The 72,089-nt window shown below is 44.8% G+C and overlaps 1 long non-coding RNA gene across 1 annotated transcript; it reads left to right on the top strand.

Annotated features, from left to right (window-relative positions):
* Window positions 1–54,084: 54,084 nt before the first annotated feature.
* On the top strand, window positions 54,085–55,044 carry LOC128946696 (uncharacterized). The gene is made up of 3 exons (XR_008483988.1): window positions 54,085–54,179; window positions 54,703–54,797; window positions 54,934–55,044. It is a non-coding gene; the product is annotated as an uncharacterized LOC128946696 (long non-coding RNA).
* Window positions 55,045–72,089: the final 17,045 nt, after the last annotated feature.

Genomic DNA, 72,089 nt, shown 5'->3' with positions numbered 1-72,089 from the left:
TTAGTTTAAAATGTTGTTCTGAAGCTTTAATATCCAGAGTCCTTGCTCATATTTCAGTCTTATCAACATAAATGGAACTTGTTTTGTATGCCTGTGAGCAAAGCTTTAGTACATTAGGTGCTTAGGTTGAAATATTTGAATATGTCTTTGACAATGAGAACTCCATTAAAAATTCCTTCTTTCACGATATAGTTTAAAGAAATTCCACCCTTGGTATAAAGTCAGCCCAGTTAAATTAGATTATAACTTCTCCCATATTAGGATTTTTCCACCCACACTTTTTTGATGGCAATGCTAAGAAACGTTAGGGCAGAGTGCTTGAAATGGCCTTTTGGTTTGCAGTGAGCTTGCCTGCCATGGCTGTACCTTTGATCTTGCCCATTTTAACAATCTGCAGAAAAGATGAGGGATTTGAAAGGGATCTTAAAAGCAAATAAAGCCCAAGTGGGACTGCAAACTTTGCACCCACAGCGGGAAGAAGAAATTGAGATTTAAAAGAAATATATTGTTATGTTGATGAATGAAATGCAATTTATTACTGACAGGTAGAAAAGATGAGGTTGCTTTGTGATGAAACTGCAATGATACAGAGAGAAACTGATGCCAGATGTCAGCTCAAGATAACTGAGATGATGGCACTGATGGAAAAGCACAAGGTCGGAGATTTTCCTGCTTGCTGTGGTTTGCAATGGGTGATACCATGTCAATATCATGTTTATAACTTGTGACACCACATTAATGACCTTTCCAAAGCAGAAACAGGCCTGAGTCTGGGAAAAGGAAGATGAACACATGCTGGACTTTGCATCATCTAAAATCAAATTCATTTGAAGAATATGAACACATTCCTATGGGCAGATACATTCCATTCATCTAAACTTCTGGGATTTTTAGATTTTTTTTTCAATTCAGGCTTCCTTTGATACCATCTGAATGCAATATTTTTCAGTATCAGTTTGGCCTCTTTCTCAGAGGTTACCTAATGACTGTCAGCAGTTTAGCCTGACACATTTTAGTTTACCTTTCTATTCCTCATTTTGCAATATCTTTAGCAGCTACATTAATAAAGATGGCACAGCTGGCTCTTAGTGCTGAGCACATATTGCTGCACAGAAATAAAGCACTCTCTGCCAGTCCACAAAATAATACTTGAATTGAGCATTTCCTGTTTTACAGTTTCTGCAGAAGCATCAATGAATCTTTTCTTTATGAATCTTAAGAGCCTGGTTTGAAAAAATGATGTTTTAAGACTGGATAACTCTATATTGCAACATTTAGTCACATGTTTTGAGTTTGTTGTTGGTTTGGTTTTTTTACCACAGAATGAATATGATAAAATGGTTGAAGAAAAAGATGCAGAGTTAAAAGTATATAAAATGAAACAGCAAAAGCAGTTCTCATCAGAAAGGGCACTGGTAAGGAGCACTTTGCAATGGTCAATAATTCAGTGAAGGGGCTGATGTCCTTGTGTAGTGGTTTTATACTGGCTAAGTGCCAGGCACACACAAAAAAACATTCACTCATTTTTCTCTGCTATTGTTGAGCAGAAGAGGGGAAAGAAAAATTCAAGGACTGAGTTGAGATAACGATTAGGAGAAAAACACTTTGAGGGTAAAGCAGATTCAAACTTAAATAGTGCAAAAAAATTATTATCAATAGAATTAAAAGTGAGTAATGATAATTAAACGCAACCCTTAAAACACCTTTTTTCCCAATCCCTCCCTCTTGCCCACCGACAGCACAGAGAGACAAAAGATGTGATCTTCGGTCAGTTTGTGACTTGTAAAGATCTTTTTTCAATTTGCTTAGAGAGTTTCTTTTTCCTGCTGTGCTCTGGGGTCTTTCCCACCAGAGACATTCTCTGGGAACTCTTCCAGTGTGCTTTTAATTTTTACCCGCAGCAGTCCCACCCAACCTGCTGCAACAGATCTTATTCTGGGCGCTAAAAACTCCAAATGTTTCTAAAAATAAATTGGAGTGGCAGTGTGTTTGTGTCTGCTCCTCCAGGTAGTGGGTCGTGTTCTGACTCCGCACTTTGAATAGGAAACTTTTGTTTTCAATATTTAGATTGTGCCCTCTCACCCCTGTTCTCCCAAGGGTTTTAAGGTATTACCTTGAACACTTCTGATCAAGTACCTGTTTCTTACAGTGCTTCAGTCTTTGTTAAACAAGCTAAAGCAAAGCTTCAAGTATAAGGCTGAAAAGCAAATAGAATTATCTTGTGTATCTAATGAGTGTCCCTGTTAATTACTGCCTCACTTGGGACTGTTTTCCTTTTTCTGGGCTGTGCAGAGTTAACCCTGTCCTTTGTTTAACGGTTTGTAGGAAAATGAGCTGTCATGTTTGAAAAGGGAACTGTCCTCCCTTAAGGAACAGCTGAGAGCAGAAATGGAAGAAAAGGTGGAGTTTTTTATTCCCTGAGCAGTGGGGGTGAGAGGTGTGGCCTGGGCTTGTGCTGTGGGAGGAGTTGGGTAAGAAATGAAACTGAACAGAAAAACAGTGACTTTGGAATGCTGGGGTTGTGCTAAATCTGGTCATAGATTTGTGTGAACTTTGTAACAGTCTGTGATTATAGATTACATATAAATAAACAAACAACAAAACAAAACTCTCCTTTATTTTAGGTAATTTTAACTAGCTAAAGCAAAAAAGTTCCCTAAACTGAAGGGGTTTTTCAGTGACTTTGGAATGCTGGGGTTGTACCAAACCTGGTCATATTTTTGTGTGAACTTTGTAGCAGTCTGTGATTATAGACTGTGCTCTGTAATTAGACCAAGAAGATTTTTAACAACTGAATTCAAATCAATATTTCCTTGCTGTCACATAACTCTTTTGTATGAGAATCTTGTAAAAGAGCACTCTGGCAGTGTGATTCCTGAAAGTGAAAAGAAACACAAGGTAACTTTAACTTTTTAATTGCTTTTAGAATTTGGTAGTATTTATATGTGTAGAATCAATTGAAGTGCCATGATAATTTATTTGCATTCAACAAAAGACAGTAGAATGCTTTAGACTTAAAATTTTAAATTATAGAAAATACAAATTGATGTTCCTGGGACTCCTAAACCTTGTTTAGATCTATGCAGTGAATCTATTCATGTAAAAAATAGAAACTCTCCAAATTATATTCCTAGGAAAAAAAAAAAAAAAAAAAAAAAGTCTTCTTCAGTACAGGAAGCCCCTTGGGCAGTCCAACATTGAAGTTTTGTAACTCCTAACAGTGAATTTTTCTTGTTGCATTTTTCTGCCTGTATTTCTTACTTCTCTGTAGATTATTTTTTTTCCCCCTGGGATAAGAAGGGATTTTAAAGGGTCACACCATTCCATGGAGATATGAGACAGCAGTTTCTGGAAGGGCTCCCAGTGTGTAATTTTTCTTGCTCAGTTGTTGATTTTTTTTATGTCTCTAGAACTGATTTACTTAGTCTTAAAAGTGTCCATTTGTAAAGGCACTTTTCCTCTATGGAAGAGAAAAAAGCTGATACAGCTGTAAAAATGGTCAAAGTATCAAAGTAGTCCTGACTGCAGAACTGACCCTTCTTCCCTGTCAGGAGTTCACTTGTGGTTTTCACATTGGAACAATGGAATCCAGCACCATTTTGATGTTTTCTGTCTAAAAAAGGACTGCACTGGACCATTCAATGCTTCTCAGTTTCACTTCTAGTGAAAAGACTATTTTAAGAAACACCAATCTTGATGTAGCTACCAATCTTTCTTTGAAAGCCTTTTCCTGCAGTTTTGTTTGTTCCCATTTTCTTTGATGTTTGATAGAGTCCAATGTAGTGGCTGCAGTTCAGAATAACCTGGATTTCTGCAGATAAGCATGGAGAACTTAAATACAATGTGCCATGAAACTCAGCTCTTCCATAGCTTCCCCTTCATTCTCCTCATTTGGTAACAAAAATAATATAAAAAATGATATTTCCACTCCACTTTGTTTGGGTCTTTGCTCCATCTCTGGATGGAAAGATCAGAGTTCCACCATTTCTCTCAGGTGAATTCTTGGACACTCAGACTGTAAACTGGGTCCTGAGTTTGGCTTTAGATTCCATACTTACCCCATAAAATATAATCTAAAAATAGAAACATTTTCTTTCCCAGACATGTGTTATAAAGACTCCTCCAAGGGATAAAATGCAGAGTGGAAGAAGCACAAACCTGCCTGCAGGGCAGAGCAGCAGGAAAAAGCAGAAAGTGCTTGTGCAGCTGGACACTGAGTCAGACAGCTCTGAGCACACTGGCCTCCTGGTAAGAGCCAGAGAACAAATCGTGGGCTGAGCAGCTCTTTGTGCTCACTGCTGGGGCTGAGAATGGAAATAAAGAGTTTGGGCTTCCACATTCCAGCCAATATTTATGTATATTTTCAATTTATTGGTTCTTTCTGGAATTGTAGTTGTATGTACATAATTAACATTCTTTTTATTGAACTGTTATGCCTCATAATGACAACTTTTCTTTTTCATAATTTAATATCCTTAGGCAGAAAGAAAAAGTAATTTTAATATAGTGTGACTAAGTAACTTTTAATTTAACTTTCAACTTTTAATCATATAGAGCATAGTCTCGGAAGAAGAAACATTTAAAAATCTGTACAAAGATTATCCACAAGCTTCACAGTTACATTCCACAGCACCAAAAAAGGTATGTTAGCCTTTCCTAAGATTAAAGCAAGCAGTTAATCAGATTGTTTACAGAAACGAAAGGATGGCTTTATTTTCCTTCCCAGAGCCCAGCTCCATGCAGTGTGAAATCTCCAGGCTCTGCTCTGAAACTCAAAACCATGAGGAGGATGCGCGAGGCGGGCTGGACTGCGCTCTCCACAATGGACAGGAAAAGGAAAATTAAAGATGCTGTAAAGCTCTTTGCTTAAAATGCAGAAATGCCCAGTGCTGTGGCATTGCTTGCACAGTTGTTCTTCTCTCAGGGTTAGGAATTTGTTGCTTTTTTCTGTCATACTCAGTGTGTTTAATACTTCAAAATGTTGGGACAAAAATGAGCCAATTTTAAATTTTGAAATAAATAGAACTACATAGAAAGTTGTTTCAAAGCTGTTTCTGGCATTATAAACTCTGGTTTAAAAACTTCTGTTCTTTTACATTTGCTCTGTTTTTCTTAACACATAAATACTTAGTGGAAGAAATGTAGCTGTTAAATGAATGTTCTTTTACCTGAAGTCCCCTTGCTTTTTCCTGCATTTTAATGGCTGTTAGACCTGTCTTTTTAGACTGTTTTGTTTTCAGAATGTTAAAATGGTTTTGAAACTTCTAAAATTTCAGTAGAGTTACTTGTATTTAAAAAGATTTCAGCTTCACAAGGAGTAAAATATGCACATTATAATATTGTGAAAACAATGTTAAGATGCCATTAAATTGTTTATCTGAAATATAAAGTGTGGGACTATCTGTTGTTGCTTTAAATATTTGAACACAGACAGAAATCACCCACCAGCCTTCCTAGGGACCAGCAGAAGTGCAAGGATAGATTAGAACATCTATTTCTGTATTAATCCCTGATTAATCTTTGTCAAGATCTCTGGCTGGTCAGAGTGACCCCGAGAACAGTTCCAAAGTCTCTTTTCCCAGTCTGGTGCTTGAAGAAGGAGTCAGGGCTCTTCATTTCTCAGTCTCAAGGTTGTTTCATTTATCTTATCTGTAAAAAATTTTCTCCTGCCCTGCCAAGGTGAGCTCAGCAGGACAGTCTGAGGCATTCTGCCTCCCCCGGGGCAGTGTTATGTCTTTATACTACAAACTACGTGTACAATGTTTACAATTACTTTCCAATACCTATCATCTATGTTAGACAGTGAGCTTCTACTCTAAACTGATCTGTAAGTGCTACCAACACAGCAGAAGAAGAAGAAGGAGAAAGCTGGACACACACAGTTCCCTCCATCTTGCCCCCTGAACCCCCATACCAGAAACCCCAAAATCTACATTTTCACCCTGTAATAGCTTCACTAATACGCTACCTAAACTGTTGTGGCTTGCTGATCTTCATAGAAGGTTGGTAACTTGCTCCGTGGGTCATAATCAAAACCACAGGGCCATTCTGGGCTCTGTGCCAGGGTCTCTGAGCCCCCTGGCAGGGCTCTGGGCTGCTCAGGACAGCCAGAGGGATGTCCTGGGTCCTGACAAATCTTGGTTTCACAACAATGACAAACTCTGCTTCAGAGCCTAGACATAACAAGAAAACTACAAGTACATCTTAATCCCCGAGCCCCCTGCCCATCGCTGGGGGCTCTGGGGGTTTCTCCCCCTGTCCCGGTGTAGGATTGATGGGGGTAGCACGGTCGGGACGCATGGAGATGAGAGATCTCTGCAGCCAGGTCGTGGAACTTGGGGTTGTGATAAATAGGTATGATTCGTGCTGATAAAAATTGAAACAGTAATCAATATTGATACAGTAATTAATATTTGAGAATAATAAAACAGTTAATAGCTAAAAGTTGTAATGCCAAAGAAGAGAGGGAAAGGAGGGTCTCCACCCACCCCCCCCTTCCCAGCAGATGTTCTCAAGGACCACAGGAAAGAAGCGGAAGATACCGTTGCTAAAAATGACGAAGAACCTGGTTGCGTCCAAGAAAATGCTAATTATAAGGGACTTATTGCCTTGATATGCAGATGCAGTGATACGTTAGTCTTGGCTTACATTGTACTGGCTTGGTGCGCATGTATAACCCAAAGGTGAATTAAAGGACAACGAAGAAGACTACAGAGCCTTCATCAGTGACGACCCCCAAAGACTTGTGTGACCACCAAACCGAGTGGTGGCGCATGCGTGATAAGGGTGGTAATGAGGGCGGAGATAGAGATATGATGAACCGAAAATGGGAGGAGATGGCATTTACACATGGCATATAAGGGGTGACTTTCACTTGGCAAGCTTGCACGTGAAGTGGCAAGGGTCATTGAACTCTGCCCTCCGTACCCCGCAGTTGTTTTTGCTTATGCGCTATTATTTGAACCAAATTATCCCTTATTTATATATTTTCTAAACTATTCAATTAAAATTGCTGCTACCTTAAATATTGTTTGGGTTTTTTTTATGATGGATAATTGGGCAAACATAACAGGATTTATTGCAAAGGGCCTGGGTGCAGGGCCCTGCTGGGATTTGCGGTTTATTGCAAAGGGCCTGGGTGCAGGGACCTTTTGGGATTTGGGGTTTATTGCAAATGGCCTGGGTGCAGGGCTCTGCTGGGATTTGGGGTTTATTGCAAAGGGCCTGGCTGCAGGGCCCTGCTGGGAGCTGCAGCCACACCTGGAGCAGGCCCGAGAGAGGAGAGGAGGAGAGAGGATGAGAAGGTAAGAGAGTAAAAGCATAAGAGAGTAAAAGGGGTAAGAGCATCAAAGGCAAGAGCTAAGAGACAAGAGGTAAGAGCAAGAGTAAGAGAGGTAAGAGCTAAAACAGCAAAGTTCCCATTACAATATAATAAATCTTCTGTGTTGAATATTCTGATTCTCACTAAGCAATCTAGTACAAGATACAAATCCTACAGCATTTCCATACCACCTGTAAGAATCATTACATTACCATACTGTGCTACATTTTAAACCCTAAAAACTCCTCTGTGGACCCCTTCAGTAGGGGCTGCTCTGACCCTGGGACCTGCCTGCAAGCAGAGGGAATTGTTTCATCAAAAGGGGATTACTTTCAGCGGCCACACCGTTGTTTTCCCGTTGTTCAGTAACTAAGGGATCTCAAAGCTTGCTTTCATTTCAATCTCGCTTATAGTTTCCATATTCTCAAAATCTTTTGCCAGACAATGATATTTGTAAGGCTTTCCTGTTTCATCTTCCCCAACACCCCAAAGCCGGCGCTGCTGCGGCCGTGGGGCAGAGGGGGTGCGAAAGGGGGATCCGGGCTTGGAGCGGGAGGAAGGGGAGGGAGAGGAGAAGGGGAGGAGCAGGAACAGGAGCAGCACGGAGGGAGCAGCCCGAGGAGGAGCAGCAGCAGGGCAAGGAGCATTGCGGGGTTCCACGGCGAGCCCGCAGCTCGGCTGGGCCCGGCAGCATCGCATTGCCCCGCGTCCCGCAGGTGAGCGCCGAGGGGAAGCGGCAGCTCCGGGAGGGTTTTTAGTGGGGGAAGAGGGGGATTTTGCTGGGGTTTGGACCTTGCCGATTCCAGAGTTATGAAAAGTGCGTATTATATGGCTCTATGCAGATATTTACTGTGGGAATCCATAAAATCAGAGGGGTTTGGGAAAGCTGCAAAAGGCAGGCCTCAGAGACAGCAGAACTGTGAGTAGGGCACAGCCATGAGATAGGTCAGCAGAAAAATTGTTTAAACTGTAGAAAAAGCAAGGGCAAATAGAACAATGCCCTGTGTATTAACGCTTGTCTGAATAGCTCTCTAAGCTGCAGAAAGTTTATTTAGCAAGATATTAGGAAAGTTGAAGCTTAAGAATGGAGCTCAGTGCGTTGTGTTTTAAGGCTTACAAGCAGGTATTGTATTCGAAATAAGCAAGCATTGTTTTAAGCAAAGGTATGTGTGCTTATGGTGTGTGAAAAACGGCAATCACTTGTTTTTAAAATTTTAAAAGTTTAATAGCAATAAAATAGTTCTACAAATAGTAATATAATTAGAGTAATAATAATTTAGACAATTTGAATTAGGACAATACGAGACAACAAATATAAAGAGTTACGGACGTCTGGGTACCTTTTTCTGGGCAGCACGAGCCCGAAAAAGGACCCCCGCTAACGAAGATTAACCCTTAAAAACAATAGCCCATTGCATATTCATACACCTCATAGATGACGCATAAATTCCATTCAAACATTCAAACACAGGATTCTGTGGTTCTGGTCAGTGTCAGCTTCTTCCTCTGAATCCTAACAGCACCTTCGAGGCGGGAAGAAGTTCTTTTCTTCTGATAAGAGAGCAGTAAATTCTTTTTCTCTGAAAGATTTAGGTGTCCTGTGGCTGCTATCTCACTGCAAGTCCTTTCTTTAAAAAAGTATCCTACATAGCATTGTTTCTGTGTTAACAATTTTTATAACCTAAAACTATATTTAACACGGTACTTAAGAGAATTAATACAGCATTACTTTCTAACACAACACATATAATATTCATTTTAATATTTGCAAAAAGCCAATCATAAAATACAGGCATTTTCACATTTACCATATGTATTTTGATGTATTGATCAGTAGTGCTGTATTAACAGTTTGATAATAAATGTAGTCTTGTAATTAAAAGGTAACTTTTGTAGTTAAAAGAAGAACTATGTCAGTGAGGTTTTTTTAAAGAAAGGAATGAGGCACTTGCATCAGATAGCAGCCACAGGACACCTGAATCTTTCAGAAAAAAGAATTTTTTGCTCTCTTTTCAGAAGAAATGAACTTCTTCCTGCCTCGAAGGGGCTGTTAGGATTAGAAGGAAGAAGTTGATGATGGCCAGACAGAATCCTGTGTTTGAATGGAATTTATGCATCATGTATGAGGTGTATGAATGTGCAACGGGTTATTGTTTTTAAGGGTTAATCTTTGTTAACGGGTGTCCTTTTTCAGGCTCGTGCTGCCCAGAAAAAGGTACCCGGACATCCATAATTCTTTGTATTTGTTGTCTTGCATTGTCCTAATTCAAATCGTCCAAATTATTATTACTCTAATTGTATTACTATTTTTAGAACCATTTTATTACTATTAAACTTTTAAAATTTTAAAAACAAGTGATTGGCGTTTTTCACAGGAGTTGAGTCCCAAATATATTTTGGTGTCGCTGAGAGAGGTATTTTTAATTCATTTGATGAGGGGATATTTTTGGATCTCTCAGGAATGCAAAGGGGAGCAGGGGAAGTGCTGAGTGCCTGGAGTGGGGGGATGCTGGAGAAAGGGGACCCTGGAACACCTGATATAAAATTTCAATGGTCAATCCAAATTTTACTTCTATACCTTTTATTTTAAAGCAAGCAAGCAGCGCTGGGTGGCCGGGGAGTCACTGCTCCACTCACAGCACACACAGTTCAGTAAAGTATATATACTGTTTTTAAGCCTACAAAGCATTTTCCAATGTGCTTGGTTAGTCCAAATTAGCAAATATCAATAAGCTGAGAGCAGTAATTTCATAATATTTCTAGGTTGTCCTTGATTCCTATCCTTGTGGTTGTCTGGAGGGAGGCCTTACACTGGTGTCTGCTACATGATTTTGTCAAGTACATCAAGCTTTTTGTTATACATAAGCTTTTAATTGCTTTGTTGCAATATCTCTTAGCTTTACCCCAACTTCCTCTATTTTATTCTAAGCATCAGTCATCTTGCTACCTCATCTCTTTTGCTCTACTATACTTCTTTGATTTTGATGCTTTTTTTGGCTGTTTGGTCAGAAAGTTTCAAAACCTTTCTTTGTGTCTGTTTTGGACACAGCAGATAGAAGCATTTGCTGATTCCATTGCCAATTGGCACAAATCACAAAAACAATTTCCACAGAATCAGGGGAGGGTGAGCCCTGGGACCCCCCAAAACCCCCTCATCATGTCTGAGCAGGACCCGGGAGAGGGGGAATGCCCAGGACCCACAGCCCCCCGAGCAGCTCTGAGAAGAGGGACCCCCATAACCCCAAAGTGAGGACACTGGAAACAGGGAACTCCTGGGAGAGGTTTTTGGACTCCTTGATTTTTGGAGGTATTTCTGGCCACCAGACGTCTGGTGACTTCTAGAGATGGACTTGCCCAGTGGGACCATCAAAGGCAGTGCACTCACATCTTGTTTTTCCCCCAAATCAGGATTTCCCATTCCCAAACCTCATCTGGATGGAGAAGGCTGTGAGGAAGAGGAAGATGCCCCAGGGCACTGAGGCAGGTGAGGAGGAAGTCAGTGCCCCTTTTCCCCTCTGTCCTGCTCCATCTCCCACCCCAGCACGGCCCTGGCTGCAGCACAGCCCCACTGCTGATGCTGTCCAGCCAGGGATGCACTGGGGGGATCTCCTTCCCCTTGCCTGTGGCACGGAGGCAAATCCCATCCTGTCCTTGTCCTTCCTCCCCCAGGGAAGGAGCTGAGGATGGAGACCAGGGAGGACAAATCCCCATGGCAGAACCTCGTGGAAGAGGCTGTTTTGAGCAGCTCCAGGGCACAGGAATCCAACGGGGAGGAAAAGCCCCAGAGATCCCTCAGGAGGAGGGGCTGCAAACCCAGCCCAGGGTGCTCTGAGGAGGAAAGACTCAGCCTGTGCCTGGAAGGCAGCCAGAGATCTGGCCAGAGCGCTGAGGTGGTGGTCCATGAGCAGCTTGATGATGGCAAGAAGCCCCACCAGTGCTTGGAATGTGGGAAGAGTTTCGGCAGGAGCGACCACCTGCTCATCCACCAGAGGACCCACACCGGGGAACGGCCCTATGAGTGTGGGGAATGTGGGAGGAGCTTCAGGATCAGCTCCCACCTGATCGTCCACCAGAGGATCCACACCAATGAATGGCCCCACAAGTGTGGGGAATGTGGGAAGAGCTTCAGGATCAACTCCAACCTGATCGCCCACCAGAGGATCCACACCAATGAACGGCCCTATGAATGTGGAGAATGTGGGAAAGGGTTCAGGAGGAGCTCCAGCCTGAAACTCCACCAGATGATCCACACTGGGATACGACCCTTTGTGTGTGGGGAGTGTGGGAAGGGCTTCCGTGACAGCTCCCGCCTGATCATCCACCAGACAATGCACACTGGGGAGTGCCCCTACACGTGCTCAGAGTGTGGGAAGAGCTTCATTGAGAACTCCGGCCTGATTCTGCACCAGAGGATCCACACTGGGGAGAGGCCCTACAAGTGCAGGGAATGTGGGAAAAGCTTTAGGCAGAGCTGCCATCTGAATGCCCACCAGAGGATCCACACTGGGGAGAGGCCCTACAAGTGGGGGGAATGTGGGAAAAGCTTCAGTCAGAGCACTAGGCTGATTCTGCACCAGAGGATCCACACCAGGGAGAGGCCTTACAGGTGTGGGGAATGTGGGAAATGCTTCAGGCAGAACTCTAAGCTGATTGCCCACCAGAGGATCCACACTGGGGAGAGACCCTATGAGTGTTCTGGGTGTGGGGAGAGGTTTCAGAGCCGATACCGTCTCCTCAAGCATCAGCAGATTCACACAGAATAGAGGCCCTTCTGCTGCCCTGACTGCAGGAAGGGCTTTTAGAAAAACTCCACCCTCGTCACCCACCAGCGGATCCACACTGGGGAGAGGCCCTGACAGTGTCCCAAGTGTGGGAAGAGCTTCTCCCAGAACTCTGCCGTGACCCAACACCAAGGGAGGCAGCAGTAAGGGATGCCCAACAGGTGCCCTGTGTGCAGGAAGAGTGTTACCTTGATTTTTAAAGATTTTCTGAGCCTTCTAATGTTTACATTCTTGTAGCAAACTTTCTCAAACACTTTCTGTAAATAACTTCTTGTTTGGCATTCTTTTATAGAAGAAGAAAAATTTGATGGACTGTTAGTTTGTCCGGTGTCATTGGAGAGGTGGCACTTTCACCCTCCAATCCACGGTCGCTTTTAGAAAACTATAAATGTTGGAGTCAGGAAATAAACTTCCCTTTTCTTCCCCTTGAGAGCAGCAGTGTGTGCGCTCGTGTTGTTTTGTGTCCTGCAGTGACAGGAAGAGCTTTGAGCGCTGCTTCAACTCCATCCCCCATTGGGGACCCCCACTGGATGGTCCACAGTGACCCTCGCTGTGCAGAGACTTGGTCATCCATGGTCCTGGTGATCCATGTTGGGAAGACACCTGGCTGGTGGTCTCCACGTCTTCCTGGCTCCCCTTGGGCACTTGGACACGGCCAGAGAAAAATCCATTGGGATGCAAACAGACATCAGAATTTCACAGGGGACAGCACAGTTTTTTACTTTTGACACCAAAAAAGTCTCACCTTTTGCATCCAATCATTGCTTCGAGTGGCATCCAGAATTCCAAATGGTGTTGGAGGTCTTTTCCAACCCGAATCATTCCATGATTCTAATTCTCTCTGGCCCACCAGCATCTTCCACAGCCAAATGGTGATTGACAGGGGCAAAACCCAGGATTTTGGAGACAATGGAGTGGAAGTCTTTCTAGAAAAGGTCCTTTCTACCCGCCCAGGCACACGGATACTCAGCCAGCATGGACACGTAAATGCTTTTATTTTGGCCTTTATTGTCGTTCATTTTTCATTATCCTTCACCCAACATTGGGGTAAATATAAAGACATTTAACTCACACACACATGGTGACATTGTGGGAAATGGGTGGGGACATGGTGGGGATGGGGACAAGGACCTGGGTGGGGACATGGTGGGGATGGGGACAAGGACCTGGGTGGGGATGTGGTGGGGATGGGGACAAGGACCTGGGTGGGGATATGGTGGGGATGGGGACAAGGACCTGGGTGGGGACATGGTGGGGATGGGGACAAGGACTTGGGTGGGGATATGGTGGGGATATGGTGGGGATGGGGATCAGGACATGGCTGTGGATGGCGATATTGGGCATGGGGGGTGTCACAGATAGAGATGGTGACATGGGGCTCTATGGCCATGGAGGAGGACATGGGGGACATGGCCATGGATGGTGACACAAGTGGCCTAGAGACAAGTCCACAGGTTGACATGTCCATGCCATGGGGTGTCCCATGGCCAAGGACAACAACATCCCCACCACCACCATGATACTGTCCCTTTCATGCTACCATTTATTCCCTGCTCCTCCCCATTGTCACCCCAGTGTGAACCCAGCCAGGGACAGGGGTGACATTTGGGCACACTCCTGTCCCCACTCCAGCACATGCCTGGGGCCAGCAGAGAAGGGGATGAAGGACAACGGGGACCGTTCCTTGCTGTTCTCCAGACTGAACCTTAGAGGACTGAACACCTGGGGTGACACCGACACAGTCACACCGAGGAGACACAGCTGTCACCACCATGGTGACAGGGACACCTCATAGGGTGGCCCTACCTCAGGCTTGGGCCAGAGGTCTGGGTTGTGGTGGGTCCCGTAGATGCTCATCAGGCAGATGACCCCTGGTGGGATGGGAATGGCCACTTTAGGGACAGCAGATGAGGGTGGGTGGTGACACTGGGGACACCCTGGCCATGCCATACCCTTGGGGATGACACAGCCATCACGCAGGGGGATGTCCTCGGTGCAGCGCCGGGACACAGCAGTGACAGGAGGGTGCAGCCACAGGCTCTCCTTGATGCACATGGTGGTGAAGGGCAGCTGGGACAGGTCGTCCCTGGGGACAAGCGGGGGTGGCACCGTGTCCCCGAGCCACATGACCAGGGTGGCCCTGGGGACATCTCACCATTCAATGTCTGCAGTGTCCCGGCCAGCCAGGAGCTCCTGGACCTGCTGGTGGCATCACTCCTGGTGCTCAGGATGGCCGGCCAGGTTGTAGAAGAGCCATGCCAGGCCACTGGCCGTGGTGTCATGGCCTGTGGGGACACTGGGTGAGTGAGGGGACACTGGAGTGGCTCCTCCCCAATGGCACCTGCGAGCTCATGCTCACCCTCAAACATGAAGGTGTCAGCCTCAGCCGCGATGTCCTCATCTGACAGGGTGCGGCCATTCTCATCCTGCAGGGGCAAGAGGAGCCACGGGCCACTGGGGCCACCAGTCTGTGGCCACCTGGGGCCAAATCCCATCCATGGCCACCACCCTATGGCACCACCATCCCACTGGCCACCAGCTCTATGGTCAGTGCTGCCCATGGCCACCACTGTTCCCCTGTGGCCACCAGTCTATGTCCAAGCCCCCCATGGCCACCAGCATCCTACTGGCCTCTATGGCCAATCCTTCCATGGCCACCACCACTCTCTTGACCACTTCCATGCCCCATGGCCACCACCCCAGCCCCACCTTGGTGAGCAGCAGGATGTACTCGCTGGGCCGTCTGCACCAGGGACAATGGGGGGACACTGTGGCCACCAGCATGGATGATAGCAGGACCATTGGGGCCACCAGAATGGCCAACAGGGACAGTGATTGGACAGGATGGCCAGTGGGGACCATGGCAGAGCCAGCACAGCCACCAGGATGGCCAGCAGGGACAATGGTAGGGTCACCAGGGCCACCAGGATGGCCAGCAGGGACAATGGTAGGGTCACCAGGGCCACCAGGATGGTGTCATGATCCGCTCGTACAAGCAGGGGTCATGATGGTTCGTTAACTGATCTCAGAGTGCAAAAGCAACACGGAAGGGGATTTTGGTATTAATCAAAACAAATGCACCTTTAATTGAGTGCCCACAGCAGATGTGATGGAAGGATTAGAAAGGAGAATAAAGGATAGAGAGAGAGAGAGAGAGAGAAAGAGGGGAGGAATAGCTGCCAATGGAGAGATGAAACCCTCGTGGTCCAGCCAATAGATCCGTCTTGTCACGTCAGGGAGAATCTCAAAGTCTTGGTTCTATTGTAGTCCTCCACCAAGGGGGGGAACAGGTAAGTCTATTGAAACCACCGAGAGGGAACAGGTAAGTTTACAGACAGTCCATGTTCTCAGCAGTGAGCGAGACCAATTGTTTTCTTGGTCCAGGGAACACACCTGCAGGCAACACTTGGCAAACATCTCGCTTCAGTCCGGCCAGCCCCTGTGTTAGAGTTATAGGGGTGTCAGTCTCAGCCCTTGGGAGGGGGTTCAGTCTCCGTCCATCACAGTGGTCGTGAGGCAGCTGAGGGAAACCTCAGAGTGTCTCTTACAGATGATCAGTGGGGACAGGTGACAATCACTCCTGGCCGTGGCTCTCGTGGCTGAAGATGCACTTCTGGAGCGTGTCCAGGGTGAGGAGGCTCAGGGGCTGCAGCACCTCCAACTCCACCGGCCCCCACCAGCTGCCACTGCTGCTGCCGCCCACTTATGGGGAAGGACTGGGTTGGGGAGGGAACAGGGAGGAGATCAGGGACAGGAGAGAGGGGATAAATTGGGGGGTGGGACAGCAGTGGGAGAGGGGGAAGAGTGGGGAGTGGCTGTAGAACAGGGATGTGGTGATGAATGAGGGGTGGGGTTGGGATTTGGGGGCAGCTTTGTGTTTCGGGTATGGGGCAGTACAGAATTTGGGTACAAGACGGGACTCGGGGTGCAGGACAGGACTCAGCATGCAGCAGTGGGTGCAGGACAGAATTTTGGGTGCAGGATTGTCCTAAGGTGACGTTATGATGCTTGTATCCCCATTCATCTGTTCTGTTTATGCTGGATATCATGTTCTGTGCCTTCAAGACTCGCTCTGAAGAGCGAAGTTTTGTTTTGGTTTTGATATCAGCCTGCTCCCCAATGGCTGGTGGGACAAACAGACAGGGCAGTACATAGTGCTGCTTTTGCTTTTTGCTTGGCTTTTTGCTTTGCTCTTGCTTTTGTTTCTGCTCATTAGTTAGTTTAGCTAAGCAGTCTGAATTTTTCCCTGGACTGTTTTCCTTTCCCTTTTTTGGAACCACTCAAACTGCTCCAGACTGGGACCTGGGAAACACCGAGAGTTTGCACCTTGTGGCTGCAGCAGCTGCCCCAGCACCGGAGGGACTGATAACAGAGTGACCACCCCCAAGAGAGACTTTGTGAATTTGTCATCTTTTTCAGAGTGGTGAAAGAGTGTTGTCACGTGGTATTGTTCATTTTGTGTGCTGGGGGTGCTTTACCTGTTAAATGAACAGGTTCTTTCCACTTCTCTCCAAGGAATCCTTCCCGAACCGTTTGGCAGGAGGGGCCGTGTGGGTTTGCTTTCTGGAGGGGCCCCTTTGGAGGTTTTCTCCCAAATTTGCCCTAAACCAGGACAAAATTTGGTGCCCAATGCATGGGGCTTGAGAAAGAGTGGAAAAAACCCTGTTCTGACTGCATTTTGGTTGCCATTACTCTGTGTTTGTATCAAGCAGTTAATGGCCATGTTTTCTGAATTCATAATGTCTCTTGGGGTGGAGGCTTGCATGCATTTCTGGTCCCTAGGTGCGGAGGATCATTAACGGGACATCACAGCATGATCAATATGATCAAGTGAAGCCAATTTATTACAAAAAGCAAGCCATTTTTATACTGTTCTCTATTGTTCACACCTCAAGCTAATGCATGATTGGTTAAGTCCTTTTTACCCACGCAATTTGACATTTCAGTTAATTTTAGTCTTTCTTCTTCATGCATCTCGCTGCAGTTTTCTTGTGTGCCTTTGCATCCTGAACCATCTGCTGCTAAACATGTTCTTCTTCTTTTGTGTCTTTCAAGGGCATGGTGACCTTACTCAGTTTCTATGAAGGCTGCATTGTGCATATGTTGCATCTGTCCATTGTCCTGCAAAAAACCCTCAACACTCCTCCCAATGCTTTCTGGTCAATCAAGTGCCCTTCAGCTGACTTGTTTCATGCTTTGAGCTTCAGGGAATTGCCTAATATTTCTGAAGCTCAAATAAATAGCATATTAGTCAACATCCTAATTGTGTTTATATCTCACAGAATTGCCTTTTCTTTTGTGTTTGTCTAAAACTGTTACTGTACAGAAATGTCTGAGAGATGGTGGACATGTCAGATGCTGCTGGGACATCCCAGAGCACTTGGACCTGGGCTCTGCACAGGAGAGCTCTTCATCCCCTTTCTCTCTTTTCTTCCCTTTGGGCATGGAGGCAGCTCCTGACTTCAGCCTGTGACTCGTGTGTGCAAAGAGCAATTCTGGGCAAAATCGGGGCAGGGAGGGTTTGGGGAGACCTTGGGATCTGTGCTGGGCACAGAAGGTGTTTTCCATTGCTCTGAGACTGTCTGCTGTGGAAAGTGGATTTAATATCCAGCAGAGGAATGACTTTTGCATTTGATGGAGCTGTGCCTTCCCTTGGCTTTGTTGGATGAAAAGATACAGAGAAGCACACGCAGAGCTACCAGCTCCTGGATTCCTGCAGTGTTCAGATAGAAATTCCAAGAGGAGGTAGGGTCAAGATGTGTGCTTGCCTTGTGGTCAGCCTTAAATACCCCTTGGTCTTCCTGAGCCCTTTCCCCAGGTGGGACTTGGGCTCATTGGGTCCCTCAGGAGCTGGGCTGGGGGCTGCAGAGGTGGCTGTGGAGCATTGCCTGTGCTGTGCCAGGGACTGGCAGACACTGCTGGGCTGGGAGAGAGGCTCTGGGGGCATTGGGGTTCCAGGGCAGGGCTGGGCTGGGGTTCCAGGGCAGGGCAAGGCTGCACCTGCCCCTTCCTCCCTCACACACAAAATGTTTAGAGCCAACAATCTCCTCCAGTCTGTCACAACAAGGAATGCTGGAAGTGAAATCCCATTTGTGGCCATGGGCACCTGGATTAGAAGGACAGTTCTTTTCCATAGGAAGGAAAGCACAGAGCTCCAAGGTTTGGAAGGCAGGTGAGAGCCTCAGTAGGCCAAGGCTAGCTAGACTTGTCAGTAATAGCAGATTTGTTACAGGGCTTGCAAGGGTTTTTCAGGGTGAAGAGAGAGACGAGAATGTTGACCTCATGTTCGGAAGGCTAGATTTATTATTTTATGATATATATTACATTATAACTATACTAAAAAGAAATAGAGAGAAAGTTCTCAGAATGCTAGCTAAGCTAAGAATAGAAAAGGAATGAATAACAAAGGGCTGTGTCCAGGCAGAAAGCAAGAACAGCTCTGCCGTGAGTGGTCAGCGAATCCAAACATCCGCCCAAGACCAATCACGCATCCACCTGTTGCATTCCACAGCAGCAGATAACCATTGTTTACATTTTGTTGCTGAGGCCACAGTTTCCCAGAAGGGGAAAAAAATTCTAAAGAAAGGATTTTTCAGAAAAGATGTCTGTGACATGTCACCCTTTTAAATTTAGTTTAATTAAAAAGAAAAGTGTTTGTAATTTTCTCTGCTGGGCACATGCCAAGGAAAGAACAAACACTTGACAGGTTATCTGTTGTCAATCAAAACCTCACTCAAGTGCTGGTGTGGAATGAACAGGGAATTTCTTCACCTGTAGAACATACAATTCTATCAAATCACTAAAACAATCTTACAGTATAAGAAAATACAAAAAAACAATGCAAAGAGAGTCCATGTCCAAACAGCTGAGTTTCAGGAAAAAGTCCATGGACTGAAGATATTCCTCTTGGACATATCTGAAAGTCCCTTTTGGTCCTGAAACAGGCTTGCTGCAGAAAAGTCCATCAATAGTTATCAAAAGTCCATTGACAGTCACAAAATAATTTCAAACAATTTTGAGACTTCTGGAATGTCTTCACCACAGCCCTTTTTTGAGCACTTTTGGGCTGAAGCCAAGTTTTTGGCCCTTCAATGCTTCAGAGCTGTTGCCAGCTATTTCAAGTCTTTTTATTTAATTAATTTTTTTTTTTTTTTAAATAGGAAAAAGCAGCAGCAGAGGAGCCAGAGAGGCCCTGGGGGGCCCTGGCCCATGTGGATGTACCAGGAACCCCAGATCTGGCCCACAAAAGGTGGGCCAGGACCGGTAGGGGAAAGCAAAACCCCCAAACCCATCAGGAGGCCGGGAGGTGGCCCTGGCCCAGGGAGCCGAGCCCAACAGCCCAGGCCCAGCCCCCGAAGCAGGCTCTGCCTTGCCACAGGCCTACACCCTGCTGCCAGTACAATGGCAGAACAGGTGGTGAGACGCTTCTTTTCCCCTAAATCACCAAGGCATGCCAGCAGTGAGGGAATAGAAGCAGCCCCAAGCGCCCTCATCTCGGGTCTAGGAATGTTTCTTCCCCACAGCAAGAAAGAGATGATCGCTTCCCGCTGTGCCCTCTGCCTCTGCAATGCAAATGCAACAGGTGTGTCTCCCATCTGCCTCACGGCACCACCCCCTCTGGGCTGGGGACCAAAGGCAGAACTCTCGGGATCCACCTGCCCCTCGCCGCTGGGGCTCATGAGGGGCGGCAGAGATGGCAACCTCCAAGGGGCAGCAACTGACCAACCACTCCCCAACCCACCGAGAACGCTGATTTTGAATGCCGGCAGATGGGCTGCCCCCGCCCCCAGATGTCAGGCCATGCCTCCATGGAAGGAGAGGCCGACGCCCTCTTCCCCTGTCCCAGCTGCCCCCGCAGGGGCAGCCCCGGGACAGCCCAAAAAACTTGGGGGGGAAATCTCGCTGGGTGCAGGAGCCATTGCGGCAGCTGCTGCCAGGAGCGGTGGGACTGCAAGCTGCTCTGCCTCTGCGGGAGAGCCTGCCGGGCGAGGTACGGGGTCGGTAGCGTCTTCTGCTGGCTCTGGGATCGGCTGTGGAGGCGGCGAGGGCAGAGAGGGGGCTGGCGGAGGTGGCAAGGCCGGTGAAGGGGCAGGCGGGACCGCCCGGGGAGGCGGCTGCGGGGGGCGTCCCGGCGGTGCTCACGGGGCTGGCTGGGGCAGTGCTCGTGGTGCCGGCCGGGGTGGAGCCGCCCACTCTTCATCCCCCAGAGAGAGAGAAGGGGGGGAGAAAGACCGCTCCATCTGAGCATGCTCCGAAGATGCAGAGAAAAAACTTTGGGTTCGATTGAAACATCGCCCCTCTGCCGGGATGGAGGGAGGGTGGGAAGCAGTGGATCGTCTCCCCCCCTGCAAAGGGTCTTCTCCTGCTGGAGACAGGGGAACTGGGGCTTGCCCGTTGCATTTAGCAATCCAGGGAAAAACAACTGCTCTCTGTTTCAAGATAGAAAAGAGTACACAGAAGACTGGGTAAACGCGGGGGTGTCCCAAACCACGGTCCCAAACAAATTGGAAAATGGATTCCATGCACTCCCATACGAACACATCAAGTTCATACAGCACATCCGTTAAAAACCCAAAGAGCTTTACCCATTGAAAAATCACATGGAAATGTGTCTCCAACAGGCAAAATCCATCCTCTTCATCCCATTTGTGCCAGAGGGCAATAAGCTTCTCCTCTGAAGGGGAGAATTGAACCTCAGCCCTGGTGGGAATGCCCCACCACCTTTGCAGCCATAACCTGCGAAGGCCAGGATCGTCAGGAAGGGAAAAGCCAACAGTACCTTTTGAAAGAGTCCAGCATGCTCTGGCCAGCTCCACTGTGCTTATGCACTTTCCGAACATCTTCCTGGGGGCTTTTCAGGAGGTTCTCTTTGTGGTCAGCCTTGCTGTGAACTCTGTCCAAATCTGGATCTTCAGTTCTTCAGCTCCTGGCTAGAATCCACCTCTGTGGTCACTTGTGAAGAAACCATCAATGTCACACATTCAGGGTTTACCCAGTGCAGCAATTGCTCCTCTGGGGTCACCAATTGATGGTTTTGTCCTCCTCATTCACTTGGGGTTCACCAATTGTCACAGGGCTTGCAAGGGTTGCAGGGTGAGAGAGAGGCGAGAATGTTGACCTCATGTTCAGAAGGCTTGATTTATTATTTTATGATATATATTACATTATGACTATACTAATAGGAATAGAAGGAAAAGTTCTCAGAAGACTAGCTAAGCTAAGAATAGAAAAGGAATTAATAACAAGGGGCTGTGTCTCAGCAGGGGGTGAGACCCAGCTCTGCTGTGAGTGGTCAGTAAATCCAAACATCCACATGAGACCAATCACGGATCCACCTGTTGCATTCCACAGCAGCAGATAACCATTGTTTACATTTTGTTGCGAAGGCCACAGCTTCTCAGAAAGGAAAAAAATCCTAAAGAAAGGATTTTTATGAAAAGATGTCGGTGACACATTTAAACCAGCTGAGTTAGATAAACTGAATTAAATTACATAAATTAGAGAAATCAATTAGACAATTCAGCCAGTTAAACCAGTTACCCCAGCTAAAGGTTCCAGGCCCTGGGGGACTTTGCCCCAGATTCACCACCAGGAAGTTGGTTCTATTTAACCACCAGCAAGTTGTAATTTAGGATTTTTCCAAACAGGGGAGGGATTTGCCTGCCCCAGGACATTCCCAGCACCAGTGGAGACCCAGAAGGTGCTCAGAGGGGGAGACCACAGGGAAATTTGGGGGCTGAGCTGGAGATGCTGGATCCAGGGTCTACATGGATCAAAGGAGACCAAGGTGAAGATTCGGGATGCAAGGAGTACTGAGGAGAGCCTGGGACTGAGGAAATCCCAGAACTGAGGAGAAGATTTCAGTGCTGAGGAGACCTGGATCCAAAGAGACACCGAATCTGAGAGGAATCCAAATCCAATAAATTTCCAGAGACAGGAGCAAGATTGCAGAGCTGAGAAGATTCTGAATTCAAGGAGACCCCAGAGCTGAGGAAAAGATCCTGGATTGAAGAAGAAGATTCTGGAACAAAGAGACTCAGGAGCTGAGGAGGAGACCTTGGAGTGAGAAGATCACGGATTCAAGGAGACTCCAGAGCTGAGAAAATTCTGTCTCCAAGGCCAAGATCCCAGAGCTGAGGAAACCCCAGACTGGAGGAGTAGATTCTGTCCCCCTGGAGCAGCCAATCGCGTGCCAAGCTGTGGAATTTCCTGGAGAGGACCGTGGAGATCCAGATATCCAACAGCATCTGGAATGTCACCCTGGAGAACCCCAGGTGAGGGGAAGGTGCAGGAGGACCCCTGGGGTGCAGGGTGTGTGGTGGTTTTAGTTTGAAATTGGGTGGAAACACCAATTTTGTGTTGTGGTTTAGGTTTGCTAATTTAAGATTTTTTTAATTTGAATTTTTTTTTTTTTTGCTGATGTACTAAAGATTGTGGTAAGTTTGGTGTTGGCTGATTCCTGATACACTTACTTTTTGTTGTGAGATAGGATTAGCAGAAAGGTAAAGCAGGTTTAAAACTTCAAGAGGGTATAAAGAAAATGTTATTAAAAGTAATTAGAAGGAAAAAAGTAGTAAGAACTAAAACAAACCTTTTAGAACACTTTTCTTCTTCTCACAACTTTTCTTCCTCACTGATAATGTAAAGAAATTACACTGAAGATTTTTAGTTAGTTTATAATTTTTAAAATAGTTTTTCTTTAGTTTATTGAGGGAGAGAAGTCTTTTTTGTTAAGATTATGGAGATTTTTTTATAAGAGACAAAGTAAACAGGTTTTTTGTGGTTCTTAATTTGTTACAAACAGCAGTTGTTTGGGGAATTTTGCTATGATGAAGTTTTTCTTATTGTTATAAGCATTTTTATAGCTTGTTGATGGGTTATGTTGATTTAGGGGGTATTGTTTTAAAGATGTGTTGTTTCAAGGTGAAAATTCTCTTTATTGTCTATTTTTAAAATTATTTTTGTTTTTAGGAATAGAGATTTTCTTTTTTTTTTCCCCAAAGCATAGGAATATGCTTTTTTTCTGTTTAACTTTTTCTAGGATTACAGCTATTTTAGCATTTGTTTATTTTAGTATGGAGGCTTTTGTTTGCTATCAACTTTATGCACTTTTATTTCTTTATAGCTTTGTGTGCTGTAAGGAAAAATAGTCTTTTCTCTATAGCTTATAAGAGGATTTTAGCTCGTAAAAGCCAATAGTTTCTTTTTCTTTCTTATTTGGGACTTCTTCTACACCAACTTTGATGTCTTAATGCTGTTCTTTTACATGTTTGTATTTCGGGGTTTTTTTCTCACTTGAGAGAGGACTGAGGCACTGGAAGGGTTAACATTACATTGAATTTGACTCCATGTCCTCAGAAGGCTGATTTATTGTTTTATGATATTATATGATATTATAATATCTCAGAATCTCTGCTGATCACAGTGACCCTAAGATGTGTCAGAAAGTCTCTTTTCCCAGACCGGCATTAGAAGAAGGAGTCAGAACTCTTCTATTCTTATTCTTAGGGTTGTTTATTGGTTTTTTATCTATAATTTTTTTTTTTACTCACGAGGTCTGTCTGGCAGGTCGGGTCGAGGCACATTGCCTGTCCTTGAGGTGGTGTTATCTTTTTATACTAAAAACTACGTGTAAAATATTTACAATAACTTCTAAATGCTTATCACCTATGTTAGACAGTGAGTTTTTACTCTAAACTAATCTAAATATGCCAACAACACTTAAAAGATGGAGGAAGAAGGAAAGGAAGGAAAGCAAGGAAAGGAAGGAAAGGAAGGAAAGGAAGGACAAGGCATGCTTAAATTCTTCTATCTTGGGACTTCAAGCCCTCATTCTAAAAATCTCAAAAATCTATTTTTAGCCCCATGACAAACTAACTATTATTCTACCTAAACTCTCTTGACTTGTAATCCTTCCTATAAAGGCTGGTAATTGTTTTTTCTAAGGGCTAAATCAAAGGCACAGGGGTCTTGGGCTCTGTGCCAAGGTCTCTGAGCCCCCCATGCAGGGGCTGGAGCCCTCCAGGGCAGCCAGAGGAATTTCCTGGGTTCCTTCAATATTATATTAAAAGAAATTATATACTAAAACTACACTAAAGAAAGAGAAAGGAGATATCAGAAGGCTGTAAAAGAATGAATAATAAAAACCCGTGACTGACCAGAGTCCCGACCCAGCTGGACTGGGATTGGTCATTAATTAAAAACAATTCATATGCTGGGTAAACAATTCTCCAAATCACATCCCAAATCAGCAAAACAGGGAGAAGCTGAGGCTTCCCAGCTTCCCAGGAGAAGAAATCCTGGCAAAGGGATTTTCCATAAAATATCACAGTGACACTGTTTGGCTTGGTTTGACTGAGATGGGGGTTGAGGTTGGGGGTTGCTGCTTTTTTGTTGATTGGAAATGAAAGAGAGAGTTTTGGAGGTTTTTGGTTTTTAACATGTGTGCTTCACAGAGTTGTGCCCAGCTTCTCAGTGGTTCAGCAGTCCGTCAGTTACACAAAAAGCTTTGCATCACTTCCCTGAATTTTCCTCCCATTCCAAACCAGGACAGGGTGGTGTCGCAGACATATTTTATGAAAAATCTTTTCATTAAGATTTTTTCTCTTGAGAAGTTGAGAGACTTCAAAAACTAAATGTAAACAATAATTATTTGCTGCTGTAGAATGCAGCAAGTGCATCTTTGTTTGGTTTCATGTAGTTGTTTTTAATTATTAGCTAATCACAGTCCAGCTGTCTCAGACTCTCTAGTCAGTCACAAGATTTTATTATCATTCTATCCTTTTCTATTCTTTGCTAGCTTTCTGATTAAATCTTTTCTCCTTTTATTTTAGTAAGTTTTAATATATAATTTTCTTTTTATATAATATATATAATAAAATAATAAATTTGCTACTGTAGAATGCAACAAGTGCATCTTTGATTGGTCTCATGTAGTTGTTTTAAATTAATGGCTAATCACAGTCCAGCTATCTCAGACAAGATTTTATTATCATTCTATTCTTTTCTATTTTCTGTCAACTTTCTGATAAAATCTTTTCTCCTATCATTTTAGTAAGTTTTAATATACAATTTTCTTTTAATAAATATCACAAAATAATAAATCAGCCTTCTGAAATATAAAGTCAACATTCTCATGTCTTCCCTTGTCCTGAGACCCCTGTAAACATCACCACAGGGTGGGGTCATCATTCCACGATGGGAGCATTTCCTAGGGCTTGGTCCATCTCCTACTTGTCCACCAGTGCTCCCATCACCTCCCAGTGCCCCCAGCGCCTCCCAGCAGTGCCCCCATCACCTCCCAGTGCTCCCAGCACCTCCCAGCAGTGCCCCCATCACCTCCCAGTGGTGGTGAGACTGTCTTCTGCTGGTTCCACCACCCGCCACTTGCTCCACGATGATCTCCTGGTGTGTGACCGTGTTCACAGGGGCCCGAGAATGAGGGAAGAGATGAGGATCTGACTCCATGTTTCACAAGGCTTGATTTATTATTTTATGATATATAATATATTAAAACTATACTAAAAGAATAGAAGAAAGGATTTCATTAGAAGGCTAGCTAAGAATAGAAAAAGAAAGAATGAATAACAAAAGGTTCTGTCTCAGAAAGAGAGTCCGAGCCAGCTGACTGTGATTGGCCATTAATTAGGAACAACCACATGAGACCAATCACAGATGCACCTATTGCATCCCACAGCAGCAGATAACCATTGTTTACATTTTGTTCCTGAGGCCTCTCAGGAACATTTTACATTTTGTTCATTCTCAAGAGGAAAAATCCTAAAGAAAGCGTTTTTCATTTAAAAATGTCTGTGGCACTGGTGGTCTCACCATGCTCCCCTGATGGCACAGCCCTGTTTCTCCTTCCCAGGACCTACTTCTACAGCGGGCACAGCTCCGTCCCCCCCAGCCCCTCTGTGCCCCCAGGCTCCTCTGACACCTGCCAGTTCTCCAGCCCCCTGTTCTGCGGCTGTTGTGGAGTCCTGGTCTATGAGGCCACCACCTTCACCATGGCCATCTTCTTCTCCAACCCCCTGGACTACAACCGCTTTGCCATGGAGCTGGGCCTGGAGCTGTCCCTGGTCAAAGCTCACCTGGGCAGCTTGGAGGACACCTACAGCCGCATGTTCCAGATGAGGACGTCTTTCACCACCAACGGGAGCACTGCGTGCTGCCACGTCACCCTGGACACCTGCCAGGAGCCCGTCCAGGTGAGTATTGGCCACGCCAAGGTGAGGCCACCATGTCCAAGACACGGAGGTCCATTATCAGGGTGGTTCTGCAGGAGCAGGAGGGCTCAGGGAAGGAAGCTGGAGAGAGGCTTCCATGCTATGTGACAGCAAAGGAATTAATTTCGTTTTTACTGGGCTTGTGAACAGAGAAACCAGGCACACAAAAACTGCTTTTCCCAGCAAGAACAGTTGGAAGAGAAGAAGAAAACATCTGGCTCAAGAATGTAGGAATAGACAAAACAAACAAAACAAGGACTGATTCTGGGCTTTATGGTAATGGATAAATTGTAATATGTAAATTGCTTACTTGTAAAATCATGTGTACACAAATGGTTAGGAGTTTCCTTTGTGTGACTTCAGGCCTGAATAAATTATGCCTTTTTAAAGCAAATCAGTGTTAAGGAGGCTTGTTCCAACAATATGGAGTTTTTGTGGCAGCCAGAAGATCAGCCTAGAGCTTCAATGAATCTACAGATCTCCAGCCAGCACTGAAGAATTTTCAGGGAGAACCTCAACTTTAGACCTTCAGGGACTCTAGGCAACATCCCTGGTGTAAGTGAAGGCATCATTTAAATTATTTTCCTTTGGGTTATTGACAAGGGATGCAAATCCCCACACAGAGTTACTGCTAAGTGTCAGAACCCAGGAAATTCCTCTGGCTGTCTTGGATGGCTCCAGCCCCTGCCCAGGGGGCTCAGAGACCTTGGCACAGAGTCCAAGACCCCTGTGACTTTGATTTTGATCCATGGAAAAAAAACTTTTCAACCTTATATGAGGATCTGCAAGCCACGAAATTCTAAGTAGAATAATAGTTTGTCATGGGGTGAAAAATAGATTTTTGGGGTTTTTAGAATGGGGGTTCGGGAGGCAAGATGGAGGAATCTGGGTGTGTCCAGTCTTTCTCCTTCTTCTTCTTCTTGGCCTCCATCTTCTGCTGTGATGATGGCACTTTTGGATTGGTTTAGAGTAGAAGCTCACTGTCTAACATAGGTGATAGGTATTGGGAAGTTCTGACACTGGGGACGCTCCTAGGGCCTCTCCCCAGTGTGGATGCTGTTGGTGCCTGATGAGGGCGGAGTTGTCACTGAAACCCTTCCCACATTTCCCACACACATAGGGCCATTCCCCAGTGTGGATCATCTGGTGCTTGATCAGGGTGCTGCTCTGCCTGAAGCTCTTCCCACACTCCAAGCACTTGTGGGGCTTCTCCCCATCATGAAGCTGCTCATGGACCACCAGCTCCGAGCACTGGAAGGAGCTCTCTCCACCTTCCTGGCACGAGGTGGTTCTTTCTTCCTCAGAGCACCCTGGGCTGGGTTTGCAGCCCCTCCTCCTGTGGGATCTCTGGGGATTTTCCTCCCCATTAGAATTCTGCACTGTGGAGGCACTCAAAATGGCCTTTTCCATGAGGTTCTGCCATGGAGGTTTTTCCTCCATGGTCTCCATTCTCAGCTCCTTCTCTGGGGGAGGAAGGACAAGGAGAGGATGGGATTTGCCTCCGTGCCAGAGGGAAGGGGAAGGAGATTCCCCCAGTGCATCCCCAGCAGGACGGTGTTGGCAGCAGTGTTGTCCTGCAGCCAGGGGCCGTGCTGGGCTGGGAGATGGAGCAGGAGAGAGGGGGAAAGGGGCACTGACTTCCTCCCCACCTGACTAGGTGTCCCAGGGCTGCTTCTTGTTCCTCGCAGTCTCCTCCTCCATCCAATCAAGATTTGGGAATGGGAAATCCTGTTCTGGGAAGAAAACAAAGGGTGTGCACATTCTCTTTTGTTCCGGGGGCTGTGCTGGGCTGGGAGAAGGAGCAGCAGAGAGGGGGAAAGGGGCAATGGCTTCCTCCTCACCTGCCTGGGTATGCAAGGGCACCTTCCTCTTCCTCACAGCCTCCTCCCCCATCCAATCAAGTTTTGGGAATAGGAAATCCTGGTTTGGGAAGAAGACAAGCGGTGAGTACATTGTCTTTTGTACTGGTTTGAAGGCAAACCTGGGGGAGTGTCTTAAGCACGAATTACAATTTAATAAGAAAATGAAGATCAAGGCAATGATACAGAAACACTGCCTTAAACTGACAGAGTCAGGATATAACCTGACACCCTGTTGGTCAGGGTGGTGGCAGCAGTCCCATTAAATGGTGGCTGCAGTCCTGTTGGAGTGATGAACGTGATTCTGTCAAAGCAGTGATGCTGTAGAAGGGTCTGGTCTTCCTCTGGAGGTCCAGTGGTGGTTATGGAGCTCTTGTCCTCTGGGAATCCAGTAGGCAAGCTGCTCCTGGTTGTAGCAAGGCTCAGCTTATATCCAGGCAGGAATGCTTGGTTCCTCCCCCTGGGCAGAGCATCCCACAATGGGAGGATGGAATTTTATCAGTCTTGCAGTGACACTCAATGGCCCATTAGCCCAAGATATCTCCCCTGGAGGGCGTTGTCAGGGCTGAGTCATGGAAGAGATAAAGAACACTGCCCCACCTGTTTCTAACAGTTTATGGAGATGGTGATTGAAAACATGCATTTGGTTACATCTTGCATTGCAACCTGAAACAGCGGGGTAATCCCTGCTCAGGGGGGTGAACACCACCCCCCTTACCCAAACTGGCTCAGGTGTAAAACCCCCACATACAGGGGACAATATCACACTTGCCCTGCTCCAGGGGAGGTCTCTGTCCCTTGTCACTCATCTTTTCTCTTTCTTTCCATCTCTCTATCTCACATTTACTGTTCAATAAAAACCATTTTGGATTTGGTGTCGTTAGCACCTTAATTGGGGCAGAGGAATCTCTCTAACAATTTGCATAACCAGACTGTGACATTATTTTTGCACAGTGTGTTTAGGCGCTGTTCTCTGAACCCAAGTGCCTTTGACAACAGCATGGCTCCCTCCACTGACGAGGTTGTGGTTCTCTCTGGAAGAACTCTTGGAAACTTGGACACAGTCTCTCCTTCCTCCTACGGAGCTTATGGAGCTTATAAAAGTTTTTTTTCTTTATGGGAGAAATGATGAGGAAAATGGCTTTTATGGCTGGCCAGTGTAAAGAAAATAATTTGCTGCCTTTCCTTATAAAGTTGTTAAAATCACTGGAGGAAACGGAGCAAATCTTACCAGTGAGACTGACAAGGTTCAGTCACCCCATGGTGAGGAATGCAAGGCAGCTAAAAGTCCCAGAAGAAGCCCAGCTCAAGTAGATAAATTTCTGAATAAGTCCTGAATTCCCAGGCTTGGGGGCTTTACCAAATGTGACAATCATTTTTCTCTTTATCCCTATCACCTTTGTTACTGCTACACACAGCTTTCCATTCCTTTTAATAATCTGTATTGGGCCAAATTTCCACTTTCCTTTTATTGAAACCTGCCAGCAGCTTAGCTGGAGCTGTGCAGGAAGCAATGAATATTGGAATTGCCACTTCACTGCTTGGATTGTCAGTTTATTCATGTTTGGGATTTGTTTGCACTTTCATCACAAGTTACTTGTGGGAAGACTATATATTCTTCACAGTGATTTTGCAGAGTCAAATTTGATCTCTGCCAAGTTTATTTTGTCCAGTGCCCAGAGGATGCTCAAGGGGTCTCTGTGCCTCTCGCACTGGGGGATGCTTGGGAGGGGTTTGGCGGGGGGGGGGGGAGGGTTTCCTCTCCCTGTCAGCCCAGACTCTTCCCCAGGGGGTTTCCCTGTCCCTGTCACCCCAGGCCATTCCCCAGGGGGTCTCCATAATTTTCACCCAGGAAATGCCTGGGGGGTCTCCCTCCCTCTCACCCCTGTGCCAGGGGGTGCTCGGGGCAGTCTCTGTCCCTCTCAGCCCAGGGGATGCTCGGGGGTCTCTGTCCCTCTCAGCCCAGGGGATGCTCGGGGGGTCTCCATCCCTCTGGCCTCAGGCAATGCCTGTGCAGGGCTGGGGACCAGGGGCTCTGTGTCCCTCTCACCGCTGAGGGTGCTCGGGGCTGGGGGGGCTCTCCCACCTTCTCACACCTGGGGAGGCCGGGGGGGTCTCTGTCCCTCTCAGCCTTGGTGTGACCCCACCCAAACATCATCGGGGTCACAGGAACAGAGACACCCCCAAAGCCCCAGAAGGGCTGAACCTGGGATTTGGTTTGGGGCTGAGGATTTTGGAAGGGGCTGGAATTGGGGCTGGGCTTGGAGTTGGGGCTGAGATTGGATTAGAGCTTAGATGGGGGTTAAAGCTAGACATGGGATTAACTTTAGGGCTGGGGCTGGGATTGGGTCTGGGGATAGATGAGTTTGGGACTGGGATGAGAATAAATACAAAACTGTGAGTGTGTCTAAACATGGAGTGAGACTGAGACCAGGATCAGGGTCAGGTTTGGGATTGAGCCCACCCAGAGCGGGACAGGGGGGATGTCACAGTTGGAAGGTTTGGGGAAAATCCTGGTTTGGGGAAAAACAAGGTGTGAATGCCTTGGGCTGCAGACTCCTCCAACCCATGTCCATTTCTAGAAGTCACCTGATGTCCAAAAATCAAGAGTGAATAAAAAAAAGCCACCAGGAGTTTCCCATTTCCAGTCTCATCCCTCTTGGGTTATGGTTGCTCCCCCATCTCAGGGCTGCTGGGGATTCCATCGGTCCTGGGGATCCCTCCTCTCCAGGGTCCTGCTTTTGGATTCTGGAAGGTTCTGGGGTCCCAAGGTCCCCCTCTCCAGCCTCCCCTCAGTCCAGCCACTTGGGGTTCCTCTTTCTTTCCACCACCCTGTTCTAGTTTAAGGCAAAATCGGTTGAAACCCTCCAAAAGGAGTTTCCTCTAGAATGCCGATTCAGCAGCCCCACCCTCAGCCAGTCCGGGAAAATATTTCCGGGGAGAAAAGTGGAAAAAAACTTTATTCTACAGGCAAAGCATTCACCAGCACAAAAATTGAACAATATTAAGCAATGAAAACTCCTGCTGCTCCAAAATAGATGACAAACTCTGAAAGTCCCTCCTTGAGTTGTAGCTCTGTGCACTCAGTGTCTTATCAGTGCCTTATCAGTCTCTTATCAGTCCATCCAGCGCTGGAAATGCCTCAGCCCAGGCCCTTCCCAGTGGGCTTCACGGAGGAGCTGCCGGTGGTGTTCTGGGTGTTCAATCCAGAGCAGATTTAAACAGCTCCAAAGAAAAAGAAAAACCACAGTCCAGGGAACTTCTCTGCCTCAGCGAGCTAAAAACTAACTAAAAGCAAAGGAGAGCTCTGTCCTGCTCTCTGTCCATCCAGCAGCTGGAATGTAGAGGAGTGAGTACAGTTTCTGAAAACAAACTGCGGCTTCTTCCTCCTCCCCTTCGCTCTCAGAACCAGCCTTAAAGGTGCAGAACTCATTTCTGGGCTAAACAGACCGATGGGGTACGAGCATCATGAAGTCACCCCAGGACACCCCTGTCACGGTCAGGGGGTCCCGTCCCCGCCTCATCTCCGGGCTGCCGGGGGTGCCCCAGCTCCGGTATCGCCCCTTCCCCTCTCCCCGCCCCGGGGGTCCCCCGTTCCACAGCCCCGGCTCTCACGGGGATCCCCAAAACCAATGTCCCGCCCCGTCGGTACCGGGCCATCCCCACATGGACCCCCCGGGACCCTCCCGAGGGGCGATCGCAGCTCCTCTCCCCCCGAAAAAGCTCCTCTTGGGGAGCCCGGAGATACCCGGGGCTCGAGTCCGGGATCTGCCGGCTCCGAACACTCTCCAAAAAATCCTCCTGGAGACCCCTGGCTGGAGCCGGGGCGAGCTCGGCCTCCGCCCTCACCTGCGGCTCGGGGCTGGGGGCGATGCTCCCGGGGCAGGGGGCGCTGCAGGCTCGGCGTGCGGGCGCTGCGAGCGCCGCGATTCTCCCGCTCCCGCTTCTGCTCCTCCTCTCCCTCCTCTTCCTCCCGCATTTCCTCCGCTGCCAGCCCGGACCCCCCTTTCCCACCGCTCTGCCCCGCGGCCCCGCAGCACCGGCTGCTGGGTGGGGGAGCCCCCGATCGGCCCCAGGGCTGGGCAGGGAGCTCGGGGACCCCCCCGGGGCGGATCCGTCCCCCGGCCCGAGCCCCAAATTCCGCTCCGGGGCCGCTGGGCTCTGCGGGCCCGCCTGGCAACCGGTGAGTCATCGAAGAGAAAAGCTCTGGTTGGCTGGAAATTGTTTCCCGCGTCCTCTGATTGGCTGGAATTGTAAAAGGCGCTACGCCCGGCGGGTGTCCCTGGGAGCTGCGGAATCCAGGCGGGAACCTTTTCCCATTTCTTTCTGTTCTCTGAGACCTCTTCCGGATTTCTTTCTCTCCCTTTCTCCTCCCCATTTCTTGTTCCGTTCAGTCCACGTTCAATAATCGTCGGTTGCGTTCCCACGCTCTCATTCGCTCCTTCACTGGGGCAGAGGCGTCTGTCCCTCGCGGGGTCGTAATCCATGGACAGGGTCCCTTCCCACCCCAGTCCCTGGAAAATTTCCATCAAAGCCACCTTTGCTGTGTGCTCTGGGAGCCCACAGAGCTGCTGGATCTTCTCCCCTTGGGAGAGAAGCTCCTTGGGAGGAGCAGCACCCTGGGAGCCTCGGGAATGCCCCTCTGGGATCCACGGCACACACTGCCAGGGTCTGGAATTCCAGTTCTCAGCTATGAAAAGATGTTCCTGCCCTTGAGGGCAAAGCTGTCAAAAAGGAGCCAAAAGCCAAGTGGAGCAAGATCTTACAGTGGCATTTCACTGCGAGCCTTCATAACTTCCCCCATGCTTGTTGTAGCTTCTGAATTGGGAATTAAATCCGGGCACGGTCTTTGGTGTGAGCTGCCCTGGGTCAAGGGAGACACTGAGAGAGAAACAGAGCAGACAAAGAGAGGCAGGAGAGAAAGGAGGGCACAAACACAATCAGCTGAGAAGGTGGCACTCTGAAAACAGACCAGAACTGACTGAAAAGGAATATAACAGAAAGGAATAATTTTGCACCTTTTATTTACTATCAAAATACAATTTCTTCCCCTTCTCACAAACCTCTTGCCAGTGTCATTCAGCAGGGCTGTCAGAAAGTCCTTCATTCTGGGTGGATGTTCCAGGCTGCAGCCACAAGGAAAGAGGGAATGGGGATTTTCCTGCTCCTGGAGAGTTTGACATCCTCAGCTGAGGAGAGGAGGAGGCACCAGAAGAAAAGTGCAGCTGGACTTCACCCTTCCACAGGAAAAACGGGGCGAGAGAATCTCTCATCCTGTCTGCTGCTGCTCCCACAGGGATGTGAGGGCTGATCCCAGAGCCCCAAGGGTCACAGTCAGGGCTGCCCTCAGGGAATGCTCGCCTGGTATTGAGGGGCAGCGTGGGAGCACCTGGATCTTGGGGCACCCAGCTGCTCCTCATGTTTGGAGGTGCCTGAGGAGGGCTGGGATGATGCCAGGGACATCCTGCAGTGACATCCTCCCTGTCCTGCTCTGGGTGAGCTCAGTCCCAAACCTCACCCTGATCCTGGTCTCAGTCTCACTCCATGTTTAGACACACTCACAGTTCTGTATTTAATCACATCCCAATTCCAAACATGTCTAGCCCCAGACCCAATCCCAACCCCAGCCCTAAAGCCAATCCCATGTCTAGCATTTACCCCAATCCCAGCTCTAATCCAAATCTCTGCCCCAATACCAACCCCAGCCCCAATTCCAGCCCCTCCCTAAATCCTCAGCCCCAAACCAAATCCCAGGTTCAGCCCTTCTGGGGGTTTGGGGGTGTCTCTGTCCCTGTGACCCCGATGATGTTTGGGTGGGGTCACAGCAGGGCTGAGAGGGACAGAGATCCCCCCGGCCTCCCCAGGTGTGAGAAGGTCGGAGAGCCCCCCCAGCCCTGAGCACCCTCAGCGGTGAGAGGGACACAGAGGCCCTGGTCCCCAGCCCTGCACAGGCATTGCCTGGGGCCAGAGGGATGGAGACCCCCTGAGCATCCCCCAGGTGAGGGGACAGAGACCCCTGAGCATCCCCAGGGAACTGGGCAAAATAAACTAGGCAGAAATCAAACTTAATCCTACATAAAATACTTTGATGAATATTTGATTTTCCTGAGAGTCACATGTGATGGAAATGCAAATAAATCCCAAACAGGAATAAACTGACAATAGAAGAAATTCTGTGGCAATTCCAAGTTTCATTGGTTCCAGCACAGCTCCAGCTCAGCTGCTGGCAGGTTCCAATAAAAGAAAAGTGGAAATTAGGCCCAATACAGATTATTAAAAGGAAGGGGAAACTCTGTGTAGCTGTCACAAAGGTGACAGGGATGAAGAGAATAATGATTCTCACATTTGGCAAAGAACCCAAGCCTGTGAATTCCAGAGTTATTTGGGAATTTAGCTACTTGAATTGTGCTTTTTGTTGGACTTTTAGGAGCCTTGTGTTCCTCACCATGGGGTGAATGAATCTTGTCAGTCTTGCTGGTAACATTTGCTCCCTTTCCTCCAGTGATTTTAACAAACTTTTCAAGGAAGGACAACAAAATATTTTCTTTTTCACTGGCCACCTCTAACAGCCATTTTCCTCATCAGTTCTCCCATAAGTTGCTCAGAGGAAGCTGTGTCCAAGTTTCCAAGAGTTCCTCCAGAGAGAACCACAACCTCCTCAGAGGAGGGAACCATGCTGTTGTCAAAGGCACTTGGGGTCAGACAACGGTGCCCTGAACCCACTATGGCAAAATAATGTTGCAATCTGCTTAAGAAAATTGTTGGAGAGATTCCTCTGCCCCAATTAAGATACTAACAAGACCAAATTCAAGGTGGATTGTACTGAACAGTAAATGTGAGGTAGAGAGAGAGTTGGAAAGAAAGAGAAAAGCGGGGAGAGTAAGGGCATGACAAGGGACAGAGACCTCACCTGGGGCAGGGCAAGTGTGACATTGTCCCCTGTGTGTGTGTGGCCTTCCCGGGGTGCGGGTTTTACCCCTGAGCCAGTTTGGGTAAGGGGGGTGGTGTTCACCCCCTGAGCAGGGATTACCCCGCTGTTTCAGGTTGCAATGCAAGATGTAACCAAATGCATGTTTTCAATCCCCACCTTCAGCAACTGCTATAAACAGCTGGGGCAGTGTTCTTTATCTCTTCCATGACTCAGCGCTGATAACGCCCTCCAGGGGAGATATCTTCTGCTAATGGGCCATTGAGTGTCCCTGAAGGACTGATAAAATTCCATCTTCCCATTGTGGGGTGCTCCGCCCAGGGGGAGGAGCCAAGAATTCCTACCTGGATATAAGCTGAGGCTGGCAACACCAGCAGCACCTTGCGTACTGTGTTCCCAGAGGACAAGAGCTCCATAACCACCAGTGGACCTTAAGAGGAAGACCAGACCCTTCTACAGCATCACTTCTTGGACAGAATCACATTGATCACTCCAACAGGACTGCAGCCACCATTTAATGGGACTGCAGCCACCACCCTGACCAACATGGTGTCAGGTTATATCCTGACTCTGTCAGTTTAAGGCAGTTTTTCTGTATCATTGCCTTGATCTTCATTTTCCTCTTAAATTGTGATTCTGGCTTAGACCCTTTCCCAGGTTTGCCTTCAAACCAGTAAAAAAACCAATGTCCTCATCTGTTGTTTTCTGCCGAAAACAGGATTTCCCATTCCCAAACATTTGCCAGATGGAAGAGGAGGCTGTGAGGAAGATGAGGATGCCCCAGGACACCCAGGAGTGAGGAGGAAGTCAGTGCCCCTTTCCCCCTCTATCCTGCTCCATCTCCCAGCCCAGCATGGCCCCCAGCTGCAGGACAACCCTGTTGCCAACACCATCCTACCGGGGATGCACTGGGGGGATCTCCTTCCCCTTCCCTCTGGCACAGAGGCAAATCCCATCCTCTCCTTGTCCTTCCTCCCCCAGACAAGAAGCTGAGGATGGAGACCAGGGAGAAAAAATCCCTGCGGAATAACCTGGAGGAAGAGGCTGTCATGAGTGACTCCAGGGCACAGGAATTCAACGGGGAGGAAAATCCCCAGAGATCCCACAGGAGGAGGGGCTGCAAACCAAGCCCAGTGTGCTCTGAGTAGGAAAGATGCTCCCTTAGCCAGGAAGGTGGACAGAGCTTCAGCCAGAGCTCAGAGCTGGTGGTCCATGAGCAGCTTAATGATGGGGAGAAGCACTACAAGTACTTGGAGTGTGGGAAGAGCTTCAGGCACAGCAGCACCCTGATCAGCCACCAGATGATCCACAGCGGGGAATGGGCCTGTGAGTGTGGGGAATGTGGGAAGGGCTTCAGCTATAGGTCAGAACTCATCAGGCACCAACACATCCACACTGGGGAGAGGCCCTACGAGCGTCCCCAGTGTCAGAAGAGGTTTTGGACCAGCTCCAGTCTCCTCCAGCACCAGCAGATTCACACAGAGGAGAGGCCCTTCCGCTGCCCCGACTGTGGGAAGGGCTTCAAGCACAACTCCAACCTCATCAGGCACCGGCGCATCCACACTGAGGAGAGGCCCTATGAGTGTCCTCAGTGTGGGAAGAGCTTCACCCAGAGCTCTCACTTGACCAGTCACCAATGGAGGCACTGGTAAGGGAAGGCCTCCAATGCCCCAAGTGCAGGAGGATTTTGTGCACTGCCCCAACTCCAGTAATAGGAGTATCCATGTTGGGAAGAGCCCTGATGATCCATGTTCCCCAGGATCCATGCTGGGAAGACACCTGTACCTTTTCCTGTCCCTGCCAATGACATGATGTAGGATAGAAAAACATGAAGGTCTGGCCATGGCCCTGTCATTACATTCACTCCCCCCTCAGGTCATTGCCAGGGGCAGGAAATGGACTCTCTCTCTCCCTGAGGAGAAGGGTGAAATTTCCAGGAAGGGGAAATTGTGGCCAGGAAGACCCAGTGAGTTTTATTGTGTTTTCCCTGTAAACAGTCCCTTCTGCTATCAATATTGTTTCTGTTTTTGGTTGTTCCTTATCTCGTTGCTGTTCCCAATAAATTGTTCTTATCCCAGCCCAGGATCTTTGCCTTCTGTTCTTTCCATGGGAGGCGGGAGGGCAGCTAGGGCAGCACGGTTTTAGTGGGAGCAGGAAATTCAGGTATCCCATTCCTGAACCCCGGCCTGTGGAAACCGAGCATGCCAGCTGGTCCCAGCCCTGGGAGCCATGGCAACAGCCTTGGGAGCGGTCCCTGGCTGGGGCTGTGGGAACCTCTTCCCTCTGGTGCCCAGGGACAGGAGTGGAGGGAACGGCTGCAGCTGAGTCGGGGCAGGCTCAGGTTGGATGTCAGGAAAAGGTTTTTGCCCAGAGGCTGCTGGGGCCCTGCCCAGGCTCCCCAGGGAAGGGTCCCAGCTCCAGGGCTCTCTGAGCTCCAGCAGCGTTTGGACAGCACTGCCAGGCCCAGGCTGGCATTGTTGGGGTGTCCTGTGCAGGGCCAGCAGTTGGAGTGGAGGATCCTGATGGGTCCCTCCCAGCTCAGCCAATTCTGTGGTTCTGGGATCCCATGAGCCTGGGGATGGGGGCTGCCAATGGTTGCCATGGCAACGGGCTGTGGCTGCAGGCCTGAGCTGGTGTCCATGGCAACCACCCCTGGCATGGGGTCTCTGTGGAGCTGCCAAGGGACTGACCATAGCAACAGGGGGCTGGGGATGGTTGCCATGGAAACTGACCATAGCAACAGGGAGCTGGTGATGGTTGCCATGGAAACTGACCATAGCAACAGGGTCCTGGGGATGGTTGCCTGCTAAGAATCAGATTTGTCACAGGCCCTCGGAGGGGTTCCATGGGGACTTTCCAGGAGTCTCCAGGCTGTTCCAGAGCTGGAATGTCACAGGCACAGACAGGGGCTCCATGGAGACCTCCCAGGGCTTTCTGGGGATGGTAAAGAACCCTGTGGTCAGAGGCAGTCACAGCCATTGCATGGTGACATCCCAGGGGACCTTGGGCTGCAAAGGCACCGATCTGTCACAGGCACTCACGGGGGCTCCACGATGACATCCCAGGAGTCCCCAGGCTGCCAAAGAGCTGGGATGTCCCAGACACTCACAGGGCTTCCTGTCATGGGCACAGTGGGAGCTTCAGGCAAAACCTTTATTTCTTTATTGGAGAAACTCCTGCTGAGACCTGAGATGCACAAAGTACACCCAACAGCCACCATGGATCCTCAAACCCTTGCAGGGCTCCTAGACTGCTAAAATTTCTTCTAAGAGAGGAGACTGGGAACAGCTGGATCCAATCCCAGCCCAAGAATTTGTCAAAGGTTTATGTGTAAAAGATTGGACAGGTGGAATTGAACTTTAACCCAATTTGTCCCACAGGATTAATGATGGAATACCAGATATATTTATATAAATACAGCTCTGATTGATTCTGATCATGATCGGACAGAAAGATTTTAACTCGAGTTATTTACTCCACAGTTCAGGAGCTTTATCAATTATTAGAATATAGTGCTCTAGGATGCAATTTTGAAGTCAACAGATTGGTCTATGACATCAGAGAGTTTGTTGTGGAAGTCACTGAGCAGCTACAGCATCATAGAGGGGATTCTGTGACATCACAGAGCAGGATGTGGCACCATGGCATGGCTGGATGACATCATAGAGCTGGCTGTGGCGTTCAAAGTATGTGCTGTGACATTAAAGAGTGCCAGTATGACATCACAGAAAAGGTCTCGTGGCATCACTGAGGGGTTTGTGACATCACAAAGCTGTCTGTGATATCATAGTGTGAGGCAATAGAGCAGACTCTGCCATCATCGAGGGTGGCTCTGTGACATCAGAGAGTGGGTTGTGACATCACTGGGTGACTGTGTAACATCATAGAGCTGGTTGTGACATCACAGAGACTTCTGTGACATCACAAAGCAGATGTAGCATATCGTAGGGTGACATCTCATAGTCAGCTGTGTGAGATCACAGGGGCTGTGTGACAACCCAGAGTGGGCTGTGACATCACTGGTGGCTGTGTGACATTGCAAAAGAGCTGTGTGGCATCATAGGGGCTGTGACATCACAGGGGCAGTGTGACATCATGGGGGCTGTGTGAGGTCACTGGGGAGGTCACTCTGCCCCGGCCCCCCTCACAGCTCCCCCCAGAGCAGTCCAACCCTGCTCGTGCACAGCGGGGTCCCCTGTCCCCCCAGGTCCCCCCGCCCCCGGCCCCGCAGCCTCCCCCAGAGGATGTTCCATGAGATCGACCCCAGAGCCTGACACGGGGACGGGGGGCCAGGGCCCTGGGGGTGGCACAGGGAAACAGGGACCCGCCGGCAGCGTCCCCGTGTGCCCCAGGGCCAGAGCCTGGGCCAGGGCTCCTTCACCCTATTACCAACGAGGGCTTGAGAGAGCTGAAAAATCCCTGGCAAGGGAGCAGCAAAAACCAGATTGAATATTAAGGGACAGCAGCACAAAGTTCCTTGCCAAGAGTCACTCTGCTCCTGACTGGACACTTCAGGCACACCAAAGAAACAAAGCAGCAACAAAACCAAACAGAATCCAGGCAATCAAACAGAAATGAGCTGAGAACTGTCCCAGTGTGTGTGAGACACAAGGACAGTGAGGGCAAGGATAAAATGAATAAAGAAATAAAAGCTTGACAGAGGTCAAACTTAACAGGACTTCACTGATACCTTAACCTTAAGTGATACCTTCAACTTCACAATTTAGGAAAAGAACAAAGCTTAACAGCATTTAACCTCACTTACAACCAATGACTTAAGGATTTAATAGTGGAATAACATTAAACAATATTAAACTTAGCTTATAACATAGTAAACTTTGCAAAAAAAGAAACAATACCCTTTTTAACTTAACTTATTTGTCATGATGTAACCTTACTTACAGGCCTGACTGACTCAGCTGTCCAAGGCACTCAAGCCCCTCAGAAAGCAGCATTTCTGCAATATTTCTCCAGCACAGGCACTCCTGTGTGCACACAGACACAAAGACTCAGTGCAAGGCACCTGTAAGCAATTCCCCTGAGGGCAGGGAATGCTCCCTGTGGATCCTTTGGCATCTCCCCAGCAAAGGGCAAAGGATTGAGCCTGGAGGAGTGGGGGGATTGGCCCAGGCTCCGTCGTTGTTGGGGATCCCCAAGTGCAGCAAACGGGAGAGTTCCCGGCTGGGAGAGGCCCCACTCAGAGGGAGTCGCTGGCCCAGGAGAGCTCCAAGGGCTCCTTTTGGAGCGCTGTTTGCAGGGCCCCAAGAGAGGGGCTTCAGTCCCAGCAATGGTTCATCCTGGCCACACTTGGCATCAACAGCTTTCTTTGGCAGTGTGAGAACAGGGATGTTTTGCCACTGAGGGAACAAAAACAGTTCCCAGGCTGCTCCTACAGAAACCAGGAGCTGGTTGGGCAGCAGCAGTGCCTGGAGCAGAGAGTGTTTGTGATGAGCTGCAGAGGGGCTGAGCCCAGAGGCTGTTGGCCAAGGCCCAGGCCCAAGGAGCATTTCTCAGCTGGCAGGGTGGCCTGAGAAGGGGAGGGGGGAATGCAGCAGCACAGGGCCCATGGAACCAAGGGACCATTGTGACACTGTGGGGCCCTGTGAGACCAAGGGACCATTGTGACACTGTGGGGCCCTGTGACACCAAGGGACCACTGTGACACTGTGGGGCCCCATAAAACCTAGGGAACACAGAACAGCTCTGGCTGGTTTGGCCTCCCATGGACTGCCTGACTGGTCCGGCTGACCTGTGCATGTTGAGGGTCACTTCTCATCTGCTGCTGAAACACTGGGGCTCTGTGCTTTCCTTCCCAATGGAAAAGAACTGTCCTTCTGCTCCAGGCACCCATGGCCAGAATTGGGATTTCACCTCCAAATTTCCTTATATCCAGGGATTGTTCCCATAGGAATATTGCCAGGACAAATCGGGCTGACAGTGGTTTCACAATAGTCACTTCTCATCTGTCCCCAAAACACTGAGGGAGGCTCCATGCTCTCCTTCCCATGGGAAAGAACTGTCCTGCCTCTCCAGGTGCCCATGGCCGAGATTGGGTTTCCACCTCCAAAATTCCCTAAATTCAAAGACTGCTCCCAAAAAAAATCTGCCATTCCTGACACGTCTGGCTGGCCTAGGCCTACTGAGGTTCTCACCTGCCTTTCAAACCTTGGAGCTCTGTGCTTTCCTTCCTATGGAAAAGAACTGTCCTTCTGAACCAGGTGCCCATGGCCACAAATGGGATTTCACTTCCAGCATTCCTTGTTGTGACAGACTGGAGGAGATTGTTGGCTCGAAACATTTTGTGTGTGGGGGAAGAAGGGGCAGGTCCAGCCTTGCCCTGCCCTGGAACCCCTGCCCTGCCCTGCCCTGTGACCCCAATGCCCCCAGAGCCTCTATCCCAGCCCAGCAGTGTCTGCCAGTCCCTGGCACAGCACAGGCAATGCTCCACAGCCACCTCTGCAGCCCCCAGCCCAACTCCTGAGGGACCCAATGAGCCCAAGGCCCACCTGGGGGAAGGGCCCAGGGAGACCAAGGGGTATTTAAGGCTGACCACAAAGCAAGCGCACATCTTGACCCTACCTCCTCTTGGAATTTCTATCTGAACACTGCAGGAATCCAGGAGTTGGTAGCTGTGTGTGTGCACCTCTGTATCTTTTTTGTCTTTCTCTCTTTTTAATTCACGCTTCTTGTAAAATTTGAGTAACTTAAAATTGATGAAGCTAAGAGTTTGTGAAGGTGAATGGGCCAAGTCAGTGCTTTGAGAATTGGTTTTTGTTGATTGAATGTCATACTAAACCTTTTGCAAAAGTTTCTCTGATTTTTCTAAAGTTCCCAGTAAAGGCTGTTTTGTTCTTTTGAGCTCCCAGCCACATTCCACACTCCATTTCCCAGCTGCAGCCCCTGGTGCCTCTGAGTTGTGCTGCCCCAGCCCCAGGGACGCTCTCCTTGTCTGCCCATTCCCCCACGGTCTCTGGGCAGGGATGGCCTCAGTGGGGGCTGCTGACATCCTCAGCAACTTGGAGGCTGCTGCTGAATTTTCCTGCTCCAGAGGCTTGTTCAGCCTTCAGCTCTTCAGTGCAGGAATTCAGTGTCCCAGGGCTCAGTAACATTCAGAACGCCTTAACAAGCCAAGCCTCTGGGAATAATTTGATTTCAGTTTTCAAATCTTGTGTGGTTAATTAGGCAGATTTCAGAAGTGCATTCAAACTGAATATATTCTATTTTAAAAAACAGTGAGAAAAGATTTCTTAGGTCCCGTTTAGGTTTTTTTCCCTGTTAATAAATTGATATGTGCAATCTTCAATTGACACTGAATCCAAGTACATCCTCATGCAGTTTGAATGGATATGAAAATCAAGATCCTTCATGGCTGACAATCAATCAGACTCTGTCCCTACCCCCACCCCACCATTTCCCCCATCCAAGCCCTGGCACTCAGAGCAGCCTTGTGCAGATCACAGCTCCCTCCAGCCCAGGCTGCACCTGCAGCTTTCAGCTCCTTGGTTCCAGCTCCCACCTGCTTTCCTTGGAGAAGGAGCTGCCCGAGACACAGAGGGATGTTCATTCATTGTCATCTAACAAACCCAAGGGAAGACACAGCTCCATCAAATGCAAAAGTCATTTCTCTGCTGGATATTAAATCCACTTTCCACAGCAGACAGTCTCAGAGCAATGGAAAACACCTTCTGTGCCCAGCACAGATCCCAAGGTCTCCCCAAACCCTCCCTGCCCCGATTCTGCCCAGATTTGCTCTTTGCACACACAAGTCACACGCTGAAGTCAGGAGCTCCCTCCATGCCCAGAGGGAGGAAAAGAGAGAAAGGGGATGAAGAGCTCTCCTGTGCAGAGCCAAGGTCCAAGTGCTCTGGGATGTCCCAGCAGCATCTGACATGTCCACCATCACCCAGAGATTTCTGTACAGCAACAGTTTCAGACAAAAACAAAAGAAAAGGTAATTCTGTGAGATATAAACACAATTAAGATGTTTACTAATATGCTATTTATTTGAGCTTCAGAAATATTAGGCAATTCTCTGAAGCTCAAAGCATGAAACCAGTCAGCTGAAGGGCACTTGAATGACCAGAAAGCATTGGGAGGAGTGCTGAGGGTTTTTTGCAGGACAATGGACAGATGCAACATATGCACAATCCAGCCTTCATAGAAACTGAGTAAGGTCTCTGTGCCCTTGAAGGACACAAAAGAAGGAGAACACGCTCACCAGCAGACGGTTCAGGATGCAAAGGCAGACAAGAAAACCACAGCGAGATGCATGAAGAAGAAAGATTAACTAAGATTAACTGAAATATCAAAATGCGTGCGTAAAAAGGATTTAACCAATCATGTATTAGCTTGAGGTGTGAACAATAGAGAACAGTATAAAGATGGCTTGCTTTTTGTAATAAATTGGCTTCACTTGATCATATTGATCATGCTGTGATGTCCCGTTAATGATCCTCTGCACCTGGGGACCAGAAATGCATGCAAGCCTCCACCCCAAGAGACATTATGAATTCAGAAAACATGGCCATTAACTGCTTGATACCAACACAGAGTAATGGCAACCAAAATGCAGTCAGCCAAGGGTTTTTTCCACTCTCTCTCAAGCCCCATGCATTGGGCACCAAATTTTGTCCTGGTTTAGGGCAAATTTGGGAGAAAACCTCCAAAGGGGCTCCTCCAGAAAGGAAACACACACAGCCCCTCTCCCCAACCGGGTCGGGAAGGATTCCTTGGAGAGAAGTGGAAAGAACCTGTTCATTTAACAGGCAAAGCACCCCCAGCACACAAAATGAACAATACCAGGTGACAACACTCTTTCACCACTCTGAAAAGGATGACAAATTCAGAAAGTCTCTCTTGGGAGTGGTCGCTCTGTTATCAGTCCCTCTGGTGCTGGGGCAGCTGCTGCAGCCACAAGGTGCAAACTCTCGGTGTTTCCCAGGTCCCAGTCTGGAGCAGGTTTGAGTGGTTCCAAAAAAGGGAAAGGAAAACAGTCCAGGGAAAAATTCAGACTGCTTAGCTAAACTAACTAATGAGCAGAAACAAAAGCAAGAGCAAAGCAAAAAGCCAAGCAAAAAGCAAAAGCAGCACCATGTACTGCCCCGTCTCTGTGTCCTGCCAGCCATGGGGGAGCGGCTGATAACAAAACCAAAACAAAACTTCACTCTTCAGAGCGAGTCTTGAAGGCAAAGAACATAATATCCAGCATAAACAGAACAGACAGCTGGGGATACAAGCATCCTAATGTCACCCTAGGACAGCACAGTTATTCCAAACTGCCCCCCAGCAGCCCCCTCCTCACCGATGCCATCTGCTGTGGCTGTGCCAGCTTCAGGAGATGCCTCCAGGGCCTGCATTACCTGTGTGAAAAATGCATATTGTATGACTGGCTTTTCACAAATATTAAAATGAATATTATATGTGTTGTGTTAGAAAGTTATGTTGTACTAATTTCCTTAAGTAGTGTGTTAAATCTAGTTTTAGGTTATACCATAATGTTGAAATAGAAACTATGCTATGTAAGATACTTTTATAATTAGAGTATTAATAATTTGGACAATTTGAATTAGGACAATATGAGATAATAGAAACAAAGAATTACAGACGTCTGGGTAACTTCTTCTGGGCAGCATAAGCCTGAAAAAGGACACACTTTAACAGAGGATTAACCCTTAAAAACAATAGCCTGTTGCATATTCATACCCCTCATACACGATGCATAAATTCTATTCAAACACAGGATTCTGTTTTCTTCCTCTGAATCCTGACGGCGTCTTCATAGCTGAGCAGGCAGGAAGAAGTTCGTTTCTTCTGATAAGAGAGCAATAAATTCTCTTTCTCTGAAAGATTTAGGTGTCCTGTGGCCGCTATCTCGTTGCGAGTCCTTTCTTTAAAAAAAGTATTTTACATAGCATAGTTTTTATTTTAACATTATGTTATACCCTAAAACTAGATTTAACATACTACTTAAGAAAATTAATACAGCATAACTTTCTGACACAACACATATAATATTCATTTTAATATTTGCGAAAAGGCAATCATAAAATACGCATTTTTCCCACGGGAGGACTGGTCCCCCCCAGTTATTCCCTGTACCGGCGGGACACCCCCACTTCCCCTCAGAGCTCTCCCGCGCTGAGGGGCCGCTGCCGCTTCCCGCCCTTCGCGCCCGCCCTCAGCGGCCGGCGGGAGTCGGGGCCGCCCCGGCCGCCCTTTTATCGGAGCCATGGAGAAGGAAAACCGCTTTAAATTGTTCATGCCGCCGCGCCTGAGCGCTGGGCAGGTGTCTGTGGGCAGATCCCAGGTGAGCGCTCGGCCGCGGGGCCGCTAAGAGCGGCCCATACCACACCCGCCCCCGACCCCGGCCGCCTCCTCGGGCTGCGCTGCTCTGGAGGCCGCGGCTGAGGAGGGGACGGGGGGAAAGCGCAGGGGCCCTTCCCGGGGACACGGGGACAGTGCTGGGCCCGGGGAGTGCCCCGGCAGAGCCCCGAGCTGGAGCACACACACACCTGCCCCTTGCCCCGGGCTGGAGCACACACCCACCTGCCCCTGCATAGGCCGGGACGGCTCCTGCACTCGACTCATTTCTGTGCGGATGCCTCGAGTGGCACATGCACAGACATCTTCAGTTTGAATTTCAAAGACTTTTGTTGTTGTGTTCTCTCAAAACTGAAGGGAATCATCTTCTGGAGCATCCGCTCTGTGTTGTAAGTCCGCGTTTGCTGTGGGTAATTCAGCCCAGAGAGCGAGCAGGGCTCCATCGCCGGCCGGGCTCTGTGTACAAATCACCAACGGGATGGGGCTGCTGAGGAACTGCCTTGAGCTGTTTTATTTTCCAGCATCAGTCTCATTACGTGGTTATGATAATGGGAAGATGCCAGCAGCTCACATCCCAGGCAGCAGACAAAGAACTTCATGTGACAACTTACTTTAAAAGTTTTTTGACCAATCACACCAAGCAAAAGCATATTGACAGCAGTTCTATCCAACCACTATAAGCACAGGTACCTTTGGTTAAAACAATGCTTGCCTTTTTTGAATACAATACCTGCTTGTAAGCCTTGAAACACAATGCACAGAGCTCCATTATTAAGCTTAGAACTTTCTAATATCTTGCTAGATAAACTTTTCTGTAGCTTAGGGAGTTATTCTAGCCAAGCATTAATACACAGACCATTGTTCTATTTGTCATTACTTTTCTACTTTTTGCCTAATTTTTCTGCTGACCTATGTCATGGCTACTGCTTGGCACTAATCACAGTTCTGCTGTCTCTGAGGCTGCCTTTTGCAGCTTTCTGAAACCCCTCTGATTTTATGGATTCCCACAGGCCCCACTCAGATGCTCACATTGGCGTCTTGGTCTCACCAGATCAGGTGTGCAGTGAAAATGTTCTGTCCCCACACTGAGTTATGAGAATTCAACAAGTTATTTTTTCATGTCAAAGCTCCTTATGAAATATGTTGAGATTCAAACAGGATATTCTGACAGCAGATGAGTTTGCTGTTTACAGGATGAACTTCTGTGACTTAAAAAACTTGTAAAAGGGAATTTTCATACTGAAACATAATCAGATATCGTTTAGAAGTGCCCTTGGAAGTAAAGCAAAAAAGAAATATCAACTACTGAAAAGTCTTCAGAAAAGTAATTTGTCTCCTTGAGTCCTTTGCCATGCACCAGTGCCCAGACAGGCAGGAGCTGCTGAGTTCCCTGCATTGAAAGCTCCCCTTTGGCCACAAACTGCAGAACACCAACAGTTTGATCAACCACTGGGAAGTAAGAAGTGAGTTCCAAAGCCATTACCAATACCTTGGGCTTTGAAAATTGTAGGCAGCTGTTTAATTAATGACACATTCTATTTTCACATCATCTGTAGGGATTTTTTCTGGCTTTTGTAATTCTTCTTTGCAAATCTACTCTTAAGGAACTAATTTTTAAATTTGTGCAGGGTATTCACAGACGCTCAGATGATGACTTTAAGCTGCCATTCGATGTGTTGAGCCATGGAGAAATCACTGATTCAGGTACGATTGGAATATTTGCCATGCACTTTCTTTAGATTTTTATATATTGTCAAGTTTTAATTTTCATGTCTGTAACTGTTAAATACAGTTTCACTGTTACTTTTTTTAGAAATACATCGATCAAAATCTCTTCATGTTTCAGATACAATTTCACAGCAAGTGAAACTTTGCTCTGAAGTAGATGAAGAGGTCAGCTAAGTATCAACTCTGCACATCTAATTCCTTGGGGTCTTTTGAATTTGTTCCCAAACAGTGCCTAAAGCATTTTTCAGAAGATATTTCAGGCCTAAAGGAAGTAGTCAAAAGGGAATAATGTTTTCTGTCTCCTGTTTAAAGCTGAATCACTTAGAGGAGATACTTGTGATTTAGTGAACACACCTGGAAATTAATCTTTAAAAATTAAGGTGATTGCAATATTGTTGTTGTTTTTTTCTTTGTTTGAAGTGTCTGCAAAGTCCATGAGCTTTAATTAGAGTAAGATTTAAACACTTAAGTATCCTTGTCGAACTGCTGCTGAATATTCTGTTGAGGGGCAGAAGGGTTGAAGTCAGAGTGTTCTTTGGAAAACTGAAGTAGATTATCCCAATTGCGTTGTCTGGCATTAATTTATCTGTAAAACAATGAATTCAGTGGTTTCCTCAAGCACTGGATTCCTTTCACAGTGTCTTTACCAGCAGATCTCTGCTTTAGCACAACTCAGTGCAGCTCAGCTTTTTTGCAATAGCTTCTCTACTTTGCAGCTACAAAACACTGTTTGCTACCACAAAATAAAACACATTTCTTGTGCTCTCTCTGCTGTTTTTCATATCCCTGACAACTTTTTAGACTTTTTTAATCCTAAGCTATTAAAGTACCATCAGGACTGTAACAAAACTGTGATGCAGCCAAAACAAGGGTGGTGTTTGGGGGTGTTGTAAATGAACCAAAGGGCCCTTGGGACTCGTGTGTTGCTCTCCCTGCCTCAACCACTGGCCCAGCACTGCTTGTAGGGCACTTTCAAGGTGCTGTAAGGGCACAAGGGTGGTGGTTTTCCTTCCTGCTCTGTGTGTGAGCAGAGAACTGCTGGGACACTTGGATATTTATAAATCCCTGGTTCCAGATGGGATCCATGCCAGGGTGATGAGGGAGCTGGCAGATGAGCTTGCCAAGCCTCTCTCCATCATTTATCAGGAGTTGTGGCTCACTGTGAGGTTCCAGAGGATTGGACACTGGCCAGTGTGACACCCATGTACAAAAAAAATAGGAAGGAGGATCCTGGTAATTCCAGGCCCGTCAGCCAGGCCCCAGTGGCAGGTGAGATAATGGAGCAGTTCACACTGAGTGCTATCACACAGCACTCCCAGCATGGCCAGGCTATCAGACCCAGCCAGCAGGGCTTTACCAAGGATGGGTCATGTCTGACCAACCTGGGCTCCTTCTGTGAGCAGGTGACGGCCTGGTGCATGCAGGAAAGGCTGTGGGTGTTGTGTGTCTGGGCTCCAGCAAGGCCTTTGGCACTGTCTCCCACAGCACACTCCTGGAGAAGCTGCAGCCATGGCTGGGACAGGAGCACTCTGTGCTGGGCTCAGAACCGGCTGCATGGCCGGGCCAGAGAGTGGTGGTGAATGGTGCTGCATCCAGCTGGCAGCCAGGCACCAGTGCTGTCCCTCAGGGCTCTGTACTGGGACCAGTTCTGTTTAATGTTTTTATAGACAACATGGGTGAGGGCATCGAGTCCTTCATCAGTAAATTTGCAGGGGATACTAAGCTGGGAGCTTGTTTTGATCTGTTGGGAGGAAGGAGGGCTCTGCAGAGAGACTTAGATCAGTTGGATGGATGGGCAGAGTCCAGCAGCATGAAGTTTAATCAGTCCAAGTGCTGAGTTCCACATGTTGGCCACAAAAATCTCCTACAGCGTTCCAAGCTGGGGACAGTGTGGCTGGACAGTGCTCAGGCAGAAAGGGCCCTGGGGGTGCTGGTGACAGCCGGTTGAACATGAGCCAGCAGTGTGCCCTGGTGGCCAAGAAGGCCAATGGCTCCTGGCCTGGGTCAGGAATGGTGTGGCCAGCGGGAGCAGGGAGCTCATTCTGCCCCTGTTCTGGGCACTGCTGAGGCTGCACCTTGAGTGCTGTGTCCAGTTCTGGACCCTCAGTTTAGGAAGGACGTTGAGATGCTGGAGCACATCCAGAGGAGGGCAACAAGGCTGGTGAGGGGTTTGGAACACAAGCCCTGTGAGGAACGTTTGAAGGAGCTGGGGCTGTTTAGCTGGGAGAAGAGGAGGCTCAGGAGTGACCTTATTGCTCTCTACAGCTTCCTGCAGGGAGGTTGGAGCCAGGTGGGGTTGGTCTCTTCCACCGGGCAGCACTGACAGAACCAGAGGACACAGTCTCCAGCTACAGCAGGGAAGGGATAGGTTGGATATTAGGGAAAAAATTTTCACTAAAAGAATAATGAAGCACTGGAATGCTCTTCCCAGGGAGGTGGTAGAATCACCATCTCTGGATGTGTTTAAAAAAAGCCTGGACATGGCACTTGGTGCTGCAGTGGAGGTATCAGGGGATAGGTTGGACTCGATGATCTGAGAGGTCTCTTCCAGCCTCATTATTCTGTGATTCTGTGATTCTGTGATTCTGTGATTCTGTGATTCTGTGATTCTGTGTGTGTCCATGGCAATATCACAGGTACTCCTGGGCAAAGTCTCTGAAGCTGCTTTTACTTAACTCAGCAGTGTCTGTCAGAAGGAGAGGACAGAAATGGGGTGAAGAACCTGCTAGAAGGAAATTTGGCTTCACTGATAATTCTGGCAAAATTTTTGTTGATTTTGGTGGATTGCAGTTATCCGTGTCTTTAAGCCCACCTATTTGGTGATGTCTGAAGGGGGTTTGGGATATTTCATTGTATTTGTTTCTCCTATGTGCCCTGTAATGCCTTTTGATACATACACAGAGGATGCACAAAGATTTAAACTTGGGCTCCTGATCATATATAAGCTTATATCACCATCTGTGGAAAAAATATTACTCTTGTGATGTTTCTAAGAGATAAATACATTATCTACAACAGTATTAATTAGATATTATATACTATTAATTAGATAGTATTTGAGATTAACTTGTGGAACCTATTCTAATAGAATCCAGAAACAACGAATGAATTGTTCTCAAAACTCTACAAAGAGGCTGAGAAGATCAAGCAGTGGAAACTGACTGTGGAAACTGAACTAAACCAGAAAGAAAGAAAACTCCAAGAGAATAGAAAGATTATTGAAGCACAGAATAAAGCCATTCAAGAACTGCAGGCCAGTATTGTATAGTGTACATTGAATAGATGAAGTTCAGTGCTTCGTGATTCAGTATGACACTATTATTGATACAATTAAATATTAAAGACTGTTGCAGTTTGGTTTGTGCCTTGAGAAAATGATTATTTTGAGAAGTTGCAGGCACCTGTCCTGTGTGAGGGTAGGTATGAAGAATATACCTGTAAGTGTCTCATTTGCTAGTAAATTATTGTTCATTAATTATTGTATCTTTCATGCAAGAGATGACTCAGCATGTAATACCAGATAAAACAGACTTCTGTCTACTGATGCCCCAAGTGACTTTTTCATGAGGGATTTGAGAAGTTCAAGTGCATTTCTAATATATTTTTCAATAACAGTGTCTTTTTGCATCTGTTCCCCATGAAATCGGTTTGAAAATGAGAAACTCCATTTGAAACTGGAAGATGAGATATGTGAAAATAAAGATCTCTTGAAAGAGTAAGTAATAGAACCAAGGATATTTTTTTGTGGTGGAAATAATCAGTTTCCATGTGGGCAGTTTTATGTAGCTGTTAAAATTTGAAGGTCATTTCCATTGTTACTCCTTAGGTGCACAAAGCACTGTGCACTCCTGTGCAAACATGATATTTTTCCCTCCTTTAGAGCTGCTGCTTCGAGGCATCTGTGTAATCTGCTCAAGGGCACCTGCACTCGCTTCACAGAGAAGACCAGCAAATGTAAATGCTTTTTTAGTTTTTATTTATCAGATAAAGGTACTTCTAGCTTGTCTGAATTCACAAACAGAAGCAAGAAGAAGAAATTTCTCGTGCTGTTCAGAAAAGTTCTACAGTTGAGATCGACTGGATGTGGCTCTCAGAATGAGAAGTGAATTTTAAGTGGCTCACAAAATTGGAAGTGAAGCCCCAGGTCTAACAGATTTGTGGTTTGTAATGCTGAATGCAGAGGGCTTTTGAAGGCAGTGAGATTGTTTGCTGCAAGGTTGCCAGCCTGGAGCTCCTTGGGTGCCCAAACAGTGCTCCAGGTTTGAGGCAGTGCCCACAGCCCCGACTGGCACTGGAGCCACTGCAGAGCAGGGCAGGGCTCCCCAAGGCTGCTCAGCCCATTGAAGCTTTGCAGTCCCAGCCACACTCTGGGAATGTATTCAGACATGAGAAGTGACACTTCATGCCTGGTTTTAGGCAGTAGAATCTACTCTGAATTCCCAGCACTCTGTAACAAATTCCCAGAGCTGACCTTTCCTGTTTTCAGCCATCACACATTTGTGGGGAAAAAAGGTCTGAACCCCAAGGTATAATGAGTAACTGGAATTCTTCTCATGAAACTGAACAAGCCAAGACAGTTGGATAACTTAATGAAGTTTAAATTCTTGAGGTTTTAAAATATGTTATTGATTGGGAATTTTGCTTTATATGCAATTTAGAATTGTTATTATAATCATTATAATTTTACTAACTTGATCCTGGATACTTAAGGAGTGTCTATCTCTTTTTAGCCTTAATTCTAGACATCCTTGTATATAGATGTACTGTTCTTTTTTGATAGCTGTTTCTTTTACTGTTCTCTTTTTAATTGTTTTCTTAGGAAAAAATAGTATCAATTACAAAAGTGAAAGGAAAGAAGGAAAATATGGACATGGAGTGTTGCAATTTTATAATGACAGTTCAGATGCTCTATCAGCATCTGCTGATAGGAAGAAATTAAGTGCTAAACCCTAGATTACAGTTTATAAATACTAACAGTTTTGATACATTATTATTCAACAGCATTAATACTATAATAATTAATATGGTCGCATAAACTGATCCAGAATTACACTTTTCACAGAAAAAAAATATCTTGGGAAGGAAATTTAAAAGTTGAGCTTGCTTAATGTTTCAATGAAATACACATTTTCCCTAGATTCTGTAACTTTTGGCACCATGTTTCATAATGACTTATTTAGTAAGAATGGAGCTGATAATTCCTTTGTTAATTCATTATGCTGATTAAAAATTATGACTTGGGCAGCTGGCATTCTTGTCCAAAAGAAAACCTTTCTTATATGTTCTTGCTTTGATAGATGAACAGGAAAAGGAAGCAACAATAGAATTGTATGAGGAACTTCGCAGCAACGTAGAAGTAAGTGAGCAAGCTTGATGAAAGGAATGCGAGTTATGTGAGCTGAGCTGAGTTCCATGTTTATGTTGGGATACTGTTTGTGTCCATCATGTGTGGGTATCATGTCATGTGTGATGCATGAAGTTGGGTTTTCAATCCCTTTTCAAGAGTGATTTTTGCGTTCTATAAAGCACATTAAATGGAGAAGGTGCCAGCAGTGTGTGGGATGTAGATCCCTGTGATCTGGGTGATGTGTGCTTAGTGCTGGGTCACTGCCACAGCTTCTGGCTTCTTTCTGGGCTCTGTTTCACCTCCCTGCTGGTTCCTCAGAATGGCTGAGGTGGGCAGCAGCCCCTGGAGAAGTTCCAGGGTTTCCAGTATTGAACTTCAAATATTAAATTTTGTTTTTAGAGAATGACGGTGGCATTTGAAGAGCTTTGTGTGCAAGCAGAGAACGACAGATTGGAAATGAGTTTCAAATGTGAGAATTCTGTTTATTGAGTTTATGCAGCTGGCTCATTTTTGTACTTCATAGCTTGTGTTACACATGCAGTGTCAGGCAGCCAGGTGTGAAGTGCTGGAATGGTGAGCAGCTCACACTGAGACACTGGGACCCTTCTTTTATTCATGCTGCCTTTGGTCACTGCCTGGCCCCTTCTGTTGCTGTTCCACTGGGCCAAAGCTGGAACTTTATTTCTCAAACAGTCACTCAAAATTGAAGTTTTGTCTGTGAAGAACAGTCTGGAGATCAGTACTTACTTCCCATAGTTTGTTTATTTAAATGATAATGCACGAGTGTATAGCTACAGAAACTTTAGCTAAATGCTCTCTCTCTCTATGTATAGCCTGCTATGTTCCTGTTTCATTCTCACATGCTCTCTTCTGTTTGTATTTTCATTATAAAATCAAACATTGCCTCAGCAATTACTCTTGGGAAACAAATGGTACAGCTGTACAATTCCAGGCAACCTTAAACTGGAAGTTGTATTGAGCTTGGAGTTTATTTCAGCTAGAATGTTAACTATGGATGTTACTGTATCTCCAAAGTAAAAGAAGAAGCAGAAAAAGTGGAAAAATTTGAAAAAGAATGCAGACTGGAAGTCAGTCAAAAGGAAAAGCAGATTTGCTCATTTTGCCATCTAAGATGTAGAGCTTTATTTGGGACTAATGGGGCAATGCAAGAGCCAAGAAGTGTTTCTGGGTATTAGTAAAAAAGACAAAATAACATCTGAAGCTGCATTTAAGTCAAATTCTTTTAAGTTTAGTGGTGTTTCAGTCTCTTTAGTCTACTGGAATTTATGGTTTGATTTTGAATTGGAGAACTTTTTTGTTTAGAGTAATGTGACTTGATCAATATTTGGCTAAGATTATATCTAGCCAAATATTATCTATCTATCTATCTATCTATCTATCTATCTATCTAATCTTATCTATCTATCTAATCTAATCTAATCTATCTAATCTAACTTGAATGACAGCAAAATGTCTGCTTATCATACCTGGGTACAAATGAAAATTAATATCTGTCCCTTCTCCAGACTTCATGATGATATTTCTTGCATTTTTCTAGATTTCAGCTCTTACCATACAGAGAGATGAAAAAGATGATGTCATAAAAGACATCAAGGCTCAGCTGCAGACGTCACAAAATAAGATTGCTGACTTAATGGAAGCAAAATGTAAGAATGTTCTGCCTGCTGTGTTTAAATGTAATTGTTTATAGAATTGAAATGTAATTGTTTATGAATCTTTATTTATTATATGTAATTGTTTATAGAAGCATAGGAAACAGGGCCATGATAGTCTTATTCTGTTGCTGGTTGGCAGCAGAATTTTGGGGCCTTGAGGGCCTTATTTTTGTTTGGAACAGGAGCTGCTCATGTGGGAGCAGGACTGGCAGGGCAGTTTTAAGGGTGAGTCAAGCAGTGAGAGCTTTTGAAAATTACAAGGGAAAAATTTGTTGCTTCAGTTTTGCAAATTTACAGTCAGGCAGATGTCACTGAGGAAACTTACTTTTCAGGACTTGATTGCCAATACTTTTAAGCCATCCATATTCAAATTTTATATATTATTTTATAGTATATGATGTCAGTACCATTAGTCTTTGTTACATTCTTTAAATGTATGTAATTTTCCATTTTTAGCAGCATTTTTTAGTAAATAATCCTATTTTTAAAAATATAAACATCTTTTTTTGCTTAGTACATAATGAAGAAATGTTAAAGGAATCCCAGGGCAGTAAAGAACATTTGAGGGCAGAGCTGGAAGAGGCTAAAATTTCATTGCAAAAGGCAGAGGTACCCCTTGCTTATAGTTTTACAGTACAAATAGACTAGATGAGTATTTGCATAAGTAATTATGGATACTTTAGACATGAAACAGCTGTAGATCTTTGTTGCAAAACATGTTTAGAAATGATATCATGTCTTGAAGGTTACTCAGAAGAACTTGGAAACTGAATTCCAGACTACAGTGAAAACATTAATTCAGGTCACTGGAGAAAAGGAAGAGCAGGAGGAAGAATGTAAAAAAATGAAGGCTTTGCTTGCAGCCCTGACAGAGGAGTTTGAGACTTCTGTTGCCAATTTGAAAAGCTTGCTGCAAGAAGAACAAAATAGGTAAATTAATGAGTTTAAATTCCAAGAGTGATCTTACAGGTTGCAGTCTATGACGAAATCAATAACAATTGGAAATGAAGCTGAAATTTTTTTCACGCAGTGGTCTAAATGCAGAGAATTTAATGTATTTTTTTTGTTTGTGATAGTTGATACTGTTTAAAAAGTAATCTTTTGCCCCCTCCAACTTTCATAATTCTGTCTTTAAGAAATACAGATTTCTGTAGGTATATATTTGTTTACTTTTATGTCTACTGTTCTGAGGTTTTAAAAGTGAAATTTGATGTGTGTTGCAGGCAGATCTATCACCTGCCTGTTGAAAGATAAATGTTCTTAAAGTGCTTGTGCTAAGACTTTGTCTTATTGTCCTGTAAGTTTCAAATGCAGTGCTTTGTACCCTACATTTGGGATTTTTCATTTACCATTTCCTTAGATTAAAGAAATCTGAAGATGATTCAAAGCTGCTTATCTTGGAGCTCCAGAATAAATCTGCTGAACTGGGTAAGGCTTGTAGAAAGGCAGAAAATGAGCTGGGCAGTAATAAAAATGTTTTCTGCTCTTTTCTGGAAATGGACTGTCTCTGGTAGCTGGAGAAATGATTTTACAGTGCCTGTACCTGTCAGGAATGCCTGGATTTATTTTTACTCAGCTGATCCCTTTTCTTTGGGGGTCATTGGTGCTGGCAGCAGCCACAGGGCAGTGCTGTGCACAGCTCCAATAGTCAGACCATTCATGCATGAATTCCTCTGGAGGTAATTTTGGTTTGCAGCTCAGAGCAGCAGCACTGCAGGTGCCAGGAGTGACTTGTGCAGCAGAGACAAAACCTCCCATGGAGGTTTCTGTGACCCTCCCCATGCTGGAAGTGCAATGATGCTGGCAGGGGTTGGTTTTAAATATCATCAATTTGACATCCTGTGGTTTCTAGGGATGTGCTCCTTAGTCCCCAGAGTAAGAGCTCTGCCTTGCTGTTGAGAACTTGCAAAAAATCCCAGAATTGTGAATGTGCACATAGAAACCATTTAGAAGTTAGTAACAACTGGTTTCCTTTCCCAGCATATTTATGTGATACCTTCAGCAGTTCATATTTTTTTTCTGGAACAATGCAGGTGCATCAATACTTGGAGAATGATCTAGTCTTACAGTCCATGGTTTACTTGAAGCTATATTTGTGGAAAACATAATAGGCTCTAAATTTTATTTAAGATAAATATTCAGTTTCTCTTCAGATATAGATTTGCTAATGTCTGAATCATTTTCTCAAGTCTACATTTAGATTAAGTCATAAATGAGCTTTTCAGTTTCTTAACTTAATCCAACAAGTTTTGAGAACTGGGTATTGCAAAAGGGGAAATGTTTTATACTGCCTGCTAAATATGAAAAATCATTTATGTTCCATTCATTTTACATTCCATGTGCTGTAGAAGAGATGACTAAAGTGAAATGTGATAAAGAAGTGCAACTTGAAGAGCTGTCAGAAACTCTGGTAAATGTTCATTTTATTAATCTCATGGCATTTGCTCTTCATATGAAATTCCTCTTGCTTTGTAAGTATCTTAAATGTCATAAGTAAACTCCATCCAGTCTACCTTAACATTTCTACTAAACTTTCTCACACACAATTTCAGTGTTTTCTTTGAAGAATTCTTTATTGCCTCTGTTTTTCTTGTCTCCTGTGCTTTTGGTTTTTCTTGTCTCCTGTGCTTTTGGTTTTTCTTGTCTCCCATGTTTTTGGTTTTCCTTCTCAAGGTTTTTGGTTATTTCCTTCTTTGTTCATGCCCATTCAAATGCCACTCCCTCTGGATATAAAGTTTTCCCATTTTTCCTTCCTTCCAGGAAGGTAATTAGCTCTGGCCTCTGTGAACCCTGCTGTGCTGTGACATAGGCCCATTTTCTGTCACAGCTATATGAAGCTATAAGAAAGCTTCATAAGCTTTATGAAATACACTCTTAACAGAGGTTTATTTTCATTATGATTTTATATTTACAAGCCTAACAAGAATTCATATCAACTAAAGTTAGGATAGTGTGAAATCAGGTGTGCATTTTACTGTGTCTGCTTGTTGTTATAATCTGTGCATTGAGTGTTCTGAACTAAGTTTCACTCATTTTCTAAAATGGGTAAATTGGAGCACTTTTACTGAAGAAGAATCTTGAGGCTAGTACAGAAAATTTGAGGAGAGAGAAACATTTGGAGAGAGAAATGAAAATGCTCTCCAAATGAGAGAGGTCTGAAGAAAGGCAACAGTTACATGTTTTTAGAAATAGTGAAGTTGCACATCATGACTTGGATACAAGTTTATACATAAGAAACAGCACCCAGAGCAGGGTCCCACCCGAATTTTGCAGCCCAGGTAATGAAACTCACAGCAGAGGACAGACATGAACAGCACTGGTATCACAGTTCACTATCTCACACCACTTCCAGATCCCAGCAGAGACTGGAAAGATCCAATCTGGATAATCCATGGCATGGATGTTGTTGGGTTCTTCTGAAAGCCTTGTGCTCTTAGTTCATGTCTGATGACCTCCAGCAGTTGGAGTTTGCACATGGGAACTCAAAACTCTTCCTTTTCATTTTGCAGAAAGAATTCCACGGTTTGAAAGCACAGCTGACAAGAACAGCTAAGAAGGAACAAGATTATTTAAAGCAGCTTGTGACTCTGAAAACCGATCTTGAACAAGAGGCGTATGACCGTTTTGAAAATGGGATATTTCATTAGTTTTGGTGTAATATAGAAGTTGCTTTAATCCACAGTGAAATGAACTATGATTGTTTTCTAATGGAAATTTTGAACCACATATATGCCATTAATTATATACTTACATTTCTAAATTCCACTTATCTATTTATGTGTATTCTATGGCATATGTAGTTGTTCTTTCACTTATTTAACAAGAAGAGAAAGTTTCTGAATTCATTGTTAATCTTGCTTTAAAATACATAATCTTCACTAACCATTATATATATATAAAAGTTGGCTCTGATTTTCTTTCCTTCTTCTGGCACCTTCGTACATCTCTCTGACTCTGCTGCAAAGCTTATATTTGTAGATAAAGGCCTGGACTTCTTTCAGCATGGAATAACACTTGATAATGGGTATTTTTAATTTAAAAGGAGATTTCAAAATGCATCTTCTTATTCCTCTTGGCCATTTGTTTTAAATTAGGTTAAAGAATGAACAGCTAACAGTGTATCTCAGTAAGCTTTCACTAGAGAAAGAACAAACAGCACAAGAGAAAAATGCTGTGGCTGCAGAACTCCAGAAGCTGCAAGAACAACAAGAGGCAAGTTGTAAACTTCCAGCTTTCTTGAAAGGACAATACTCAATTTGGCAAATGACTCAGTTTTACAAATTAGATGATGAGCTGCAACATGACTTGGATCTGTAGAGTGCCTGAGCAAATTTTTTTGTGTTTGAATTGGAAAGGAAGTGTATTTACACTTGTGAACAAGGCAGGTCTGTGTGCTTTGGATGGCTTTGAATTTTTTAAGAAGTCACTTTGAATTTTATTTCTTTGCTGACACATGGGTCTTTATTTAGGATAGTAAGAAAAAAGAAGACAATACAAAGCAGTTAGTTGAAAATCTAGAAGAGGCAAATAGCCAGCTAAGGCAAGTAAAACCAAATATTAATAACTGATATTGTTAAAGGAAGTAGACTCAAATAGTTAGTTGTGTTCAAATGTTGCTTTCTGGGATTTTTTGATTAATGTTTTTTTAGATTACACGGCTAAACAGAAACTATTCAGAATTGCTGTTGGCCAAGTAGAAATTTTCTCAGATAGAAATACCAATTGCTGCAGGAACAATGTTTGCCATCATTTTGTATTCCATAGTAGGAGCTGTCTTGTTTTGCATTAGACATCTCAGGTGTGAAGGAAATTCAAATGGAAGCTGAAGGTTATGGATGAAATGTGACAAGGCAAAACTGGATCAGAGTTACTCTCTGTATCCCCAGTTCAACAGACAGGCAGCTCCCATGTTTCACAGCTGCATTGCAATAGTCCAGGTCAGGATGTATTTTCCTTGGGTTCCTGGAACATCTTTTCCTACTTACAAGAAGTATGGACAGTTCACATATTGACTTACTGGGCCTGTTGCTGCATTTTAAGAACATTTTCATTGAGCAGCTTATGTGAAGTTCCCATCAACATTAGCAGCTCTTTTCAGAAAATAAAATATGGGTTTGTTAGAAGTACTGAAAATAAGTTAAAGGCAATAAGGAAATATTTACTAATGCTTGTTAATTTGGCACTTAGAAATGAACTGGAGTCTTTGAAGGAGAAAATGGCAAAGACTGGTGAAGAGATGAAAAGTACACTGGATGAAAGAGAAGAAAATGTATGTCCTGTGTCATGAAAATATCTTACAGAACCTGCAGGGCAGCATTGAATGTAAAATCTTTGTTGGGATTTTTTCTGCAAAGCTCTGCCTGGGGGATGTGATCTCTGCCAGAGGTTTCTTCTTTCCCAGCTGCTGCCAGCTGTGCCCTTGCGTGTCCCCATGTGAGCCCTGGTATTTCAAAAGACAAGCACAGTCACTGGGATGTTCACTCTGTGCTGGAAGTTTAATATTAAAGATTTATTTGTTTTCAGGCAAACAGAGAACCTGCTTTTCTGTTTTTTCATATACCCACTCAGTGATGGATGGGCTCTGGATTAGCTTTTTATATGTAGTGTGAGTTTGAGCTGAAATAGATTCAAACATTTTTACTTTTCTTTCTATTGGTTCAAAGCAACCTGGGGTTTTTAGCAAATTTCAAAATTTCATTGTAAAAGTCAAAGATTTACAATTTAATTTCAGGTTAAGAGAACTGAAAATGAAATTTCAAGAAAGGAAAAGCCATTGAAGATTCTAGAAAATAATTGGGAAAATTCATTTTTTCATGGATGTAGGGAACTTCATACAAGTGCATTTTTTAAATTGTGAAGATCTTGGGGTTTTTTTCTTCTTCTTTCTTAACTCCATAACCACTAAGGAACTGGTTCACTGCTATTAATTAACATCTTGTGGTACTTTATGGCTAAAACTCTGATTATTCTAACATGGCAGCTGGTGTTTCAGTCCCATTGGAACAAACCAGACTGGTGCAAGGGCAGGTTTGAGAACATCTACAGGAATTGCTCACATAGGGAGTCATTTGTAGAACTTACTAACTCATGTCTGAAATATCTCTTTCAGATGAATAATTTAAAGAAACAGATGGAAAATAAAACCAAATGCATTGAAGAGTTGCAGCAGGAGGTGTGTAGAGATTTTAAATGTCACAAATACATAAACACATTATACTTTGGGTTGCCTTTCCAGCAGGTTTTTGTCTGCTGTGATGCCTTTAGATACACCTATGTAACTTATACATTTTCTTTTCTTATCCTAACCCTGAGCAAATTAGAGAGTCATCTTAGGGATCACTTGATTTGTTAAATGAGCCTTAATTTGAAAAGAGCAATTACAAAAATAATATCTTTAATAAACTTCTACTCTTTTTCATTTAGTGCATAGTGTTATTTATGTACGTGTATGAGTATCTCAGTTACCACTAGTAGAAAAGAATTCTGCACTGGCACAAACTGTAGTAACTTCACTGTAAAAATAAATAACTTGTATTTTTGGTCATGACATCTTGACACCTTCTGTCAGCAGCATCTTAGTTTTAATTTCCATTCTGCACCTCATTTGTTATTCCCTGCTGCTGCTCAGGAGGAGCCTTTCTTAAGGTCGTGAAGAAACAGTAATTATCACAGAAATTAGCTGAACATTCATTTGTTTGAAGAATTGTTCTGGAACCTGAGCTGCACAACAAAGAGTTATTTGCCTGATGAAAGCTGGAATATCTTGATGCAGTTAAACCATGACATAATTCTATTAACTTATTGAGGTACAGTGCTTGTTTTGTTTTATTTCAACAGAATAAGGTGCTGAAAAAGAAAATTACTGCAGAAAGCAAGAAAAGCAATACTTATGAAGGGAAGGTAGGTTTAAATAACACCGTGTAGAAGATGAGGTGAGTGTTTTTAACTTCCAGTGTAGGTAATGATAATACTTGTTATACATTCTGAGCTGGTTTATGGATCTAGGATCCAGACTTTGCAGGAATGAGCTCATAGTTTTTAGAAGATGCTTCCATTTTTAATCATTGGGCACTGACTATTGGACATTTAAGAGATGGATTCACATTGCAATTAATGATGTTTCCAATCTGTTCCCTTTTTGTTTTCTTTTGTTGATAGTGGACTGAACAGGGTTCAGCAACCTCATTGTAACAGAAAAGCATTTAATAGAAATATATATATAAACATATTACTCTTTTTAGGCTGTTCTTTAAATGTGTTCTTCAGTGGCAATCCCTCTGATGGGAATATTGTGTCCAGCTTTGGGTAATGCACTTGAAGAAAAGTGGACTTTTTTGAGGATATTCATATGAAAAACTTAAAAAGAAAAAACTGTAGTGAAAATGCACAGCTGGGAGAAAATGTACCATAAAACCTGTGAAAATCTGATACAGATTTACAAGAGAGGGAATAAAATCTCCATCTCCATTTGTTTTTTTTTCCAAGGCATTCACAGCATTTAGGGTGACTGCTTAGGGCAGTCTTCCCCATTGTGCTGTTGCCATTGTTCCTTTGAGTATTTTCTAACTCACTTCAGGCCAAAGTTCAACTCTTTATTAAAAAAAACCCTGAACTTTTAAATAGGAAACACTTGAATCATATACCTGAAAAGTAACAGTGTTTGTGCTCAAAAATAAGAGGTAAGAAAAAATAATCAACATAGTAATTCCTAAACAAATAACAGCAGCAATTCTGCTTTCTCCAAAGGTGAATAAATTGCAGTTAGAGATGGAAAATATGAACAAGCAACATAAGGAAGAAGTTGACATCTATCAAAAAGACATAGAAACAAGAAAAGTAAATGAAAATAAACTTCGTGAAGAGGTGAGAGGTGTTAATTTTTACTGCAATTTATTTTTTTTAGTTTAAAATGTTGTTCTGAAGCTTTAATATCCAGAGTCCTTGCTCATATTTCAGTCTTATCAACATAAATGGAACTTGTTTTGTATGCCTGTGAGCAAAGCTTTAGTACATTAGGTGCTTAGGTTGAAATATTTGAATATGTCTTTTACAATGAGAACTCCATTAAAAATTCCTTCTTTCAAGATATAGTTTAAAGAAATTCCACCCTTGGTATAAAGTCAGCCCAGTTAAATTAGATTATAACTTCTCCCATATTAGGATTTTTCCGCCCACACTTTTTTGATGGCAATGCTAAGAAATGTTAGGGCAGAGTGCTTGAAATGGCCTTTTGGTTTGCAGTGAGCTTGCCTGCCATGGCTGTACCTTTGATCTTGCCCATTTTAACAATCTGCAGAAAAGATGAGGGATTTGAAAGGGATCTTAAAAGCAAATAAAGCCCAAGTGGGACTGCAAACTTTGCACCCACAGGGGGAAGAAGAAATTGAGATTTAAAAGAAATATATTGTTATCTTGATGAATGAAATGCAATTTATTACTGACAGGTAGAAAAGATGAGGTTGCTTTGTGATGAAACTGCAATGATACAGAGAGAAACTGATGCCAGATGTCAGCACAAGATAACTGAGATGATGGCACTGATGGAAAAGCACAAGGTCGGAGATTTTCCTGCTTGCTGTAGTTTGCAATGGGTGATACCATGTCAATACCATGTTTATAATTTGTGACACCACGTTAATGACCTTTCCAAAGCAGAAACAGGCCTGAGTCTGGGAAAAGGAAGATGAACACATGCTGGACTTTGCATCATCTAAAATCAAATTCATTTGAAGAATATGAACACATTCCTATGGGCAGATACATTCCATTCATCTAAACTTCTGGGATTTTTAGATTTTTTTTTCAATTCAGGCTTCCTTTGATACCATCTGAATGCAATATTTTTCAGTATCAGTTTGGCCTCTTTCTCAGAGGTTACCTAGTGACTGTCAGCAGTTTAGCCTGACACATTTTAGTTTACCTTTCTATTCCTCATTTTGCAATATCTTTAGCAGCTACATTAATAAAGATGGCACAGCTGGCTCTTAGTGCTGAGCACATATTGCTGCACAGAAATAAAGCACTCTCTGCCAGTCCACAAAATAATACTTGAATTGAGCATTTCCTGTTTTACAGTTTCTGCAGAAGCATCAATGAATCTTTTCTTTATGAATCTTAAGAGCCTGGTTTGAAAAAATGATGTTTTAAGACTGGATAACTCTATATTGCAACATTTAGTCACATGTTTTGAGTTTGTTGTTGGTTTGGTTTTTTTACCACAGAATGAATATGATAAAATGGTTGAAGAAAAAGATGCAGAGTTAAAAGTATATAAAATGAAACAGCAAAAGCAGTTCTCATCAGAAAGGGCACTGGTAAGGAGCACTTTGCAATGGTCAATAATTCAGTGAAGGGGCTGATGTCCTTGTGTAGTGGTTTTATACTGGCTAAGTGCCAGGCACACACAAAAAAACATTCACTCATTTTTCTCTGCTATTGTTGAGCAGAGGAGGGGAAAGAAAAATTCAAGGACTGAGTTGAGATAACGATTAGGAGAAAAACACTTTGAGGGTAAAGCAGATTCAAACTTAAATAGTGCAAAAAAATTATTATTAATAGAATTAAAAGTGAGTAATGATAATTAAACGCAACCCTTAAAACACCTTTTTTCCCAATCCCTCCCTCTTGCCCACCGACAGCACAGAGAGACAAAAGATGTGATCTTCGGTCAGTTTGTGACTTCTAAAGATCTTTTTTCAATTTGCTTAGAGAGTTTCTTTTTCCTGCTGTGCTCTGGGGTCTTTCCCACCAGAGACATTCTCTGGGAACTCTTCCAGTGTGCTTTTAATTTTTACCCGCAGCAGTCCCACCCAACCTGCTGCAACAGATCTTATTCTGGGCGCTAAAAACTCCAAATGTTTCTAAAAATAAATTGGAGTGGCAGTGTGTTTGTGTCTGCTCCTCCAGGTAGTGGGTCGTGTTCTGACTCCGCACTTTGAATAGGAAACTTTTGTTTTCAATATTTAGATTGTGCCCTCTCACCCCTGTTCTCCCAAGGGTTTTAAGGTATTACCTTGAACACTTCTGATCAAGTACCGGTTTCTTACAGTGCTTCAGTCTTTGTTAAACAAGCTAAAGCAAAGCTTCAAGTATAGGGCTGAAAAGCAAATAGAATTATCTTGTGTATCTAATGAGTGTCCCTGTTAATTACTGCCTCACTTGGCACTGTTTTCCTTTTTCTGGGCTGTGCAGAGTTAACCCTGTCCTTTGTTTAACGGTTTGTAGGAAAATGAGCTGTCATGTTTGAAAAGGGAACTGTCCTCCCTTAAGGAACAGCTGAGAGCAGAAATGGAAGAAAAGGTGGAGTTTTTTATTCCCTGAGCAGTGGGGGTGAGAGGTGTGGCCTGGGCTTGTGCTGTGGGAGGAGTTGGGTAAGAAATGAAACTGAACAGAAAAACAGTGACTTTGGAATGCTGGGGTTGTGCTAAATCTGGTCATAGATTTGTGTGAACTTTGTAACAGTCTGTGATTATAGATTACATATAAATAAACAAACAACAAAACAAAACTCTCCTTTATTTTAGTTAATTTTAACTAGCTAAAGCAAAAAAGTTCCCTAAACTGAAGGGGTTTTTCAGTGACTTTTGAATGCTGGGGTTGTACCAAACCCGGTCATATTTTTATGTGAACTTTGTAGCAGTCTGTGATTATAGACTGTGCTCTGTAATTAGACCAAGAAGATTTTTAACAACTGAATTCAAATCAATATTTCCTTGCTGTCACATAACTCTTTTGTAGGAGAATCTTGTAAAAGAGCACTCTGGCAGTGTGATTCCTGAAAGTGAAAAGAAACACAAGGTAACTTTAACTTTTTAATTGCTTTTAGAATTTGGTAGTATTTATATGTGTAGAATCAATTGAAGTGCCATGATAATTTATTTCCATTCAACAAAAGACGGTAGAATGCTTTAGACTTAAAATTTTAAATTATAGAAAATACAAATTGATGTTCCTGGGACTCCTAAACCTTGTTTAGATCTATGCAGTGAATCTATTCATGTAAAAAATAGAAACTCTCCAAATTATATTCCTAAAAAAAAAAAAAAAAAAAAAGTCTTCTTCAGTACAGGAAGCCCCTTGGGCAGTCCAACATTGAAGTTTTGTAACTCCTAACAGTGAATTTTTCTTGTTGCATTTTTCTGCCTGTATTTCTTACTTCTCTGTAGATTATTTTTTTTTTCCCCCTGGGATAAGAAGGGATTTTAAAGGGTCACACCATTCCATGGAGATATTAGACAGCAGTTTCTGGAAGGGCTCCCAGTGTGTAATTTTTCTTGCTCAGTTGTTGATTTTTTTATGTCTCTAGAACTGATTTACTTAGTCTTAAAAGTGTCCATTTGTAAAGGCACTTTTCCTCTATGGAAGAGAAAAAAGCTGATACAGCTGTAAAAATGGTCAAAGTATCAAAGTATTCCTGACTGCAGAACTGACCCTTCTTCCCTGTCAGGAGTTCACTTGTGGTTTTCACATTGGAACAATGGAATCCAGCACCATTTTGATGTTTTCTGTCTAAAAAAGGACTGCACTGGACCATTCAATGCTTCTCAGTTTCACTTCTAGTGAAAAGACTATTTTAAGAAACACCAATCTTGATGTAGCTACCAATCTTTCTTTGAAAGCCTTTTCCTGCAGTTTTGTTTGTTCCCATTTTCTTTGATGTTTATCAGAGTCCAATGTAGTGGCTGCAGTTCAGAATAACCTCGATTTCTGCAGATAGGCATGGAGAACTTAAATACAGTGTGCCATGAAACTCAGCTCTTCCATAGCTTCCCCTTCATTCTCCTCATTTGGCAACAAAAATAATATAAAAAATGATATTTCCACCCCACTTTGTTTGGGTCTTTGCTCCATCTTTGGATGGAAAGATCAGAGTTCCACCATTTCTCTCAGGTGAATTCTTGGACACTCAGACTGTAAACTGGGTCCTGAGTTTGGCTTTAGATTCCATACTTACCCCATAAAATATAATCTAAAAATAGAAACATTTTCTTTCCCAGACATATGTTATAAAGACTCCTCCAAGGGATAAAATGCAGAGTGGAAGAAGCACAAACCTGCCTGCAGAGCAGAGCAGCAGGAAAAAGCAGAAAGTGCTTGTGCAGCTGGACACTGAGTCAGACAGCTCTGAGCACACTGACCTCCTGGTAAGAGCCAGAGAACAAATCGTGGGCTGAGCAGCTCTTTGTGCTCACTGCTGGGGCCGAGAATGGAAATAAAGAGTTTGGGCTTCCACATTCCAGCCAATATTTATGTATATTTTTAATTTATTGGTTCTTTCTGGAATTGTAGTTGTATGTACATAATCAACATTCTTTTTATTGAACTGTTATGCCTCATAATGACAACTTTTCTTTTTCATAATTTAATATCCTTAGGCAGAAAGAAAAAGTAATTTTAATATAGTGTGACTAAGTAACTTTTAATTTAACTTTCAACTTTTAATCATATAGAGCATAGTCTCGGAAGAAGAAACATTTAAAAATTTGTACAAAGATTATCCACAAGCTTCACAGTTACATTCCACAGCACCAAAAAAGGTATGTTAGCCTTTCCTAAGATTAAAGCAAGCAGTTAATCAGATTGTTTACAGAAACGAAAGGATGGCTTTATTTTCCTTCCCAGAGCCCAGCTCCATGCAGTGTGAAATCTCCAGGCTCTGCTCTGAAACTCAAAACCATGAGGAGGATGCGCGAGGCAGGCTGGACTGCGCTCTCCAAAATGGACAGGAAAAGGAAAATTAAAGATGCTGTAAAGCTCTTTGCTTAAAATGCAGAAATGCCCAGTGCCCTGGCATTGCTTGCACGGTTGTTCTTCTCTCAGGGTTAGGAATTTGTTGCTTTTTTCTGTCATACTCAGTGTGTTTAATACTTCAAAATGTTGGGACAAAAATGAGCCAATTTTAAATTTTGAAATAAATAGAACTACATAGAAAGTTGTTTCAAAGCTGTTTCTGGCATTATAAACTCTGGTTTTATAAACTTCTGTTCTTTTACATTTGCTCTGTTTTTCTTAACACATAAATACTTAGTGGAAGAAATGTAGCTGTTAAATGAATGTTCTTTTACCTGAAGTCCTCTTGCTTTTTCCTGCATTTTAATGGCTGTTAGACCTGTCTTTTTAAACTGTTTTGTTTTCAGTATGTTAAAATGGCTTTGAAACTTCTAAAATTTCTGTAGAATTACTTGTATTTAAAAAGATTTCAGCTTCACAAGGAGTAAAATATGCACATTATAAGATTGTGAAACCAATGTTAAGATGCCATTAAATTCTTCATATGAAATATAAAGTGTGGGACTATTTGTTGTTGCTTTAAATATTTGAACACAGACAGAAATCACCCACCAGCCTTCCTAGGGACCAGCAGAAGTGCAAGGATAGATTAGAACATCTATTTCTGTATTAATCCCTGATTAATCTTTGTCAAGATCTCTGGCTGGTCAGAGTGACCCCGAGAACAGTTCCAAAGTCTCTTTTCCCAGTCTGGTGCTTGAAGAAGGAGTCAGGGCTCTTCATTTCTCAGTCTCAAGGTTGTTTCATTTATCTTATCTGTAAAAAATTTTCTCCTGCCCTGCCAAGGTGAGCTCAGCAGGACAGTCTGAGGCATTCTGCCTCCCCCGGGGCAGTGTTATGTCTTTATACTACAAACTACATGTACAATGTTTACAATTACTTTTCAATAGCTATCATCTATGTTAGACAGTGAGCTTCTACTCTAAACCAATTGGTAAGTGCCACCATCACAGCAGAAGAAGAAGGAGAAAGCTGGACACACACAGTTCCCTCCATCTTGCCCCCTGAACCCCTATACCAGAAACCCCAAAATCTACTTTTTCACCCCGTAATAGCTTCACTAATACGCTACCTAAACTGTTGTGGCTTGCTGATCTTCATAGAAGGTTGGTAACTTGCTCCATGGGTCATAATCAAAACCACAGGGGCATTCTGGGCTCTGTGCCAGGGTCTCTGAGCCCCCTGGCAGGGCTCTGGGCTGCTCAGGACAGCCAGAGGGATGTCCTGGGTCCTGACAAATCTTGGTTTCACAACAATGACAAACCCTGCTTCAGAGCCTAGACATAACAAGAAAACTACAAGTACATCTTAATCCCCGAGCCCCCTGCCCATCGCTGGGGGCTCTGGGGGTTTCTCCCCCTGTCCCGGTGTAGGATTGATGGGAGTAGCACGGTCGGGACGCATGGAGATGAGAGATCTCTGCAGCCAGGTCGTGGAACTTGGGGTTGTGATAAATAGGTGTGATTCATGCTGATAAAAATTGAAACAGTAATCAATATTGATACAGTAATTAATATTTGAGAATAATAAAATAGTTAATAGCTAAAAGTTGTAATGCCAAAGAAGAGAGGGAAAGGAGGGTCTCCACCCACCCCCCCCTTCCCAGCAGATGTTCTCAAGGACCACAGGAAAGAAGCTGAAGATACCGTTGCTAAAAATGACCAAGAACCTGGTTGGGTCCAAGAAAATGCTAATTATAAGGGACTTATTGCCTTGATATGCAGATGCAGTGATACATTAGTCTTGGCTTACATTGTACTGGCTTGGTGCGCATGTGTAACCCAAAGGTGAATTAAAGGACAACGAAGAAGACTACTGAGCCTTCATCAGTGACGACCCCCAAAGACTTGTGTGACCACCAAACCGAGTGGTGGCGCATGCGTGATAAGGGTGGTAATGAGGGCGGAGATAGAGATATGATGAACCGAAAATGGGAGGAGATGGCATTTACACATGGCATATAAGGGGTGACTTTCACTTGGCAAGCTTGTACGTGAAGTGGCAAGGGTCATTGAACTCTGCCCTCCGTACCCCACGGTTGTTTTTGCTTATGTGCTATTATTTGAACCAAATTATCCCTTATTTATATATTTTCTAAACTATTCAATTAAAATTGCTGCTACCTTAAATATTGTTTGGTTTTTTTTTATGATGGATAATTGGGCAAACATAACAGGGTTTATTGCAAAGGGCCCGGGTGCAGGGCCCTGCTGGGATTTGGGGTTTATTGCAAAGGGCCTGGCTGCAGGGCCCTGCTGGGATTTGGGGTTTATTGCAAAGGGCCTGGCTGCAGGGACCTTTTGGGATTTGGGGTTTATTGCAAAGGGCCTGGGTGCAGGGCCCTGCTGGGATTTGGGGTTTATTGCAAAGGGCCTGGGTGCAGGGACCTTTTGGGATTTGGGGTTTATTGCAAAGGGCCTGGGTGCAGGGCCCTGCTGGGATTTGGGGTTTATTGCAAAGGGCCTGGGTGCAGGGCACTGCTGGGAGCTGCAGCCACAGCTGGAGCAGCCCCGAGAGAGGAGAGGGGGAGAGAGGATGAGAGGGTAAGAGAGTAAAAGCGTAAGAGAGTAAAAGGGGTAAGAGCATCAAAGGCAAGAGCTAAGAGACAAGAGGTAAGAGCAAGAGTAAGAGAGGTAAGAGCTAAAACAGCAAAGTTCCCATTACAATATAATAAATCTTCTGTGTTGAATATTCTGATGCTCACTAACCAATCTAGTACAAGATACAAATCCTACAGCATTTTCATACCACCTATAAGAATCATTACATTACCATACTGTGCTACATTTTAAACCTTAAAAACTCCTCCGTGGACCCCTTCAGTAGGGGCTGCTCTGACCCTGGGACCTGCCTGCAAGCAGAGGGAATTGTTCCATCAAAAGGGGATTACTTTCAGCGGCCACACCATTGTTTTCCCGTTGTTCAGTAACTAAGGGATCTCATAGCTTGCTTTCATTTCAATCTCGCTTATAGTTTCCATATTCTCAAAATCTTTTGCCAGACAATCATATTTGTAAGGCTTTCCTGTTTCATCTTCCCCAACACCCCAAAGCCGGCGCTGCTGCGGCCGTGGGGCAGAGGGGGTGCGAAAGGGGGATCCGGGCTTGGAGCGGGAGGAAGGGGAGGGAGAGGAGAAGGGGAGGAGCAGGAACAGGAGCAGCACGGAGGGAGCAGCCCGAGGAGGAGCAGCAGCAGGGCAAGGAGCATTGCGGGGTTCCACGGCGAGCCCGCAGCTCGGCTGGGCCCGGCAGCATCGCATTGCCCCGCGTCCCGCAGGTGAGCGCCGAGGGGAAGCGGCAGCTCCGGGAGGGTTTTTGGTGGGGAAGAGGGGGATTTTGCTGGGGTTTGGACCTTGCCGATTCCGGAGTTGTGAAAAGTGCGTATTGTATGGCTCTATGCAGATATTTACTGTGGGAATCCATAGAATCAGAGGGGTTTGGGAAAGCTGCAAAAGGCAGGCCTCAGAGACAGCAGAACTGTGAGTAGAGCGCAGCCATGAGATAGGTCAGCAGAAAAATTGTTTAAACTGTAGAAAAAGCAAGGGCAAATAGAACAATGGCCTGTGTATTAACGCTTGTCTGAATAGCTCTCTAAGCTGCAGAAAGTTTATTTAGCAAGATGTTAGGAAAGTTGAAGCTTAAGAATGGAGTTCAGTGCGTTGTGTTTTAAGGCTTACAAGCAGGTATTGTATTCGAAATAAGCAAGCATTGTTTTAAGCAAAGGTATGTGTGCTTATGGTGTGTGAAAAACGGCAATCACTTGTTTTTAAAATTTTAAAAGTTTAATAGCAATAAAATAGTTCTACAAATAGTAATATAATTAGAGTAATAATAATTTAGACAATTTGAATTAGGACAATACGAGACAACAAATATAAAGAGTTACGGACGTCTGGGTACCTTTTTCTGGGCAGCACGAGCCCGAAAAAGGAGCCCCGCTAACGAAAATTAACCCTTAAAAACAATAGCCCATTGCATATTCATACACCTCATAGATGACGTATAAATTCCATTCAAACATTCAAACACAGGATTCTGTGGTTCTGGTCAGTGTCAGCTTCTTCCTCTGAATCCTAACAGCACCTTCGAGGCGGGAAGAAGTTCTTTTCTTCTGATAAGAGAGCAGTAAATTCTTTTTCTCTGAAAGATTTAGGTGTCCTGTGGCTGCTATCTCACTGCAAGTCCTTTCTTTAAAAAAGTATCCTACATGGCATCGTTTCTATTTTAACAATTTTTATAACCTAAAACTATATTTAACACGGTACTTAAGAGAATTAATACAGCATTACTTTCTAACACAACACATATAATATTAATTTTAATATTTGCAAAAAGCCAATCATAAAATACAGGCATTTTCACATTTACCATATGTATTTTGATGTATTGATTAGTAGTGCTGTATTAACAGTTTAATAATAAATGTAGTCTTGTAATTAAAAGGTAACTTTTGTAGTTAAAAGAAGAACTATGTCAGTGAGGTTTTTTTAAAGAAAGGAATGAGGCACTCGCACCAGATAGCAGCCACAGGACACCTGAATCTTTCAGAAAAAAGAATTTTTTGCTCTCTTTTCAGAAGAAACGAACTTCTTCCTGCCTCGAAGGGGCTGTTAGGATTAGAAGGAAGAAGTTGATGATGGCCAGACAGAATCCTGTGTTTGAATGGAATTTATGCATCATGTATGAGGTGTATGAATGTGCAACGGGTTATTGTTTTTAAGGGTTAATCTTTGTTAACGGGTGTCCTTTTTCAGGCTCGTGCTGCCCAGAAAAAGGTACCCGGACATCCATAATTCTTTGTATTTGTTGTCTTGCATTGTCCTAATTCAAATCGTCCAAATTATTATTACTCTAATTGTATTACTATTTTTAGAACCATTTTATTACTATTAAACTTTTAAAATTTTAAAAACAAGTGATTGGTGTTTTTCACAGGAGTTGAGTCCCAAATATATTTTGGTGTCGCTGAGAGAGGTATTTTTAATTCATTTGATGAGGGGATATTTTTTGGATCTCTCAGGAGTGCAAAGGGGAGCAGGTGAAGCGCTGAGTGCCTAGAGTGGGGGGATGCTGGAGAAAGGGGACCCTGGAACACCTGATGTAAAATTTCAAT

The sequence above is a fragment of the Melozone crissalis genome, unplaced genomic scaffold, assembly GCF_028551555.1.
Source record: "Melozone crissalis strain CALT ecotype California unplaced genomic scaffold, PUWL_Pcris_2 ptg000083l_1, whole genome shotgun sequence".
Taxonomy (NCBI): Eukaryota; Metazoa; Chordata; class Aves; order Passeriformes; family Passerellidae; genus Melozone; species Melozone crissalis.
This window is presented reverse-complemented; position numbering and strand designations above follow the sequence as displayed.